The sequence below is a fragment of the Achroia grisella genome, unplaced genomic scaffold (assembly GCF_030625045.1).
Source record: "Achroia grisella isolate CSIRO2021 unplaced genomic scaffold, CSIRO_AGI_Agris_v1 utg676, whole genome shotgun sequence".
Classification (NCBI taxonomy): domain Eukaryota; kingdom Metazoa; phylum Arthropoda; class Insecta; order Lepidoptera; family Pyralidae; genus Achroia; species Achroia grisella.
In genome coordinates, this window is record NW_026712992.1 from 338169 (window position 1) to 410257 (window position 72089).

At 30.8% G+C, this 72089-nt stretch overlaps 1 protein-coding gene across 1 annotated transcript; it reads right to left on the reverse strand.

Moving 5' to 3' along the window:
- Positions 1-2978: 2978 nt before the first annotated feature.
- Positions 2979-59779, reverse strand: LOC131850016 (limbic system-associated membrane protein-like). Its single transcript, XM_059200163.1, has 10 exons — positions 59597-59779; positions 56612-56902; positions 49605-49732; positions 39222-39429; positions 21864-22037; positions 16546-16674; positions 12218-12356; positions 7005-7153; positions 4663-4719; positions 2979-3577 (listed from the first exon to the last, which is right to left on the reverse strand). Exons 2-10 carry the CDS (start codon positions 56682-56684, stop codon positions 3477-3479), a joined length of 1158 nt encoding a protein of 385 aa, XP_059056146.1. The 5' UTR covers positions 56685-56902; positions 59597-59779; the 3' UTR covers positions 2979-3476.
- Positions 59780-72089: the final 12310 nt, after the last annotated feature.

A 72089-nucleotide genomic window follows, 5' to 3' on the forward strand; every position in this document is an offset into this window, starting at 1 on the left:
ACTAAATCAAAAGTCAGCAACTGGAGTGCATACCCTATAGTTGCATAATTTTATATATCTAGCAGCAGAAACGGGAGCAAAAATGGACTGTCTGAATATTTTATCAAATTGCAACCTTCGTTTTTGGTGTAAGCGTACCTGGCCCGGCGGACTTGAAATAAATAGCCAAATTATTCGCGAGTGAATATCATTTTCAGGATTCTAAAATGGTAGAAACACACTTAGGTACTTTATACATCAGTTTATAAACATAGAATAATAGTTCTATGAGATAGTCTTTACTAGACTACCAGTTTTTACCACACTCAGTTTTTGAAGGTCGTGAGATCGAACTTGGCTGAAATTATAAAATAGTGTGTATTTTTTTAGCGTAATAAATTCGTGGTGAATTAATCAGGCTAACTAACCTCACCTCATGGATATCTTATCAACCTCCACTGGTGGCCCGACAGTGTTCACCCTTAGCGCAGGCGAGTGCAACATTCCATTAGCATCCATTAAAAAAATATACTAATATATAAAATGGGATACATGTTACACTGAAAGTACTATATATAGACAATATTTCGGTCTCTCAGGTAAACAGATATACCATTGTAATCTATGTGTTTTCAACATTTAGACAACAATACAGTCGAATGATCCGTTATGGTAAAAACAATAAAAATATTAGATATAAAAAATATAATATATATATATATATATTAAATCTAATCGTTTAACGGTTTGTGTATACTCAAGTTTGTTGTTAATAATGTTCAACCTCATTGAGTATATATATTTTCTTACAAACGCGTACACGATGAAAGCCACTTTAAAATCTAATATATCTATCAGTAGAACGAAACGCTTAAACGAGCCACAGAAAAGAAGCAGCAGTATGGATCACACATAAAAGAAACACTCTTAAAAGTATACTATCATATTCGTCTTTATTTATGTGACTCTATGAGAGATACTAATAAATAAAGTGAGATACATGTTATACTGAAGGTATTGTATGAAGACAATATTTCAATCTCACATGTCACAGATTATATATACCATTATAATTATAATATTATCTTATCTGTGGTTATAATAATAATAAAAAACATTACATATAAAATATATAAATATCAGAACTATGTAATCGTTTAACGGTTTGTGTATACTCAAGTTTGTTGTTAATAATGTTCAACGTCATTGAGTATCGATATTTTTTTACAAGCGCGTACACGATGAAAGCCACTTTAAATTCCAATATTCCCATCAATAGAACCTTCTTTTATGTGTGATCCGCACTGTGCATTATAAGCGATCACATTATTTTTCCATTCATTGCTTTCAAAAGATGTCAAAACTTTCTGTATAATGTAAAGTTTTGAATATAATGTGATGAAAGTCCTTAATGGAATTTGGTAGCAAAAAAATTACAATTTAATATTTCACGGCAGGTGAATATTTACAGAGTGGTACATATTAATGTTATAAACATTCTTATTATTATTGTTTGAAGTTTAACAAATAGAATGTTAGAAAATAGAGTAGAATAGCAAATCTTTTTATAATATAAACTTCAATTTAAGCAAATTTAAAAATCATACTAATTTATTTTTAAAATACCGCTCATACGGAAAGTTATTTGATATATATTAAGGTTTTTTTTATATATATTTATGTGTCATGTCAATTCCATCTATCGTATTAATTTAATTACAATTCTCTGTTTTTTTAACAATATATATAATAGTAGTAGCTACATATTGTAAATTACAATTAAAACTTAATAATTTAAAAGAATATATATTAATGTTTTAAACATTATTATTAGTATTATTTTGATATTTATTAAGGTTAAACACAGTTTTTTCGAGAAGTGTATATTAAGGTTTCTTAAGGGTCGGTAACGCTCATTTGACACCCCTGGTGTTCTAGTGGTGTCCATAAGCTACGGTAACTGTTTACCATCAGATGGACTTTATGCTTATTTGCCACCAACGTAGTATAAAAAATTACGGCATGTTTTGAAGGTAAAGTCAAACAAAAACACATTTTTAGTTCATTATCATTTATTTTTTTTTATCTTTTGTAAACAGTCTTATAATCGAGCAATGAGTTTACACAATGGAATGTAAACAGTTCAATTTTGGCGGTATTAAGCGAAACTTTGGATACATCATCTAGGTAATTACAAATTATATGCATATATATATATATATATATATTCCTCGTTGTGTCACTTGTTTTTACAATAAATATTAGTATTATTACACTTACAATTATTATTTACAAAAATTGAAACATGTAATTGAATTACGTTTCGTTTTTAAAGCATAAAATGTTATAAACTTTTTTATGGTTGTTTACAAGTGTGTTACATTATATAAATGGGATATTTACCATGACAATATACAATATATATTTATTATATAATATTTACTAGCTAAGTACGTACCTGTGGTGTTAGAAATAGAATTGTTCATAACTTTTTCATTTGTAAACCGATTGTAATAAAACAGACATTAAATTGTAAATGAAACTTTACACTCCTCTTTTTGTTGTGAAAACCACATCTAAATCGGTTAAGCAGTTTCTGAGATAAAAATGTTCAGACAAACAGTAATGCTATACAATAATAATATACAAGTTTAACAGTAATAATATATTAGTTTATCTCATATATGTTCCATTTAAAGACTGAACGATATTTTAACTCGTGATCCTAAAAGAGGGGTGTTATAAATTCAACGAGTCTGTATGTCTATTTGTGGCGTCGTAGCTTTTAAGCGAGTGGACCGATTCTGATGTGGTTTTTTTTGCTCCAAATCTGTTACGGTATAGGTGGCTAATTAGGTACAGTTATTTACATTTTTTTTAAGATATTTTTATTTAGATTCTGTTATATGTATTGCTGAACATACAGTTTAAAGCTGTTACGGGCCATTCATGAACAAAAATTATTGTGTCGTACACAACAATTTTTGTAATTTCTACCCTCGCGTCCCTCTATCACTGCTGCTCCTCCCAGTGGACCCTAGGTTCCATTATTTTTTTACATAAAATTTTTAAGCCTTCAATCTCTTATTAGTGGAGAAGAGGATAGTTAGTAATTTGAATTAATAACTCTATTGCTAGCAATGTACCTTGTCAGGTTGACTTCCAAGCGGTTCCTCTTGGAAACCATTATGTTAAATTTCTGGTGAATTTACCACGATGGGCTAATTGACCTGACCTCATACTACTACATACTCTTATCATCCTCCACTGGTGCCCCGCCAGCATATAACATTAGTGCAGGCGATTACACCATTCCATTATCGTCCCTTAAAAAAACATTATTATACAATTGTCCCTCTTAACATGTGATATAATGTATGTATAGATGTATCGATAGATCCTTACAGATGTGTTGGCCTCATTAGTAATGTTTTTCGTAAATATTCCATTTATATAATATATATGTAAATTATTACGCTTTATTTACAATACAATAACTATGTCAACATATATAGATTTATATAACAGAATATCGTTAACAACGTCCATTCCAAATGTACTTTCTTACAAGTATTTCCCTTTGCCGCTTCGGTAAGACCTGTGGGAGGAGAGATCGCTTTAATGGAATTCCCAACTAAAAGATTTCATTTTCTATTATTCTCTGTATTGTGTATTGCAAACTGGATTCGAGAAAGAAATGCATCTTGTTAGTTTATTGTTATAGCGAATCTTACACGCTATGCTGCAACTAGATTTTTGATCTTATATTGTATCACTATCACAAATCACTTAACTGAAAGTAGATAGATAGTGTTTTTTATTTAGATAATTAATAGCTACTTATCATCATCATGTGTGAAAAAACTATATAAAAAGCATTGTATCGGTTGATACAATATTTTTTATATATTTTTTTTACTTTTTATAATTTATCATAATTTACAAAACCAAATCAATAATATGAAAAGATGAACGTATATATTAAACATACGTTCAGTATGTATATAGTATTAATATGTATAAACATTATTTGATAATACACGTTTAATAAGTCCAATAATATACATACATACATCATAAATTTATCATTATATGTATATGAACAGAGTAATTATTAGGCCATTTTAATTTAATCTAAGCTGCAAAATAAGTATATCAAATTACTTTAAATGAACATATGATGGATATACTATATGCATAGTATATTTATATGTCCACTTCAACATAAAGAAATGTAATACAAAGCAATGGCTATAGAAGAGAATTACAGACATCACGTACCGATAGACGGTTGTGATACCTCTTATTCTTAAGGACTTAGGTGTCATATTCCCGTACCCTGATATTTCACTACCACATCTCATCCTTCAAAAGGGAACAATCTACAAATAGGCAAGTGAGAGTTACCCGCGCAGAAAACTTGTTACAAAGTCAACCTTCCTAAAAAATACTCAAATTATATTTAACGAAACTTCAGTTCCTTTTTATTTAATTATTTTCATCTTTATGTTTGACCATAAAGTTTCGAAACCGCCTGGCGCTTTTTAATCTCACTCAACATTTCAAATTTTAATACATTCATTGTTTCTTAGTAAGAAAGAAAGAAAAGATACCCTGTGGGATTTCATTTTCATTTGCTAAAATAAATATAAGTATTCAAAGAAAGAAACTTTTTGTTCATACCTCCGGCGACACTGATTTGATTGCTGAAATCCTCTGTGTAAGAGTTCAGTTTTATTTCTGAAAACATTAAAACAAATTAGAATCGAATTGGTAATAATATTATAAAAATGGTGTATAAATCTGTTTGAAAACAACTGGAATACTTTTAAGAAATTTCAAAACATTCGAAATGAAGGAAAAAAAAAGATATTGTTATTGAATATAATATATCGTTATTTTCATTACTTCTAATTTAACGTACTTAATGGATTTATATTATTTTTTAAATAAAGCTACCATTAGCATGTTTGAGATCATATATATATATTTAGTGCGGAAACCTGATCACCGCTACTGGAAGCGTTATGACCTTTCACTAGTGATGAAATGCCGACCGTTATGTGATCTACACCCACATTGCGATACATATAAAACCTATAAACGAATCACCATCAGGCAATGAATAGAGTTTGGATATAGATTATAAGCTTAGTTGTTGACTGTTGACCTTTTATTCTTCGAATCTTAAGTTTGTCTTTTTTGTGATAAATGATAGTCTCGTGGTTCATTCTATTTGCACGTCTTTATTTATATTTCTTTGGGATAAATGCCCGAAAAGGCATGAAAGATACAGACAGACAAATATAGTATATAAGCTTTCATAGTATTAGTATTTTTCATATATATATATGTATAATGTTTATAGAAGTCTAAAAATCTAAAAAAATATTTGGGGTGGGGCGCCATTATTACTTATGTGTATAAGAAATGGATAACAGCCTGTTCTTAGACTTATCGAGTATACATATAAAATTTTCATCAAAATCGGTTAAGCCGTTTCGAAACACGACGATTTTATAGAAGATAAATAAAAGTAGATTATGACTGGGATTTCAAGGCACAACCCAAACCACTGAATGTGGAAACTTTAAATTTTGCGCTAAAGTTATTTATGTTAAGTAGGTATCCACTAAGAAAGTGTTTTTAGAATTACCCACGGGATTGAGAACGGGTTTCTTGTAGCCGAAGCTGCGGGAAATCTCGTTTAAGTAAATGGAAACATCATTTATATTTCTTATACATAATGTGCCTAATAAAACCCCATATAAAGTTATTATGAGTAGAGTTTATCGAAACTATTTATTTGATAACCAAAAATATATATTTGATTCAGACTACAAATGGTCCATCCATTTGTAGTCTGAATCAAATATATAAAATTAATATCTGAATAAATAAAAAAAATTATAAATACCTTATTGACTAACATACATGTAATTGAATAATAATATTATAGATTTTCACTACTGAATAATAATAAATGTTAATTAATAATAAAATTATGAATCTGGATATATAATCTTTATTTAAACTGTATTCTTATTTTAATTTTTTACTAAAACATTATAATTTTATTGGAATAACAAATAAACTGACGACATCACGTCATCTGTATAAACGAACAGCAATACGACATCACGTTATCATGTGACGTCCGTGATACTACTACTCAAGCGTCGTTATTTAAAAGTTCTAATATTATACCTTAATACCTTGTGAAGGCAGTGAGCCTTACCTCACCTCTGAAATGGAACTCATTTTACTAAGCACGCTAGTTACTGGTTGAAAGAGATGACAACTCAAGCAAATGACTTACGTATTGAATATTTCAATCATTTTTTTATCTACTGTTCCACAACATTGTTTTGTATGTAGTAGTGTTTAGAAGAGGAACTAAAAGGTACTAGGGTAGACTATAAAGTGTTGTCTGCGTGGATACCTTAGTCTCACTTTTTCCGCCACCAAGCAGCTTGCTTTGTAAGCTATGGTTCAATTATAGGCACAAATTAGGCTGTGAAATTACAGGATAAGGATCATGACATTTTCGTCTTGTTGATGGCAATGCATGAGTGGTATCACGGTTTAGATTATAAAGAGACGTCTGCTTGATTATCTTAGTCTTACCTATTCCAAACATCAAACAGCTTGTTTTGTAAGCTATGTTTCAATTATAGGCACAAATTAGGCTGTGAAATTACAGGATAAGGAGCATGACATTTTCGTCTTCTTGAATGCAATGCATGAGTGGTATCACGGTTTAGATTATAAAGAGACGTCTGCTTGAGTATCTTAGTCTCACCTATTCCTACCATCAAACAGCTTTATTTGTAAGCTATGTTTCAGTTATATGGTGCAGATTAGGCAGATAAATTACAGAATAAGAGGCATGGCATCTTAGTTCTCTAGAAAGTTAACGCATGAATCATTACACATACTAAAATGACGTCTGTAAAGCTGTTTACGTATAGACAACAGCTACTGCTTACCATCAAATAAACTTACCATAAAAAAGAGGTACTTACCATAAAGTCTAAGAGTACCCTCACTCTTCCCCAGAGAGTTGGTACTGACACAATTGTATGTACCGATGTCGTTTTTGGAAAACTGTCTAATGGTGAGCCACATTGACACCTTGTATGATGACTTCTCTTCTCTTATTATATATTTAGGTCTAGAATAAATAAACGAAAAAAGATTTAGATCGACCAGTGGTCGAAATTCAAGCATAATAAAAAATACTAAAAGATATGTCAACCAGCAATAACAATTAAACAAAAGAGTATATATGCGTGAGTGTATCACATACATGGAAGTGTGTGTAATGTTTTTTTTATTGATTTTATGTATTTATTATGCATAAATAAAAAAAAATTACAGCGTACTGTACTCATTCTCTATATAAATATAAGCGTGCGAAATTTCATATTCTTCCATCTGCACATTTTTTGAAAAATGGGTACATAGTTTTTACTTCACGTATTAACATAATGAGTAACACAGACATTCCTAGACATACAATAAATATCAAAAAAATCCAGGTTATAGGTACCAGCTTTTATTCTTTGTCCAAACCAAGAGTTATTAAGTGATAAACATTCAAACATATATTTCTACATTCATGTTTTAATAATACTACATAGAATGGAAATATTACGAATGACATAGGCAAATAATGGCCATGTTTTTTATCAATATTATTTTTTTATTCATATTTTAATTACTAGCATAGAAAGATGTAAACTCCGTGGAATAACAGATATTTTACGAGAATGCTATGATGATAGTAATTACATTCCATGAAGGGCATAGAAAAACTGCTGCTACCATTCCCATGCTATTATACAGATTTTAATAAATAAATGCGAACAAAACTTTAGTGTTTCCCTGTCGAATATTTGTTTGAATGATTTCATGTAACTCTAATCAAAAACAACGGCCTGGATATCTATCTACCCTCATGTATAATACTCTCAAGGATTTGTTAATTATTAATAATGTAGCAAACTTAGTATTATATTTAATTAATGTTATAAATTATATTCTATATATATCGAGAATTATGCAGTATGTAAAAGGTACAATTTTGTAGAGTAATGTATCAAAAACATCATAGAAAAATCGTTAAAGAAATCTTAAGGGGGTCTTCCTATGTGATGGGTTGAAAATATCGATTTTTTTTTTTTTCATAAATTGCTCCCTTAACATGTCTAGAATACGGTAGTAAAGCGATTTTAGAAAATTCGAAGTCGTTTTAAAGATACAGCAGGTAAAAGAAAGAGCGGTTCGGAGCGGTGAGTTGGCAGTTAGAGACCGGGCCTATTGTGTACCGTCGGCTTTATACCTGGCCTCCCTTTTATTAATATATTTGTTTATACAAGTTTAGACACGTTTCTACAGACTTAAATAGAAATTTCTATTGTTATAATATTTTACCGAAGTTATTTTAGTCTATCCAAGAAAGTTATCCAAGAAATTACAAAATTCTACGGATTAGCAATTCGACGCCATCCAGATTCGCTTGAAGATATGAGAAAGGAAGTTTGGGCAACGTACTATCACAAATGTTCTTCTGATGAAAACCCTCAGCATCAATTTTGTCCAGAAGGCGAAGACAGTTGGTGTAAATGGCGTAAGGCTGAAGCTAATAATGAACTGGACCAATTTCATCACGATAAACCACCTCTAATTCCGCAAGTCCAACAAGCTATCAAACCGGTTTTCGAAGATTTATCGAAAGACGAATTATTAATTCGTTGTTTAGGAGCAGAGACACAAAACAATAACGAATCTTTGAATTCTTTGATTTGGACTTTCGCTCCTAAACATCTTCATTCTGGTCCCAAAGTTGTTGAAATTGCTAGCTACTTAGCAGTTATTATCTCTAATGAAGGTTTTCAAGGTATTTTAAAAGTTATGTCGATTATGGGATGCCTGTTGGTCGTGAAGCCCAAGCGTATGTTGAGAAACGGGATGAAAAGCGAATCTTACGCTCTGAGCGGCGCGTAAGTGATGTCGTTAAACAAGCCAGGATTGACTCAAGAGCTGAACAATCTGCTTTAAAAGAGTTTCACGAGGAAGAGGAAGGAATACTCTATGGACCAGGCATCGCCGATTGAGAGTAAGTTGATATTTTAATAGTTTTTAACGGACTTGAAACTTTAAACGCGTTTTTCTCAAAACTGTGTTTTTCAAACTTTCCTCCATTGTATCTCAGAAACGGCTGCACCGAATTACTTGAAATTTACAGGGCACACTCAATATATGTAAACGCATGGAATGAACTATTATCAATCGAAAATTTTCAAAACTTCGATTTTTTTATAGCAAAAAACAAAAAAAAAAAAGCCTAATTTGCAACTTTTATTTCAAATGTCTATCAAAAATCCAATTTTTTTTATATGCATTTGAATATAGGTCATTCCGTGCTTTTAAGCCTACAAATTAAAACGCCGTTTTTTTTTTTTTCAGATAAGCCGATCAGCCGGAATCGTGGAGGAAGTGGGAGCTCTTTTTTTCGAGGCGGGGGTGTTCAGAGCGCTGTAACTCTAGTTTGACTGAATATTTTTAGCTGAAATTTTATATTTATACTGTCCAAATATGTGTTAATAAATGATAAAAAACTTGAAGCTCTAAATATTTACTGGTCGTAGAAAAAAAATCCTAAAATATCCCTAAAAAACAGGCCGTCACATAGGAAGACCCCCTTAACATATTTGAACAAGGAAACTCTTTAGAAAAACATAAAATAATTTTTAAGACAATGAAATTTAATGAAATTAATATTTTTAATTTAACTATATATTCACTTAATTTTTAAGTTCTTTCATGTGTTGGTTAACTGACAATTGTTTTAAAATAATGAAATTTACGTACTGATCTTTAATTATTATTTGTATCATCAATACAACACAGTTGACGTCATAAAATATACATAGAATTGAATATTAATATGTTATTATAAAAGTATTTAATTAATTCTCTAAACAATTTTCCATTTGCTGAATGACCTAATTTTGTAGACAATCTTCCTGTACGGAGTTGCACAAACCCAATCTAAAACAGCATAACAGTGCAGTAAACATCTCGAGTGTACTCGCAGTAAGATGAAACAAAACAAATGAACATTAACTCTTGGTTATTTCACAAGAAGTATTAGAGAAGCCCAAGTTACTACGAATCATTAGGAAACGCTACCCACATCTTTTACGCTACATTATGCTTCTGTATTAATTTTAGCTGGTACTGTAACAAGTGATAAACGGGAAGCGATAATCTAATTAATATTATAAACGCGAAAGTTTGTGAGTACAGATGGATGTTTGTTACTCTTTCATGCAAAAACTACTAAACGGGTTGTGATGAAACTTTACAATAATATAGCTTATACAACAGAATCACACATAGGCTATAATTTAAAAAGATATTTTATGTATATTGAGCGAAATATAAAGATAAATGTTAAGTAATTGTAATACAGACGAAGTTGCGCGAGCCAGCTAGTGATTATTATAAAGGTATTAATTAATGCATAATTTGGTTATATTATTTCTAATACTTATGTTTATTTTGCACAAATATTTTATAACTATGTACGCATGGGAATTTAAACTGAAAAGCACTTCCGGATGAAGACCAAACATTTTTTGCACAAAACAAATATATAATAATTAAATTGTTGTATATAGTTATATAATATACAGGTTATGTCCATTTGAGAGCGTCGTGAAATTCGCAAAAGTAGTTTGAAATCTGACTGACACTAAACTTTGTATATCTATTTTGGAATTTGTGTGTTGGAAACACAGATAACAGATTCCAATATTATATACTAACTGTTACCCGACTCCACTCCGATATCCGCGCGGAAATGATTTTTTTTTTATATATAATCCATACATACTCACAACCGTTTAAAATATTAGTAAGAAATAATATTATTACTTTATCGTTTACTAATCATCACGTATGACTTTGATATCTACGAAGCAGCGTAAACTAGATCCGACTGTTACATTAAACAATTTCATTTCCAACTAAATATTCCTTGGAAATGCATATATGAATATCATTCATTATAATATAATTCCATCTAAATTCACTCCATACAATATCTTTGTAATATGCTGAGAGGATTTGCAATATTGTTGAAATAACGCTGTGTGGAAATCATATGATTCAATATGATTCTTACCTAGATATGTCTAGGTAAGAATCAGGTTGTGCACCTATTTATTTCAGTCTCTGTGAGGAATACGTAGAGTCTTATAACTGCATATTTAGTTCAAATTTTATTAACTGTGTACCTATATTAATATCTTTTGTGTGATCTTTTTTATAAAATTAAAATCACTAAAAAATTACTGGCTCATCTGATGCTATATAATAATAAACATATTGCTATTTAATAGTATATATTACCAATATCATATACATCATAATATATATTTTGAGACCCATTTTGACGTTGTTGATAGAAAAAACAATATTTTATTTAAGCATGAGAGCATACGATAGGTGTTCATTAAACACTATTAACGTTAAAAATTAATTTTATTTCTTTAAAAATAATCGGTTGCTTTTTCACACCCAAAAACAACAACGGTTGCCTAGCAACGGTAACTTAAAATCATAAAGGTGCCATGTAATGTCTATGGTATACAGTTTACTACTATAAGTGATAGTTGGCACTTCTCATTAAATCAGAATTTTCCATAATCAGGTTTTCGATTGTATTTAAAGCATTTTCCAATAAATGCATAATCAGAATATGCCATTGTAGTTCCATAAAAAAATAGGTCTAATAGTCAGGGGAAGGTGATAGTTAGTAATGTGGATTAATGAACCCATCTCTAGCAATGTACCACAGGTAGGTCTCAATCCAATTTTCTCAGAAACCATCGTGACAAATTCTTCGTGAATTTGTCAAACCTAACTGACCTGATCTCATGTTCTTATCATTCTCTACTTGTGCCCCGCCAGCGTAAACCATTACTTAGACGATTGCACCATTTCATTAGCAATAATTAAAAATACCGTTTATTAGATCAGTTTAGAGGAACTAAATCGGTATATCCATCGCTGTAAAGTCATTGCCAAATATAAATAGACATACAAGGCTTTTTGGTGTCGGCCAGATTTCAACTTACGACCTTTCGGGCGGACATTAAGGCAGGGTAGGTCACGACGTTCTCTTAGATAAATAAGTCTATAACATCAGTATTATAGATAATCTTACCCATCTAGTAACATCTCCCCTCTGTTCTTGATCCAGTAGTTAATTGTGTTAGGGTACGCCTCGACGTAGCATTTTAACTTGACGTCAGTGCCCAAAGGCGCTCCTAGTAACTGGTTTGGCACTTTCACTGTAGGAGCGACTAAAATAAAAAAAATACAATTATAGTCCGAAATTGTAATGGAGTTTAAAAAAACCAAATTTACCAAATTTTCTTTAATATCAATGTAGCCATTAAAGAGTGATTGAGTAAAAAACATTCTAACATATTTAAAAACTTTAATGCATTCGATGTAATTGGACCTTCAATTTGTGCTACAATATAAATAGTATTTGACTGTGTAACAATAAAATATTTTTCTTTCTTTCTTTCTAACACATAAACACATTAATAATCAAATTGTTAGATATAAAAAATAAACATAGACGATAAACAGAGTATAATATTTAATGGCTAGATGTATTTTAATGAAATTTAATGTAATATTAAATTTCATTAAAATAAATCTAGCCATTAAACGTTATAGATTAGTAAACATTCCAACATTTTCACAAATTTTAATGCTTAAAATATTAATGAATCGTAAATTCTGAACATTGAACACATTATTATAAGCGATATAAAAAGATCTCTTACAGATCTACAGTAAATATGTTTTGTTATATTTCGAAAATACGTCAAAAAAAATATAAAATAAAAAAACTAACCTCCGAATAAAAAATAATTGAATATATTGTAGCTAAAAACATCTTGACCACGTCAGTTTTGAAACAAATAATAGTGCAACATAATCGGTCTATTCTTTCAAAAGCTACTACAGTCACGTCAAATTTAAAACACCCCTGTATTTACGTCAAAATAGCTAAAATTTGTTTATTAAAGGTATGACACTTTAATGACTAGTCGTTAGTCGACCGCCGCGGAAATGTGATTATCTGATCAAAAGCTTTATTACATTTACAAAATTCAAAAAACATTCCTGTAAACTTTAAAGAAGTATAGTGTACAAGTACACTTCAGCACTTGAGTTGGGTGTATGCAGTTGTATGTAGTTTCACCGACTACAAACTCAACTGAAACTTTTCAACAAGTTTACAACTCAGTACAGAGTAGTTTGTAAAATGACCACAGCTCTGTGGGAAAAGAATCTTACTTTGTGTCTAAATCCTTATATATATGACAATAAATATGTGGGTTAATATCTATATATGTATATATAAATTCAGAATAAATTCAACAGCGTCGGTGGGTTCGATTCCTAGCATGGTAATACGTTGATATTAAAGATTATGATACCAAATACTTACATATTATATATAGAAAGCACCCAATAATCGATACAAAGACGATTTGGGTATTTTCTATATATACATAATGTGTAAGTATTTACACAATAAAATGTATTTATGTGGTTGTTTATTACCCATAATACAGGCTCTGCTTAGCTTATGATTAGATGGCGCTGTGTGAAGTATGAAGGGTTATTATTATAATAAATAAATTACTTGCTCATACAATACAGAATCACATACAAACTACAATTATTAAAATTAAAAATAATCGACTTGATAATTACTTTTATTTTGAGCCAAGAAATAATGCTTCTAAGGTTGAAGGTTCATTGACAGACTGTTTTCACAAACCTTGAGACACATAGATTTTACAGAAGTAGACTTTCAGTAAAGCCATTCGTGATATTCTGTATCAGCTATTACAGCCGCTAAGCAGCTTCCCTAATAAGATATGATTCCATTGGTGAGAAAAGATAGTGAAATTATATGCTTTTCTACACACTTAATCAATTTAAGATTCCACGATTAATATTTGTAAACAGATAAGTAATAAATTAAATGATGTTAGTCAAGAACTTTTCTTTCGTTTTTTTTGCATTTGTCATTGAGATTAAAAAAATATGTATAAGAGATTGTTTTAAGCGATAAGGCCGCTTTTTTGTTATATGCTAACAAAAAAAAGTGGACATATTTTAATATTAAGTTCTATTTTGTAAATAGTTTTCATGCACAAAAAAAAGTACTATTATTATTAAAATTTAATAAAACATGAAAGTTTCTTTTTTTATATATTGTATTAAACAAGGTGTATTGAAGCTAGGAAACGATCTATTTTAGAAACATCGGTTCTCCAATTATTATATACCAACAAAGGCTTCATAAATAATCGAAGCTGCCCAACTTTGGTCATTCAAACCCTTTCTTTTCAAAAATTCAATGAGATTAATCCTTAGTACTTTAATTCTTTGTAAAAGGTATTTCATTTAAAGTCGTATAACCAATAAATAGGAGTAGTAGTGAATAAAGTTAACTAATTTACTGGTAATCTAAAACTTTGTAGAACTAGGTCACCATCCACGCCATTGTCTCGGGTTGAAGCGAGCCATTCGAATGAGATAACTTAATGTACTTTTGAATTTTCCAGTCGTTCGTGGAAAGCTGCTAAGCTCTTAGAATAATAAAATAATCTCAAAGAACCACAAGCATAGTGGATAAATACTAAAGGAGTACTCACACCGATGTCTGCCAATGTATTGAGAAGTTTTGTTAACAAAAAAGTAACTCTCACGGACACCATTAAGGTTCATTTTTAACATTGACATGTCTTTGTTTAATTGCCTCATTCTTAAACAAGGGGACATTAATAATTTTGTGATTATCATCAATATATGGTATATTGATAATATTATACAAAATTAATTATAATATAATAACCCAGGACTATTCACAACATGCCATTTAGTCCTAAGATAAGCAGAGCTTGTGTCGCGGATACTGAACAACTGATCTAAATATATAGATACATTTTTTTTTGTAAATATATACATAATGTACAAAGGAAACATCCAGATCAATACAAACAATCATATTCATGAATACAAATGTTTGCATCCTACCAGGAATCGAATTCGCGACCATCGGAAGTAAAGCAGTATGCTGAACTGCTACCGAGGCCGTCAATTGTTATGTAACTACTACTTCATTAATTTATTTATTAATAGAATAATATATGACTTTATACAGATGTTATATTGATATTTATTGTTATAGTCAACCGTATTATGAAACGTTTTTACAAACTGACTTATAATACTACCATTTTTAGATAAAATATTTACATCTAATGGCAACACTAAAATGGCGGTCTTTGTTTCATTTTACGCCATTTGACGTATAAATTGGAAGCACTGTAGTTTCAATTCAAACAGACACAGTTCTTGTGTGTATTCTCCTTAAATATACCTCTTTGTATGCATTTCACGTGACAATGAAGCGCTTGTTAGCTATAACTAGGGTTGGCAACTGTACGAGAATCCTCATACAGGTTCCAGATTAAACAAACTGACATTATTAAACAAAACTGTATGAAAATTAATAACCCTAGACAATAAACACAGCGCCATCTAGTCCCAAGCTACGCAGAGCTTGTGTTATGGGTTATACTACATAGACAAATGATATAAATGCTGAGATATATATTTTTTATAAAAATATATATCTCAGCATAAATACATACATATTATAATATATAGAAAACACCCAGACCGATACAAACAATCATACTCATAAATACAAATATTTGTAACGTGCGAGAAATCTAACCCGCGACCATCGGAGGGACGAGGAATCCGAGAAAAATTGTTATGACCAATATTAATTTTCGTACAGTTTTGTACCGGATTTGGCTGTAGGAAAATCAGTTAACATGAGGCAATGTATTATGTCAAAACAGCCAATATTGAGATTTCTTTATTTTTAGTATGGGGCTAAATATTTTAATGTTGCCAACCCTGACTATAAATGGAAAGTAAAAACTAGTGGAAGTGGGTAGCAATAAAAGGAAAAATCTGAACATTTTCTAAAATGGTTATTGGATGAGAAGAACATTGGAATGAAAGATAAGTAAGTAAAATGTGCATGTTTTAAATAAACTCCGCACAAAAATTCTATACGAATGGTTGGAAAATGTACATACTGCGTTCTATATTCAAAACATAATTAGCAATAGATTTATATTTAGCATCGTTGTACATAATGTATTCTATATTCAAGACATAATTAGTAATATATTTATATTTAGCATCGTTGTACATAATGCATTCTATATTCAAGACATAATTAACAATATATTTATATTTAGCATCGTTGTACATAATGCATTTTATATTCAAGACATAATTAGCAATAGATTTATATACATTTAGAAGCGTTCAGTTTTAATTAAATTTGATATAGCATTTAGAAAACATGGATTAATTGAAACAATAATAATAAAATTAGAAACCTTATATTATATAAATGTATGTATGTATACTCACAGTTTACTAGAAGTATAATCCGCCTGCTAACCGCCGGTGGTACCTCATTCGACGCTATGCATAAGAAGGCGCCCATTTGCCGTCGGTCCACACGCCACAATGGAAGTGAGCTACCCACGTAAATCTCGACTGTATGAAACAAAACAAAACACTTATTAGAATTAAGTAATTAATGTAATGTTTGTACTTTTAATTTAAACAGCTTTTCAATAAATACATATGAAAATATTCTAATTTACTCCCTATAATATAAAATATATATGAATAAAATCCCATCAAAATCAGTTTAGCCATTTCAGAGATTAGCAAGAACAAACAGACGAACCGTCATATTTTTTAAATATTTATTTTATGTAAATAATCAGGGTCTGGATTACCTGTGTACCAATTTCGTTTAAATCGGTTCAATAGTTTTGGTGTGAAAGCGAGACAGACAGACAGACAGACAGATAAAGTTGCTTTTGCTTTGATAATATTGGTATGCAAATAAGGATTATTTGTGAGGACGCACCTTTATTACTAGTAATTTTTTTAATACACTATGATATCTTTGTAATTTTTGTTTTTATATTTTTTTATGTGTTATGTATGATAGTGTAATATGTGCCTTATGTATCGATTTATTACCAATCAGTGCGTGACTATGTTCATTTTTACATTGTACTAATAGATTAAACAACTTCTACCCATTATTTCATACTTTTCCATTATCATTCACCCGTGAGTGACATATTGTGACATTTTATTTACTTTAGTGGCTTTTGCTTTGTTATGTAGTTTATCTATCTATCCATATATAAACTTTGTAGACAGAGAGAATTGATTGCCATACGCTTCGATGTGAAACCTCTTTAATGATTTTATTTTTATTTTTAATGTCATAATGTAATACGCATCGAGTTGCAATAATTAAATAAATGTATAGTGAAAATATGTATATAATGAAATGAAATTTAAGTAATTAAAATAATCATACTTTTCGATGTAAAAAACCAGCGAGTAAAGGAGGCGAAAGATATTTAAAATTCCAGGATGCTGTTAAAATCCACGACGTCCCAGAACACTACAAAAAACTAGGACATGTCCTGGGAAAATGGGATGGTTGGCAACTCTAATATAAATTGAAACACAAAGTTACTTCGGTATTAACTGAATTCACTATAAATCGGGTACTAAATCACTAAGCCATGACGGAGTAAATTTCTAATATTAGATAATAACCAAGTATGGAGCAAAATTGCTTATAATTTTATAATGACAAAGACCCGCATTTCTCAAATTATCTACGGAACTCCCACTCCACTAGTGTATATCGATTTTATACTGATAGTAAGGGCGGCCTTTCAGCTCTCGAATAATTTATGAAATACTCACCAGTCTGCAGAAGATACGTGATTATCATAATTTAAATTGTTGTGTTTTCAGTCAATTAAGGAAATATGAGTTTCTAATTTGTTAAACCGATTTGTATTATGAACTACGAATGAGTATATGACTAGTCTGGCCATAAATACTTAAAAACTTTTCTTTTTTCCAACTTTTAAATTATTTTGAATTTGGAACACGTATATTATTTTGAAAACTTCTTTCGATTTTGCGCCATTCGACATATGTTTTCGTGTTAGATACTGCCCCTGAGCTACAGTCTGGTTTTCATGTAGTGCACTTATCCATGTAGTAAATGATATTTTAACAAATCTAGGTATAAGTTTCACATGCAATGTAGCACCAGATCTTAGAGTTCAAAAAAAGAATCGGAGCTTTGTTTAAATTTAGAATAAGTAATTAGTATTTCGAGTAAGTTATGTTTAACGTTACAGTAAACTAGCTATCTAAGTAATCGCTATCAAAAAGTACAATTGACCACAACAAATTCTCCCACTTTAACATCATCATGCAATATTCGAGCTTTGTTTTAAATTTAGAATTAATTAAATGTTATATTCGAAATTTTAAATGTATCCTGCCCTGTCACATCATTCCAAGTCCTTTTTTTTTCTTCGGGCTCCAGCGATTTTTCATGCCTTCACTCAGCGAAATATCTGTTTTTAATTAGATCCAGCAATATATGCTACAAATAACGATGCCTCGTTATTGTGGTTCTTCGTTTAGTAGGCGTCTACACACTTTACTACTTAGCTCGCGATTTGTTTACCATGTCTGCTGATAAACAAGATCTGAGATTTGTTCCTATTTCAAATTTCGAACAAGCATATTTGAATTTTGTGAGTATGACAGACATTCTGACATAATGCAATTTAGCATCAGTATGTCGGTTCGAACAGATTTACCTTACAAGAGTTCCGATAAAATATATAAGCAGTTTTTATGGTTGTAAAAAATAAAATAAACCACAAATAAAAGAATAAAAACTTTCTTAATATTTAACACATTTTACCTCCAGGGACTGATAATTATCCTGAATGTATTAATTCTGGAACAATTGGTATCTACAATATAGTCATGAAACATTTTAATTGTTACTGCGTTCATATTAGAGAGTTTACCCTCTAATTCACATAGCTATTATTTATTAAAATTTAACTCAGAACAATTCATATTTATTAGAACCGAACTAAGAACCATATGTTTGTACATTTTTTTACTATTTGTTACCATCTGAAAATACCAAACAAAATAAATCTGTACTAGTGTACAAAATACATATAAAGTATTTGTAATTGTTAGTTTCAATTCGGTACTTTCGGAACTGTACTCTTATATTTCTGATTCGTTTTCGCATCGAACAGCAGAATGATTATAAAAAGATCAGTAATATTCACAGGCAGAATACATAAAAATACTCGAATCGTAGTGTAAACAAAAATATCGAGTACAAATTACACCTTTGTCAAACTGGTCTCGATAATTCGAAATCAGTCAGTCAATCAGTCATCCGGTCAATAAATCGACGCTCATTGTGTGTTAGGCGTTACGAAGTTCGCCGTTGTAACAGTCAACTAGTAGACAATATACAAAGCCTAGATTTAAATTAAGAACACGTAGTACTATTAGTTATAAGTTATTACATTGTTTTGATGTATTTTTAAATATTTTTAGTACATTTTCCAGCCAGCCAGTTTTATAGCATCTTGAATGACGTCACTTGGGATGACTTTTATTGTATTTGGTCTTACTAACTACACCTCCTTTAAAATAGTGTTCTAATTTTAAAATGTAACATTCCTATTGCATATTTTTTATATTTGGAATACAGTATGTAACCAACCAAATTAAATAGAACTCTACGTCTATATATTATATAGGATAAAATCCATTAACCGTCGTATAACGTAAATGCTGCCGTACTTCATTTTACCCTAAATTAAGAAGGGGTAAAGTATAAGGGGCGTGCAAAGAGCTTGTAATATTTTAAGAGGTGAATCGTTATATCTTCTTGTCTCTACAATTATCCTAAAATAAGTCACAGTTATATCGCGGTATAAAAAGAGATTGCAACAATTTCTTTAGCACAATGAGTCTATAATTTTGAAATCTTCCAAATTTATACATTTTTTAGTTAAAAGTAATTTTAAACTTTATTACATTGCATTTAGAGCAGATTTTGCCCTGAAACGTAAAATTACTATAAAAATAAAATTATACATGGCGTTCAGAAAAAATAATGGTGATCTGAAAATCAGATGATTTTATGACATAGACATAGGGCGTGATAGAGTGACGATATATATGTATATAAAAATATATATCGTCACTCTGTTACGCCCATCTGGTAGGCACTAAAAATGATTTTATTAAATGCTCCTTATAATTCATACCTCTTAAGCTTCTTCTATATTCATCACATAATCCTACAAGTTATTAATGGGTACTTTTCATGTGAATCTTTTGCAATACCAAATTGACGACCTATTTGGTGGCCTTTTTAGGTTTAATCACATGATAAAAATTATTTAATTTGTAAAAAGATAATTCTTAATTCAAATAATTCGAATCAAATTCAATGCAATGCTTCTATTTTCAAAACCAATTCTATATTCAAATTTCAAAACAGTATTTTAATACTCTCGAGTCGGCTTACGAGTTTTAATACTATCGAGCTTACCTCCTCAACGGAGCGAGTAATGGCTAAGAGCAAGAACCGCGTCGCTCCAGCCTCCCTCAGGCGAGCAATTTGTAAACACACCTGTGTCTACATTTTGTGTTCCACATACGAAATTTGGTAAAATCAACTCATTACGAGTTTTTAAAACATCACGAACTAATTTAAAAAGTTTTGTGGTGTCTTTACTTCGTGACTGTTATACCAGACGAGGTAGTCAGAGGCATTGTTAAATATTGCATATATAGGTACTGTTAAACTTTTGTGTTCAATATACATTGTAATAATATTATAAACGCGAAAGTTTGTGAGTATAGATGGATGTTTGTTACTCTTTCATGCAAAAACTACTCAACTGATTTTGATAAATCTTTAAACTGATATAGCTTATACAGCAGAATAACACATAGGCTATAATTTAAAAAGATATAATGTAAATTGAGTTAGTGTGATGCAGATGAAGTTGCACGGAATAGCTAGTTGTTTATATTGTTAACCAGTTCTTAACATGAATAATTTTAAGGTAAATAAAGGTATTTACCTCTGTCGACGTTTCGACTAGGTTGCACTAGCCGTGAGTCCACTGACCACAGCTAGTGCATATACAATATAAATATAATACATATATATAAATAATTGCATATACATATAAATGTGGTAAACGCAATATTTAGGTTATTCACATTTCGCTGGGTGTATTAAAATCCGACGTGGCAGAAGGCTAGTCTACCGTCTCTCGCATTAATTTGATTTAATATCATCGTTTTTATAACCAGAGCGTATAAAATATAAATAGATACGTTAAGTATTTTATGCCTGCCAGATTAGAATTCACGAAGTTTGTTAGTTGGGGCAGCAAATCACTATGTGATGGCGGTCTTAATAAAATAATCTATAAATAATACGTGAAACAAAAACTTTGTACTTATTTTTACAAAAATTGCGCAGACTGAGCAGATGAAATTTCGCACATATAAATTTATAGAGAAGAAGTGCAGAATGCTAATGTTTTTTTTTAATTACACAATTATATGTCAAATGTATAAACAACCATTACATACACTACCATGTATTTGCCATTTACCATGTATTTATACAAACACACATATATTATTATACTCTTTTGTTTATTGTTAAAGTAACTGGTCAAATTGAGAATAGATTAATATTGTTTGTCTTTAATATAATTTCGATCACTGGATGACCGCTAGCTGATATTAAACATTGATTTAAAACACATGTTAATGAATCTTACCTTTGTCAAAGTCTCTCGAGAGTGGCTTCTTTAATAATATAGGTTCGTGATCTTCCCTCCTCCAAGTGACATTTGGTAGGGGATGCCCTGTAGCTTTACAGGTCAGTGTTGCATTCTCCAACTCTTGAACCGATACATCGGAGGAGGTATCATCGCTGACAATGTCTGGAGGCACTGTGAAAGAAATATTTCTATTAAAAAGTGTTATGACATTGAACATAGGCTAAAAAACGTAAAATTAAAAACAATATGTGAACTCTTATCCCAGATGGGATACGATAGGAAAAAATTAAAAACAAAAAAGAATGGCGTTTATAAGCGGATAAAATATATTATTTGACTTATGATTTGATTTGATTTGATAATCAGAGGCATTTTAGACTGTCGATGTCGTGGTGTACGTAACACTTGAATGCCAGACGACTGTACCGCCGCGGTTCAGATTCAAATTAAAATTTTTCAAATTCAAAATATCTTTATTCATGTAGGTCTATTACAGACTCTTATGATATGTTAAATCTACGATCAGTTCGGAATAATATCGAGATGAGAAGAACTCGTATTTTTTTCATTTTTTTGTTTAACATCTGTGCTTTCTTCACTGGAGAGTCAGTCAGAAATATAAATTACCATGTACAGTTTTTTTAAAGTCTTGATTATTTGAGATTTCTTGGGTATAATTAAGAGTAGTAATCCACGAGACAATGATTCAATCATTACGTAACTCTTTAGGGTTGTTTATTATATACCTATATATACTGCCATATTAGCATATGAAGGACTACCTGATCATGTTGACACTTAACTGGCATAATATATATATATATATATTATCAATGTATGTATCAATATATATATAAACGAAATCATATTGATCATAAATGTGAAGGATATGTATAAGAATTCCTCTATCACCTCACGATTTTTATATTTATTAAGTGAAATTGTGTATTATATTAGGATCTTAAATAAATTAAATTAAATATTATAATTTTTAAGTATTTATTGCTTATTTAATCATTCTTATTTTAATCGATAGTATGTTAACTTTACGTCTAAGTAAAAAGATAGAATTAGTAACTAAAATCTTCAAAACTTCTAAACTAATTACTAGTTCACTATTGTACAACAATTTTCTCATTTTACTTAGACGTAAAGTTCAAGTTCAAGTTTCAAGAAAAGCCAACAACTGTACAGAAACTTGTAATAGCCTTATTAGTAACTTACACAACTATCGTAATTTTGTATGCGTGTATATTTGCACGTTGCCTTCAGTAGATAATTCTAATTTGACTACCATATCTCACCCTCACCTCACCTTACCCAGACCGAAATCTAACTCATAACGAAGTTGCCTTGTGCTTGGCTAAAATAGATGAGATAGAGGACGTAGTACAAAGTATACCTCAGGTAAGTTTTGTACCGTAAAAAAAAAAGTGGAAAACATTAAGCTAAGAATTATTACCCTATTTACAATGACAGCAGAATTGTAAACGCATTTACAAAGTAAAGACTGTGGGGAAATGAAAACGCTTATACAATCTTACTTTACAAAGTTCGCAGTAGGTCTCCAACCAAAGAGTTGCACGATAAAAATAAAGTGAACGACGGCGAAGCACGAATCGCCGCAAAGGGCCTGCCAATTTTTTAACGAGACAACTTTCCTCACCAGACACCTAAAACGGCTCGAGAGGGAAAAAGTAAATTTCCACAATATTGTTATGATTTATCGTCCCTTGCTGCAGAACAACATGAAACTTTTTGCTTCTTTACCATTCCCGTTATACCTACGTGGTGAGCTCCATTTGCATTCAACGCTGGAACTTAAATTTCGTTATGCTCCTCTTTATTCTTGTTTCGTGTTTTATCTTCGTTGGGTATGATATTTGATTTTTATATTTGATTTATAGAGTTAATTAAAACGAAGGTAAAATTAAGATAGGATGCTAGCACGCAAATCTACTTGTATTGTTTGTTTTGATTATGGTTAAACGTCTATGTATGTATAATACAATTTAATACCAGATTACTTGAATCGATCAATCAAATAGATATTAGGCATCGCCTATCCAACTTCATTTCAGTTTGTAGCAATACTTGCAATACTTGCGGGATAGTAATACGATGTTGTCGGTTGAGACGATGTATATTACAGATGATAGTGAACTGACCATTTGCACATAAAATATTGATTTATTTATTATTATGATAGAAACACAGTTTAGAAACAGCAGTACTTAGTAGACACTATTTAGTTTGCTTTACTGGCTATATAATTAATTGTAAGTAGGTATTATATTCATGTAATTGAGTCCCACATTGTACATTATTCATACCATCACATTTTTTACTTATTAATTTGTTGAGTCAATCCGTAGAGATGAGCGACAGAACTGAATACGAATATGACGGAATCCTCGCATGCAATTTTTCATGATACGACAGATTGGCCCAACTAATCGGATGTCACTTTATGTAGTGTGAAAACGCTTGAAGAAATCAATGATACATGAGCTGTCTAACTCAACACGCAGGTAGTAACAAGCTACCAATTTTTCTATAACAATTTCGAATAATAGAAAAATGTGTTTTCTATTATTCGAAATTGTTATAGAAAAATTGAAAATTTTAGTTTTTATCATTATTCTAGATCACATATTGTTGTGTCAATAAAAAAAGAATCATTAAATATAACAGTCATTTCACAAGATGCAGAAGTAAGTATTTAGTATATAGAGAACGATTTAAATTTCGAAATAAATTTAGTAGTAATAAAGTATTAAGTACTACTACAGTGTTGTAAGGTAGAGCTGTAACTAAAGTTAGATAAACAAATACAAGAGGGCGATTATCTCAAACTTTCTAGCAAGTCAATAATATTGCTCAAAAGCATTGAAAGTTATCCCCGAGATCGAGTACGATACGAAACTCCTAGCTGAAATAATATTGAAAATATTGATGTTGGACCAAATCGATACTATACACTCAATGTAGTACAATCTTAAAGACTAATACCCGGATGAGGTAGTCAAAGAAGTGCTAACAATCGACATCATGATAAACGAAACAGTTGCTACATATACACTAAGATGTCGGTCAGAAATATACATGGACTGATTTTTTTGTGTTGATTATATTCGAACTTACGGTCTTTGAGATCTGATCTAAGTCGCGGCAGAAACCACTATGAGGTCAATATGTAAATATAAATTTTTATTTTATTAAACAATTATACATAACTCTCTTTTAATGTTATCTACGGTTATTTATGGCCATTTTGTTCACATATTTCTGTTGCTATGTTCGGATACGCAGTGATGGATGTATTCATAGATAGAGTTAGATTTTATGTAAAAAGAAATAAGGTTCTTTTTATAATGACGAGTAAGACGATGTATCGCTACTTTTATGCTGTAAGAGGCGCCAAAAGGAACAAAGAACAAAGAACACTGGTGTAGAGGAAGGAAAACTCAAAACAAAACCCTATAGCAAATTCACTGGGGCAATAGTAGCTTTGATTCTCCTCTAATGAGGAGATATCCATATTCAGTATTAGGTCAAAAATGCGTTGTTATGAAAAGATAAATAAAGTCGCAGGCAAGATAACCACTTGGTATCAATTCACAGATGTTACAAAAATACGGCAAAATACACAGTTGAAAAAAAATATTATTCAGGATAATAATAAGAAATAAAACATTGTGGCTATTGTGTATTTTGAAAGTACCTAAAATGATGACTGACGTAAAAATATTAAAAAATACATTATAGATAGATTGAGGTTTTTTTTCTTTTATGGATGATAATGGAATGCTTAACCCACCTGCGCTAACAGTTTCGCTGACGGGGCACCAGTAGAGGATGATAAGATGAGTATGAAGTTAAGTCAGTTAGCCCATCTTGGCAAATGGCAGTTTATCGCGATAATTTATCGCGGTAAACTATCGTGGTAAATTGCCATTTGCCTTGAGGAACCGCATGGAGATCAAACTGACATGGTACTTTAATAGCAATGAGGTTATTACACCACATTACTAACAATCCCCTTCCCCCGGTAGCTTGAGATTACATTCTCCTTTAGCACAAAATTAATTACTAATCCTCACACACGTGAAGTACATTAAAAAAGCAAACAACTTTCGTAACAAACTAAATTAATAACACTGCAAATACAGTCTTCATTTTACATAAAAAAGTCTACTTTTTTATGTCGTGGCAACCACCGATCAAAACGTTGAGGATCTATCAACGTTTGATCAATGATCCATGGATCTTTATACATTTTAATATAAAACCGTTTCCAAATACGCGTCAATCAATCATGGCGGATTTAACTGTATGGGGGAAGAAATTAAGCGTTTATTGACACTTCACTACAGGCCGTCACTTTGACGGTAATTTACGTCGTGAAATACTTATTTTCGTCGTTGATAAAACATTAAATATTGAAGCAACATTCGTGCGCTTGCAAAGTTTTAATATAGTGTGTAAATGTACTTTATAAATCTACTGAAATTGGATTTTCATTTAATATTTATATTTGCGTTACCAACTGTGATAAAATATATTCGAATTTATTTCAACAGACGGGTTAAGTCAACAAAAAGCATATAAATAATAACATTGAAATTCATATAAATGTTATACTAGTTATTATTCGGGAATTCGTTCATTTTTCATAGAATATACTATATTGATTGTACGAATAACTAGCCATCTCTATTCCACATTTAATTTAGTTTGGTTGAGTCGAGAATATAAACGAAAAACAGCTATATTATATATATATTCTACAAGAAATCTTCGACTTTGTATATTGTTGAATAATTCAACAAAGTTTGATCAAAATTGGATGAATAGTTTAGAAACCCTCTATTGGTTTTTATAGCTCAATATACAAACATACATAGATAGTAAATGATATCTTACATTATCGATTCACACTCCGTAACAAGTCTCACTAGTATAGATCTTCATACAAAAAGAATACATGTATTTGTATGAATAAAGTGCAATAAAAGGATTTTACCTTTCTAGTTATTATTGTTAATGAGAAATCAAAACATATATATAGCTATAAAATTCTTATCACCCTGACTTAAAACACTTTCATTACTGTTTTCTAATTTCTCTAAATTTGTTCAGAGGAATAGGTTCATATAGGTGGCTTATTTGTGAAAATAATAGTAAAAGTAACCCAGAACAGTTTATACACTGACATCTAGTCCCAAGCCAATTAGAGCTTGTGTTATGGATACTGGAGAACTGATAAAAATACTTAAATATTTTTTTAAATACCCATTGTATTTAAAAAAAATTTAAGTATTTTTATAGATATAATATGAAACACCCAGACCAATACATACAAATGTTTGTGTTGTACGAGGAATAGAACCTGCGTACATCGGATAGAAGACAGTGTACTAAACCGCTAGACCATAGAGCTATCAGTTATAATAAAGCTTTACTTTTAAAAGTAAGAAGGAAAATAATGTGGTTACATAGAAATCGTAATTTAGTTTCCTTTATTCATGGAAAACCCACAATCAACAGAAGTAGAGTATCGAGATATAAAAAAAATAGATAACATTCTTGCGAACTGTGACGGTCGGTTTTATATAACAAACTAGCTAACTACCTGCGACTTTATCCGTCTAAAATAGTGATCTAAACCATTCAAAAATATTTATAAATCTAACCCAGTAAGAGACATATAAAAACATTTCATAGCTAGCTAGCTTCAATGATGACGAATTTTCGTACAGAATATCATACAACTCAACCGACAGCCTAAAAAATAGGTTTCACTTTCAATTACCCTTTCAAACTCCTTACAACCCTTTTTTGCATTAAAAAGTAACCTATGTCCTTTCTCAGGGTCTAGACTATCTGTGTACCATATTTCATTTAAATCTGTTCAGTAGGTTTGACGTGAAAGCGAGACAGACAGTCAGACAGAACTCTGTCTAACTTTCACATTTATCGATATTATAACTTTTTAATTGGTTTACTATTTCTTCACTAATAGTAAATATATGGTTTTAGACATAGAAAATACCAAAATAGAACGTTAGATAGGAATTTCTAGGTGAAATGTACACAGTCGAGTGTTAAGTACGGTATCCACAACGGAATTAAGGATGTCTCTCTGAGCACCTATTTATTGGGCACCCGTGGGTTAATCATCTGTGGTATTCTATTTCGAGTGTCAGTTATATAAGTTGAGTGGGCCGTGAACTAGAAGTCTACCCAAACATAGACGGATACCGTGAATTCCAATTTGACCTACCTTGCAATGGCTTCGGTATTTTATTTTAGGCTGATTTTCCGATGATAGAAACACCGGTAACAAACCTGTATCTACAGATTTAATATTTCACTCAACACTCAAGACACTTCCACTAGTACTTCTCCAGATAACAGAGATTTAAATTCAGTGTAAAGTTAGTCCACGTTACGACTCCGCGTCGAATGTATGTCTTACTAATAAGCAAGTCTTACATATAGCAAACTACCCAATAAACTTACTAATGTACCATAAATAGTACAATTATTTCACCACCATACTCACTACGTACATACTACAATAAAAAATATATTAAGTAGCAACACCTCATCACATCACATATCACGATACAGTGGTGAGATGCTAACTACTGTGTTACAAACCAAACACAAAAATACCGAAAACGATGCATGATTGATGAGGTGTTTCTACCACCGGTAAGTTAAATTATTTCTTATGTAAGATATATCAACTCTATGTACTAGTAAAAGTATGTATTATAATAAAAAAACAACTATATAACATTAATTTAACTATGTCTCTAACACAATTCACTTTAGCATTTAAAATACAGCCAGCTCAAAGACCGAATGCCGTGGCTTACAAAAACCCTCCCTTTTATACAGAGAAGATATGAGTGGGGGTTATATGCAACTAGTTTAACGATACCGAGTAATAATGAAACTACCTTCTTTTAATATAAAATATCAGATTTTTCGACAATATCGATGTGAACCCTAACACTTAAGATAAACAAATACAATATTGTAGAAGATATTTTTAAATTACGTAATAGCCTAATGGATTCATGTAAACATAACGCACACATTACTGAAGTAAATATATTAAATAGAACAGGAATGATCTTGAAGGTAATCTTATTATTCTCAAACATATAAGAATATTGCATCACAAAGTGTTACAATTTAATAAAACCTCCCCTCGAGAGTCGCAAGTTATATATAAAAAAATCTAATCGTCCAGATTACAGAGTCACCTCGACCTGCCGCCGAAGGAACAAGTTCGAAATTGGAAAAGGAATCGCGACATTTCCTCCCGAGTCATGCAAATCGTAGGCACAAATAAAAAGTAAATTGCTAAACTTTTAGCGTTTCGCGGTTGCCGACATAAAATATTTTATATCGACGCTGTCACATTGCCCCAACTTCTTTGGAGTAAACGTATTGAACTACAGTGTAATTTGTTACGCGTAAATACATTTCTGAAATTACTTTTTTAACCTTATACAAATTGACTCAGTATTTTTGCGGCGCCAACTAGAAATAGCAAACGATTTAAGACGAAATCTCACTGCTAAACTGTTCTTATAAAATATCTCGAAATACTATATCTTCATCTAGTCAGATTAAATTTAAGGAAAATAATTATATTTGATTCTAAATCTTAGATTTCAGAAATCTACTGTTTATTCATGATATTTTTTATTTCAAGATTATTTCTATTCTATTTATTATATCTGGTGTTACATATAGTGTAGTGTATACATATATATATTATATATATACACATATATGGTTACAAATAAGCAGAAAAGTATGATAAACTAGTTTAAATAAAAGAACTTTTTAAATTTTATATAAACAATTTAAAAAGTTGCTTCTGTAATAATGAAAAATTTTACGCTAAAATCTAAAAAAAACTGTTATAAACAAAATACTTAGTATGCGTCTGGAAAAATTATTATTTTAATAATTATTCTTTTTTTGTTTACGTTCAATATTATCATTACATAGTACAAAACACAGTGGCTGTCGCTGTCTGTCCGTCCCAATGTATGCTTAAATCTATAAAACTACGCAACGGATTTGGAAGTGTTTTCTTTTAATAGATAGAGTGATTCAAGAGAAAGGTTTATATGTAAAATACATGTACATCCTTGCGAAGCCGGGGCGAGTAGCTAGTTTTATAAAATTTAAAAACATATTATCTTTATTATGTATTATTAATAATATAGAATAGTTTATAAAATAATATAATTGGATATGAAATGAAAAAGATTACAGACGTGCATGGCAATAATAGTTTGATGCACGGAATTTTCACTTAATCACACCGAAATACTTAAATATACTGGCTTTTTTAAAAAAAAATGTTTTACCAGTTCGTCTCAACAGAAACAGTATACTGACCTAGACGGTAATTTACCTTACATCTATTACCTAAATGATCGTTATTTATTATTACATAATAAATAAACATGACAACATTTCAATTCGCTCGACACTAAATCAACTATAAACTCAGCGCGCTGAGTTTTGAGTAAACTTTGTTCACGCTCAACATACTGTTGATGTGTATTTTTATTTGTATTTCAAAGATGTTGCGAAGCATTTTGCTTAAGAATTTCATTTTAAAATGCAATATGCGTCACATGTGTTCTGGTTTGCAAGAATTTTTAGATTCACGTCACTGTATTTTAGTTTGCTATCTTAGAAGTAATAAAGTAAGAAATTTTTGAATTACATTGTAATAATAATCATCATTATGATCATCAGTCCACTGCACTGCTGGACATAAGTTGCTTCTATGTCTCATATATAAAATGCTTCTATATCTAACATGTTTAATGCATAAAATACTCGAATCATAGCATTTATATCAAAGATATTAGAAACAGCTTGCAAGATTCTTATGACATTGTATGTCAGTGAGTCTGAGAATAGAAGATCCCCAAAAATCGATTAATTATTTTTTGTACATTTTTATTATAACTTTTTTTATGATTTAAAATACATGCGACCTAAATGTTCTCCTTTATACCATCAACCCCTATTTTACAATAGCGATATTACTTTATATGGCAAAACAATGTTTGCCGCATCTAAACTAAATATGAGTAACAATAACCCACGATAAATTACACAGCGCCATCTAGTCCCAAGCTAAGTAGAGCTTGTGTTAAGGGTACTAGGTAATTAATACTACTTCTTCTCATTCGCTTCGTTCTTGTCAGAACGGTCGTGGTTATTACGTAGTGGGATATGAGGCTGATGTCATCCGCCGTACGACAGCTCGCCATTTGTCTCTACTGTCTGCCATTCTGGTACACTCGTGGAGTGGACCGCCTATTGCTGCTTTGATTTGGTCGGTCCATCGCATGGGTGATCGTCCACGGGGTCTAGTGCCATCAACTCTACCCTGTATGACAAGTCGCTCTATGGATGCGTCGTTTTTTCGTGAAACGTGACCGAAGAAGGAAATAATGCGTGATTGTGTTGTTGCTGATAGACGCTGTGTAATGCCGAGTTCTTCGAGTATAGAAACGTTTGTTCTGAATTCGGTCTATGATACCCGAAGCATTCTTCTCCAGCACCACATTTTCAGTACTACTTAAATTGATTTTTTTATAAAATAATATACATTATACATACAAAACACCCAGATCTATACAAATAACCATAGTCAAGAATACAAATTATACCGTGCAAGGATAGCACGACCATAAGAAAGTAAGCCGGTGAGCTAAACCGTTAAGCCACCAATATTTGAATATTTTAACGTTCGGCTGTCTGTGGCAGATCATTCGTATTTACAAAATATCAGTACATAATAGTTGAAGCTAGTTCGCTAGGTAATCAATTGGTAGAAAGTTGCGCAATATATAATGAGGAACCTCATAATCTAAACTAGGTAATATACTTGTGCTATAGGTATAAGGGCTCTCTTGTAACTTCATTGCATAGTATAAAATAAAGTCTCTGTCTCGGTTTGTCCGTTCCTATGTATGCTTAAATCTTTATAACTACGTAACGGATTTTGAAGCGGCTTTTTTTAACAGATAGAGTGATACAAGAGGAAGGTTTATATAATATATATAATACATGTATGGACACCTGGGCGAAGCCTGGGCGACTAGCTAGTATACTATTACATTTATTAGATGTAGACATTTAATGGCATGTGTGGTATTGTATCTTAATGACTAAGTAGAATATGGATTAGTAAATCTAATTATGAAAATTGTATTTATCACAATTTTCTAGAAGTATGTAATAGGGATTGTATATATATCTATACTTATAACAAATCTATAGAGAGCTCAATTCTGTACATGAAATATATTTCCAAAATAACTATCAGGGTAATTAGTGATCAATACTGTTGCCAAAGATGCAAACAGTAAAATTTTTGTCTGTCTGTCTATATGTTCAGTATAGAAACAAAAACTACTCGACGGATTTTAACGACACTTGGTACAATTATTCTTCATACTTCTAGGCAGGATATAGTATGCTTTTCATCACGCTACTATCAATAGGAGCAGAGCAGTGAAGGGAAATGTTAGGAAAACACATCAAAACCACTGAACCGTGAGGAAGGACATAGGCTACTTATTTTAAGAAAAAATAGGGAAACGCAGACGAAAATGCGGGCAACAGCTAGTATGTAATATAATTGTAATAGAGGAAGGGTGTATACCTATGCTAATGTATGATATTTTGTGATAGTGTAGAGGTAGAAATACCAGTTACACAATCCACCGATCATGTCCGCCCGTGTGACACCCGGCCGGCCCAATAAAGAACAAGTTTGAAATTGAAAAAGAAATCTCGACGGCCGCGCTCGGAGCATGCAAATATCACGAGTACGAAATTGCTAAACTCCTCCGAGGTTACAGACTTCAAAATTTCATAAATTAACCGTAATATAATAGTGTATACTTAAGTTTGAAGTTACTAAGTAAGCTGGCTTCAAATTTAGTGGTAAGTTGAGGCGAAATGAACACTTTTATGATTTCATACCGCAATTGTATGAATAAATATATGATTTTTTATAGAAAAACTTATGAATAAATACATATATCGAGACTAAATCGGTATACTAAGCTTAAGAAGAATACAATAGACTAGAAAATTATTTATTCAAATAAATTTAATTTAAGCACTTTTGAATAGTCATAGTTATCATTCTTTTAATCTACCGCTCCTTCAGAAAGCTGTCTCATCACAAGAAGAATGAATAAGAAACTTGCGCGTTGCTCTTGAAGATTAAGAATATTCTATTAATTTTAGAAGAAGTAATCACATCATCATTATTTAAGTAAAACATACGATAAAGTAGAATTGGGTTTGTTTTGAGTTAATTAAAAATTTATTTAAATATTGTAGAAGTACTTTCAGACAGAAAGTAGAGAGGCATCCTCTATCTAAATAGACCACTTTTGAAGAGGAAGAGATTGCTTATGCGGTATGACTGTCTTTTGTACCTTAGGAGTAAATAAATAGTACATACTCTATCTATAGTACATATAAGTATTCAATTAATTATAACACGTAATTTTTTAGTTACACACAAATCGAAAGGACAAGTCATTCGCTTATTCTTTTATACAAATAATTTTTATCACCGAAATTTGTAGTAACTTTAATAATAACTCCAGACAATTCACACAGCGTCATCTAGTCCCCAAGGTAAGCAAGCTTGTGTTATGAGTGTTAGACAACTGATACAAATACATATATATACATATATATATCTATACATTTTTTGTAAATACATACATATATATAGACAACACGTAGACCGATACAAACAATCACACTCATGAATACAAATGTTTGCACCGTGCGAGTAATCTAACCTGCGACCATCGGAAATAAAGCGATGAGTTCACCCGCTAGACCACAGAGGCCGTCAATAACAATAGTAAATTTTTACTTCTCAAAATATAGAACAGAGTAATCAATCTAGTATAATGCCGTGCACCTTCTGCGTTTGGTCGGTTATCAAATAGTGCTAAGCTACACATTTACCTATCTAGATGTGAATATATTGTGCCCTCAAGTTGTCTTTCCAGCTTTAGAAGCAAGGGTCGGCTAAGTTAAGTTAATCCGATAGGATTAACTTAAGTAGAATGTGCTATGGAGGTCACTGCCGGTTATAGGTGATGTTTCTTTGAAAACAATCTAACTAGTGTATCATAAATTTATTTTATTAATTTGTAATTATTTTGCTAGCAAAATTTAATGAAGATAATACCTACTTATTTTGTAAATCTATACAGAAATTTGAAAATAGAACGTTGGATTCCTATTTCAAATATAGAATATGATATTTATTTCGCCTATTTTGCTGCCAGTATCATATTTGCAACTGTTTTTCTTTTATTCATTTAAATTACTGCTAAGGAATGACAGGCAATGCAAGGCGTGACAGATACCACAGTGGTACAGATTCAATTTATAATGTTTAGGCTAGTCTATAGGTTTTGGCCACCACTCTATCAAGTGTCCCACTATCTTATGCTAAATATGGAAGTTTTGATTTGAATACATTTGAATATACAAATACTGCGGTACAAAATATAGAATTTTTTATAATGATATAATATTTTTAGGAATGTTAGTAGTGCTGTCCTAAAAGTTTTAAAACATTTTTTTTATTTATAATTACATTAAAAATACATTATGTATGTGCATAACGGAATGTAAACATTGCTTGTGTTCTCATAAATCTATTCATATTCATTATAACATGACTGAATGAATATAATAACAATTCTGTTTTGAAGATAAACACATATTACAAAAGCTTCATACAAAGTCGACATAGAAATATAATTGTGTTCTAATAAAAGATAATCAAATTCAATATTCGAATTTCGAATTCTAATTTCTCATTTTTTTTATTCTGCAAATTGGCAAAGGACCTATTTATACTTCTATAAAATAATACCATAACCATGGTGTATGGTGTTGTTGTATATATAATAGATGGTATACATGTGGGTGTCGTTTAACATTTGAAGGTCACAATAGTGACAACACTTTATGTTTTATCAGGATTGGTCTGAAATTAATCATTCACGATTATTTCTCTCTTTGGTCTCTTGATATAATATTCATAGATACTCATAATATTTGATTTTTTTGTGGAAGTATTGTATTCTATATTTGTGTAGTCATATTATATAATTAAAACTGCTTTAAAAACGTGGAATAATTTTGTAATTTTCAAGCTAATTAATAAATAACCACAAAAGCATTCGCATTCGCACAATATTAATACTTGAAAACCTACCACAAGAATTTCGAGCGTTATCAGTTATCACATATAAAACATTCAACACCAACTCTAATAAACAAGCCTTCACCGTACCCTATAAACAAATAAAATAACACATTATAATACATTAATATTGTAATAGAATATGAAATCGGAGCCCACATGTACCGGCTAGCCGATCGATCAACGACCAACATGCCCCAGAAAGGCGAATGGAAAAGGGCGCGGTAACTCGTAATCTAAGCCTGCTTCTGCCGTAATAATCGTATATCTTCACGGTTATTCCCAGGAGGGGTTACGGAATGCATGAATGTTGACGGCGAGGCTTGTTTCGTCTCGTATACCAATAAATGATACGACTCCGGTGTTACGTTTTGAAACAATACCGCTATCTATGGAATGGAAATGTATCCACAATCCATACATCCACTTCTTTATATATTCGTATAAGAAAATTACCATATTTGGTTGGATATTTAGATAGAATATGCTTTGTTTGCATTATTCAATAATTGAAGACACAATGAATTACTAAATTAAATGTGAACGAAGAAATTGTATTTATATTAAGCTGTTAAAAGTAATTATTGATGATGTTTTTTATTCAGAAATAGTATTGTTATATGTATCGAAATTAAAGCCGATAAAAAGAAGAATAATAATAACAATATATAAAGTTATATATATCAAATAATAAACAATAAAAAACATATATACAATACACATAAAAAGTTGCGTTATGCACACTAAACATGTGTATAAATAAATACAAATAATTATTTTTGTAACAGAAATCCTTGTAATTACTGTACTGTAAAAGATGATAAAATTTCTACTTTTAAAATATGCTGCAAAAGAATATCAACGTCAAAGTCTCTTGGCATATTTTGTATTTTTTTTTTTATTAATGATTACCAAATTGGCATAATTGTTCATTAATTGTTTTTGTAGGAATCTCAAATGTTTTTTAATTAAAATAGACCATATTATTCTTTTGTTCCATTAATTTGACCCATGTCTAACAATATAATATTAATAATATCTTAGGACAACTTACACAGCGCCATCTAGTCCCAAGCTAAGCAAAGCTTGTGTTGTTGTTACTAGATTTGGTTGTTACTAGAGTTGATTACTAGATAATAATATTTCTATGTTCTATGTAAATTTCACATTAATTCCTCAAACCGTTTTTACATGAAACATCAACACAGACAGACATTTCTCGTCTCGCCATCATTTTACAAATTTATTATAATTTAAAGAAGAGAGCTGTTACAAAAAAGCATTTCCTTTTATGTTCGCTGTATGACGAACAAACTACTCCGCGAGTTAAGAATAATTCATAATTTCACGTCCCTAGGGCTTATGAATTTTAATAATAAGGAGTTTATAAAACCCGGAATAGTTGGGATGGAAATACGAGTGTAGAACGGTAGTCTGCGGAAGTTGGTTCGCGTATGTAACGACCTTGGAATAAGGAAGTTATAGTCTATTTTTAAACATACTTTGTGTATTTAAAAATAGACTATAACTTCCTAATTCCAAGGTTTCATTTTGTATTAGGAATTATCAAATCACATGCGATGGTAATATTTACCTTACGCTTTCTCTCTGTCTCTTCTAAGACGATAAATAGAGAAACAGAGTTATCTCTACTTATAATAAGTAAGTGCTCAATAATTTTCATTATGACTGTATAAGGGGGTTGGGAAATCTCTATTTTTATGAATGACGATGGAATTGTACATCCGGCTGAGTAAACATCTGGGTAAGTGACTGTTTTTAATTTCAAATTAATAGCATTACACTAGTGCATATGAAAGTACATATAATAATAATCTCAGAACAATTCACATAGCGCCATCTAGACCCAAGTTAAGCTAGTTAAAGCTTGTGGGTACTAAATAACTAATATAAATATACCGATTTTTTTTTCGTAAATACATACAATTTATACGTAGAAACACCTAGACCAATACAAACAATCATACTCATGAATACAAATGTTTATGCCGTGCGAGGAATCAAATCCGCGACCATCGAAAGTAAGGTAGTGTTCTAAACCACTAACCATTGAAGCCGTCAATATATGTAGTACAAACATCAAAAAATTAAATTTATAAATTGTCTCTCTGTTTGTTCATGTTAATCTCAGAATCGATGATGGACAGGTGTTAACTAGACTATTAGCAAAAAATATGTTAATATAGTAACTTAAGATACTTTTATCTTAGTTTTTTTTTATTTTAATTCCACTAGGAGCATCGCATCGTGGGTAACAGTAATTTTGATATAAAATTCACAGAAATGAAATCTAAGGACCAGTAATGGAGATATTACAATATCATGTTTGCATTTAGAATATTTTTTTCAGAGAAGATGTGATGAATGGAAAATATGTAAATACAGGGTGCTTTACATGTGGTTGAGTACTACACAAATTATACCGCATATATTAAACATATGCCGTTTTTTTTATACTAATTTTACATGTGTTTCTGAATGTTACACAATAATCTGGCTAAATTATCTGAATTTAAATTTAATCTAAATGGACACGACGTTATTTATTTAGGATTAACATAGGAACGAAAGCCCATCCATCCATCTATACATATATACTCACAAACTTTCGGGTTTATAATATTAGTACCTAGCTGACTCGAGCAGCATCTTCTGCATCATGCTTACTTGACATTTATCATTATATTTCGCCAAATTTAAATTTTTTTATTAAGCCTATATGTTATTGTGATGTATAAGCTATATTAATGTAAAGTTTCAAAATGGGATCAGTAGTTTTTGTGTAAAAGAGTAATAAACATCCATCCATCCATACTCATAAAGTTTTGCGTTTATATTACTACCATAAGTACAGTTAAAGTGGTTTTAACACGAATAATTGTATGGTAAATAAGAAAATTTACCTCCCTCGACGTTTCAACTAGGTTACACTAGCCGTGGTCACGAGCTGACTGGAGTATTAGCGTATGTCAATGTTAATAAATGCCTGCAGTTTGTTCAACTACCGTCACTAGATTGTTCGAGGAAGAGTCACGAAACAATTAAAAAAAATATATACTCTCGAGAGTGTAGACTCAGTACACTAATTTTCTCACAATAAATGTAATTTGAATAAACAATGTTACACTTATTAATGAAATTGTATTTATACATCATAAAAAGTCTACACGTATTTCAGTGCGTTTCTCGCGAGGATTCGTTCCAACAAGTGTGTTAATATATGTCGCTGTGTTAGCCTAGGATATGATCTATATTTATTTTTTTAATTCAAATCCGTTCAGTAGTTATTACGTATTACAAACATTATTATTTATTTATTCTTATGCACACAAAATTGTATACAAGGCGGATTTAATGCCTGATAATATTCTCTACCAATCAACCGTCGCGTTGATCAGAGATAATAAAGGCAGTGCAATTTAATAAATAATATTGAAATCACAATGAAGTTGACAAATTTTTACATTAATCAAAATTATATATCTTTTCGTCCAAATTTCCGCAGTGTCTCAAGACGAAGGTTTAAGATCAATGTGTGTTGCCAGTGATGACTTACGGCACAGAGACGTGGTCGCTAACTATGGGCAATCAACTTACAATAAGCTCAGAGTCACTTAGAGGGCAATGGAGAGGGCTATGCTCGGAGTTACTCTGCGTGATCGAATCAGAAATGAGGAGATCCGCAGAAGAACCAGAGTGACCGATATAGCCCGAAGAATTGCGACTTTGAAGTGGCAATGGGCAGGGCACTTAGCTCGTAGGACAGATGGCCGTTGGGGCAGTAAAGTCTTCGAGTGGCGACCACGGACCGGAAGACGCAGCATGGGACTCCAGCAAGGTGGACCGACGATCTGGTCAAAATCGCTGGAAGGCATTGGATGCAAGCAGCGCAGGACCGATCGTGGTGGAGATCTTTGGGGGGGGGCCTATGTCTAGCAGTGGACGTTTTCCGGTCTGGGATGATGATGATGATGAAAAATTATAGCGTTTACATTGGTTTTATTAAAAGTGCATCGACTCACCATTGACATCTATGCAACCAATCTGCCACATCATGTTGGGCTGAGTATTAATCTGGCACATGTAGCAGCCTCGATCTTCTGCCCTCAATGGTCTGATCTTCAGCTGCCAAGTCATAGGAGCATCCAAATTCACAGAGTACCGGGCGCCGAGTACTGTTCTGTCGTGCATTGTTAAAACCGTTTGATCTTCGGCTCTTAGCCACCCCACCTGTAAAATGTATTTATTTTATCATATATGTACGATGAAATATTTTATAATTAATAATTTAATATAATAATATCCTTGGACAATACATACAGGGACATCTAGTCCCAAATTAAGCTGAGCTTGTGTTATGTGTACTAGACTACTGATATAAATACATAGACACTTGTTTGTTGTAAATATATACATAGAAAACATCCAGACTGATACAAACAATTATACTCATGAACACAAATTTTTGTACCGAGCGTGGAATCGAACCCGTGACCATTGGACGTAAAGCGGTGTACTAAACCGCTAGATCACCGAGGCCGTCAAGATAATAATAAATATGTGACTAATACAACAGGTATGTTAAAAATAATCTGTCTAAAATTAAATGATAAATTTTAAAATCTATATAAAAATGCATCAAAGAATGCGCTACAACATTCTTATCTATATTTTCTTTGGATGTCCTTTTACGTACACGTTCATAATAAATACCTTGCTTTAAATCAATACATATTATGTACATAATAAGTGGTAATAACTTTAGGAGTATGTATATACAATACTCATAAAGTTATTACCACTCGCGCGAAGCCGGGGCAGATCAGTAGCTGCTAATAAAATAGTACCTACTTTTTAAAGATGGGCGATAACAGGCGGCATGCGATCGCTTAATAAAAAAATGACTTTTAAAACCAGTATTGCGAGAAAATTATATATTATAAGTGACTTATAGACATGCAAATCCCTCGTTGCCAATTAGGCTGGCGTATAAACAAACACAATGTTACCAGATTTTGACCATGAAAAGAAGAAACAAAGGGAAAATCTTTCCCTTTGTCTGGTTGTAATTAGTGCCACAAAAATTCTCACAGATTAACTTTCATTACCAGTTGTGTTGAATCCACGATTCTTGTAATACGGGTAGCCATGTGTCCGGTTTACCCGGGAAAGGGGTGTACATCCGGGTGAAAATAAAATGAACTGAACCGCTGCGCCGCGGAATTTAAAATGAGGTAGCTTATGAGATTCGTTTCTGAGCCACTGTTTAATTACGTGTTAAAATCACGCTGTTCCCAACATTATGGTTCTGTTTAAGAAATTAATTATTTATAAAAAATAGCTCGGTTTTAAACTAGTTAAAGGCCGTTGATGCATTTTTAATGAATGCTTTATTCCCAACGTCTATATGTAATGGGTATTATATTACATTTTTATTATATGTATGTACATGGAGAATATAATAGAAATACTATTATTCGGGGACAACATAACACTACACTAAAACAAAGGTTTATAGAATGTTTGTTTGTTTGTCATTGCATTACTTCGCGATAAACTTAGAATTGCCGTAGCCGATTTGGGTGCTATATTCACTAAAATTTTGGTAAACTTCAATTAAAATTTAGTATCTGTTTAAAAAACAAACAAAAAACTTAGTTAGCTAGTAAAATATTAATTCTGTAATAGTACAAAGTCGTTATGTTAATTATACATATACTATACTTTGAAGTAACTTTTATATTGCTATTGTATAAAAAAAAACTTATAAAGTACTTATTATGATCATAATTGATTTTGTTGACCTTAACACTTCATTAAACTTAACATTCACCTTTTAATAGTTCTTTTAAAAGATTAAATAAACAATTATAGAAACTATATGTAATATATATATATATCTATACAACTATAAAAACATATAATTACAATAACACACAAAGGTAATAGGCGTCCTTATCGGTAAATAGCAACTTCTTCACTAATTAATGATAAAAAATTAGGTAGAGGTAAAAAGGTCCTACATTAATCAATATTATTTAATTTTCTTTACCCTTTGCTTTCACTTTTCAGAAAAAAAAGTTGTTAACAACATGCATTATTTCTATTAGGCCCCTCTCCTCCCCAGATGCATCTTATTTCCATGCATGCTGTGTATCCGAGGCTACCCACCGCCGGCAGCATAACAATGCACAAAAATCAAGCTGCACCTTCGTTCAGGAGACACGCTGTGAATTTTAATACCGCGCTGTACTCGAAAATACGGGATTTAAGGTTGCGTCACACTGGGATACAAAGAACCGACGTAAACCAAAAGCACGGGTGTGAATTTATTGTTTTCCTTGTTATATAAACGGCTTTCCTTCACTAAAAGGTTTTCATGAGTTTCCTTATTATTTATAATAGAATCGATTTTGGTGATTAAGTTTTTTAGAATTTAAGAAATGAAAATTAGTTTGTATGTCAATATAATGTGAGTGGTGCTTATTCTAATTATGTATATTTTTGAACTATCGCGTTTAGTATATTATTAATATAGTTAAAGTTTTCAAATGAATAATTTTATGGTAAATAAGATATTTACCTGTCTTAAATTTTCGTGGTAACGAGCTGACTAGAGTATTAGCGATGTCAATGTAGATGATGCATGATGTAGATGCTAACACTTTGTTCAACTACCGTCACTAGATTACGAACGAAACGTCGAAAGAGGTAAATACCTTGTTTATCATAAAATTATTCGTGTAAACCATTTAATTGTATATATAATACAATTATGTATAAATATTGCGAGTGATGATTATTTGGAGTATAAAAGTTAGAGCCGTATCAACAACTAAAAAGATTGATGGAAATGGCAAGAGCTTTATATACTAGAGTGCAGCTCTTAAATTATGAATGAATGAATGAAGCAGTCCAAAGTCAGCAATGATAAAATGAAATTTAAAATTAACTATATTTAGATAGTAAACAACCATGTTGTAAAGCTAACATTACAAACTTTCTTAACTTCATTTCATCTATTTAAATAAAATTATGTTATTATTTATTTGACTTACAAATTAATTAGCGTCAGTGATTAATAAATAATGTTATTTATAGTAAAGTTACATTTATTTTTATTTAACAAGTAACATTGTAGTTTTTTAAATATGTCTAAGTAAAAAAGATGCAATTATCAAAGAAATATAGATGCTTTGTAAAGTTAGAATATACTACGCGAAAATAAGGTAGAAATATTAGGTTCCACTGAATTATATTAAGTGAAGAAAACAGCGACATCAAACAAAAAGAAATATTCCGAGAATAGCCGAGTACCTACTAAATTTAATTAAATGCAATTATATCTTCACACTAATTATTTGAACTTTTCTTTAGTTTATTTATTTCTACCATTTATACATTTACTTCTAGCATTTATCCGAGAGACGCCGGTAGGTGCGTGATACTAAATTTAATTAAATGCAATTAAATCTTAACTTTTATAGATACTAATTATTTGAACTTTTCTTTAGTTTATTTATTTTTGTAGCATTGAGAGCTGTTATTTTCCTTATTTGTCTAATGGAAGCTATAATAGGATCAAGGAAGCATAAGATATGCTAAGACTATATTTGTACTTCGAAGCGAAGCAGATATATTTAGACCGCTTCCATCTGTTGTTCTACTATATACATAATAATAATAATAATATGTTATATTATAGGATATTCCAAACTCTTTAAAATAATAGTAACTGTGGACAATTCACATAGCGCCATTTAGACCTAAGCTAAACAGAGCTTGTGTTATGAGTAAATACTACGCAACTGATACACTGAACACTAAGCATAATTATGTTATTTATAAATTTGCAAAAGTTTCATACTTATGAATACAAATGCGAAAGAATCGAACCCGCAACATTCGGAATTAAAGCAGTCTGCTAAATTGCTTGACACCGAGGCCATGAAATGGTTTCGATTCACTGGTTCCGATTTTATAGGACTACAATTTGTTCATGAAAAACAAGAATTGTGACAAATGTCGATAGAACGTAATTTTTTTATGTATATTATATTTTGTAAAACTTGTATGGTCAAACTAAGCGTTCCATTTTCATTTAGTCATATTTTACTTAAAATAGCAATGCTTCTGGTGTAAATTTTCCAAAATAAAATCTATAATATAAAAAATATCTTTTTTTATATTATAGATTTTATTTTGGATTTCGGAATTTGAGTTCGGAACTTACAACGAATTATATGCGTAACATTAGAATGTTTGCGTAATTTTAATTGTTTAATATTCTGCACTCGACACTTTATTTTAATTTACTCCACAATTGTTTTAATTTAATTCAATACTTTGCCTATATCTTCATATTATAGCCTATTCATGTACTATAGATCCAATAATATGTCTAAAAACAATACGGTGAAACTAGGCCTTCAAAAGTATTTAGATTCAACCATTTATTTGGTTTTAACTTAAACAAATGTAATGTACAGGATTTTACTAATAACGTCCATTTTACGTTATAGGTTAAAAATAGTAAGTTGGTAAGAAGTCGTTAATCATGTATTTAATGACCTCGGTAGTGAAGCGGTTTAGCACACGCCTTAATTCCGATGATCGTATGTTCGGATCACGATGCAAATTTTGTATTCGTGATGGTGATTTTTTGTTTTACTATGTGTATTATGCATGTTTTTATAAAAAATAATTTCTATCAGTAGTCTAGGAACTGAAACACAAGGGGTTACACACAGATGGCGTTGCGTAAATTGTCCAGGTTAATTATTCATAGCATTTTTTTTTATATAATCAATGCAATATTATTTTGTACGCAATATGCTAAATATTATACTCCTACGTAGGTAATATCCAGTTATTCTGAGTACAGTGTTTGTTCAGGTTAAATTATTAGCACAAACTTTTGTTTAGAGAAGGCTGTGTTAAAGTTTGAACTACGTTTCAGTAATTCAACATATGAAGCAAGTGAGACATTGTAGAGTGAATATATGTTGAGAAGAAAATATAATTCATTTAAGTAATTTATCTTTATCTGTAATATTACCTTTATTTTTATATAATTTAAGAGTGTATCTATTAAGATAACACTCATTGTCTTGTGGAGGCCCAATTGTATTCTCGTATATTTGAAATGAAATTTATTTGCTTAAACAATTATTGTAATGATTTCAATTGAGCAAGTATAATTTGCGTGGGCACCTGTATAATTGCTTTATATATATGTAGGTATGTGAATTTAAAAAAAACCCTAATTACTACAAGTATTTGAATAATGAATGGTTTTTATACATTGTTATGTCAAATTTTTGCTTTTCTTATGGATGATAATGATACACCCACATGCACTAACGCTATAAGAGTACACTGGCAGGGTACCAGACGAAGATAATAATATGGCATAAGGTTAGTTCGCCAATAATAGTAAATTCACCAAAAATTTAACACGATGGTTTCCAGAGGGAACCGTGTGGAGTTCAACCTGACTTGCTAGTATAATTGACTACTATGTTAGTCTATACAAAAGTTTTGGCCGTATAGCGTAGCCATAGACTTTATACCGTGTTTGTGTTAGTGGGTGAGATGTGGCAGTGAAATTACAGGTGTAACATGTTAGTTCTCTAATGACAATGCGTAAGGGATGACATGATCCGTGGCGCTCTTCATGGAGCGACTGTTACCACTTACCACTAAGTAGACCGTTAACTTTTGTCACACTATTGACATAAAAAGAGCCAAGGGGTAAACCACTAGTGATATAATCCATTACTAATATTATAAATGTGAAATTAACTCTATCTGTCTGTCTGTCTATATGTCTTGCTTTCACGCTAAAACTACTGCACCGACTTCAATATAATTTGGTATACAGATATTCTAGACCCTGAGAAAGGACATAGGCTACTTTTTAATGCGAAGAAAAGGTTGTAAGGGGTTAAAAGGGGAGATGCAACTTTCTATTAAAGTATCATCATTTTTAAAACTAGAATCTTGAAACGTATTGTTTAAGCTCTTGACTATCAATATAACATTCAAAGTTTGTACGAATTTTAAAAAATAGGGGATGAAATTGAAATTCCTCATTCGTCCTCTATTACTTGAGAACGAAGTCGCGGGCACAGCTAGTAAAAGTATATAACACACTTTCACAACGGACATTATTTTGTTCATAGTTTTCTGTAAATGTTCCTGAAAAATATTGCACTTTTATAAAGAATAGTGGACTTGAAATTATTAATAGAACCATCTACAACTTTAAAACTTAATATAATATATTACATACGTTAATAGTGGTTGCCGTAAGTATATGATATTACACTTAGCAACCATCTTTCTTTTTCTTTATTTATTATAGTTAATGTATGTTCTCTACACATATAAATAAAATTGGAGTGTCTGTTTGTAATATTAAAATAACCGTTTTTTACTACATGCATATGAATGTAAATACGGTACATATACCAAAATAACATTTTTTATAATTTTTGTCTATCTGTCTGTTTGTTCCGATAAATCTCTGAAATGGCTGGACCGATTTTGAGAGGACTTTTATAGGTAGATAGCTGATGTTATAAGGAGTAACTTAGGTGACTTTTATTATAGAAAAATAATGTTAAATTCCACGCGGACGTAGTCGCGGTTGCAGCTAGTCTTAAAATAAAATGAAAGTTTTCGCACACAATAGAAAATGGCTACATTGAAATTAAATTTAATATAATTGTTTATTCACGTAGTAGTTCTAATCGCTTATACAAGTTGAGATTTTTGTATTGATTTTATTTGAGATTCAATTTTGTCTGGCAAATATCAATTAAATTTGTTTTTTAGTAAATTTTCAAGTAGTTCCAGAAATGTAGATTTATAATATATGATTTTTATTGAATGAAATTATGAATACAGTTTCATTATATAAATAAATAACCCTGGACAATTAACACAAAGTCAAGTAGTTCCACGGTAAAGAGAGCTTGTGTTATAGAGACTAAACAACTGATATAAATACTTAGATTTTTTTTGTAAATACATACATAACATAGATAGAAAACACTGTCGCTAATACAAACAATCATACTCATGAATACAAATGTTTGCACCGTGCGAGGAATCGAACCCGCGTCCAGCAAAGTAAAGCGGTGCGTTAAACCGTTACGTAAAGGTGTCATTAGTTTGTAATTTCCACTACACTACACCACTTTTGTACTAAGTTCAAACATCCAAAATTTCAGGTTACAATCTACATAACTTCTACATAACTTGAATTCTAAGGCAGCCTTTAATTTAAACCACGCCTAAATAAACATACCCATTGAATCCCATCAAAATCCTATTAGTATACATATTTGAGTATATTTTATGTTACCTAAATAAAGATGAACATATGTTATATAAAATAGAAACTATGTGTACATAGGTCTAATTTTATTACTAACTTTTAATATGCTCAATTTTTAAAATAAAAATAATAGTTTGTTAATGAAGACGAGTCAACGATTTTTTTCTGTTTATGTTTGTCCGTTTGTCATGTTTATCAATCATTTTGTTTCAATTATTATTATCACTTTTGGCAACGTTTTGCTGCAAAAAAAATAGGGCAACTTTTCCAAAATATTTTAAACAAAAATACCTCTGTGTTATGGACGGTACGTTTCAAGCATAAAAACTAATCATTCATAGTTATATCTATTAAAAAAAAATAAAAAATCCTTATTTCGGTAACAAAACACTTCCTAAGCTCCATTCAGATGCTGATATCTCCTTTAAACATAAAAATACTTTTTCCAGGAGGCTCCATAACTTATATGTAAAATTTATTTTTTTCATTTTTCTACATAAATTTTTATTTTTTAATTATATATATGTTTATTTTTTTATTATGTGGCATTAAAAAATACATACAAGCCAAAATTTTCACCCTTCTATCACCAACCACTATTTATAATATATATATAGCAAAACAACGTTAGCCGTTAGTAACTATATATATAGGTTTATAAATAAATATATCTAATTTAAATTATATATTTTTTTCAACTTAAAACGAGTATGCAGTATATGCGTATGTGTGTATGTGAGTGTATATTTCAAAGTTATACACATCGATTATACTTAGTCAATTACTAAGATACAGGTAGCTGTTGATGTCAATCATGGATCATTATTTACTTTCAGGTGTCCATTAGAATGACAAATGAAGAATTGAATATAGTCGAAGAGTTCAAGAACTGTAATTATCTAGTTGCTATGTCTGCGTCAACATTACGACAAAACACTGTTTATTAGTGTTAGAGTTCACATCAATATTGTAGAAAAATCCGATATTTTAAAATGATATTAAAAGAAGATAGTTTCTGTTTAGTACTAATGAAGTACCCAATGTAAAGATTATTACAAATATTGTAAATATCGCCATCTAGTATTTATAGACCGAACTAAGTTATTTGTCATAAAATATCCATTAACCCTGCTTATGTTCCTACTACACTGACTTCGGTCTATAAATACGGAGGTCGGTAGTTGAATAATCCTCTTACATTGTGTGAGCCACGGCATTCAGTCGACGAGCGCAGGGCGTGCCGGTTGTGTTTTCGATACTAAATTGAATTGTATGAAGAAAAATACCTAAAATTATGCAATGGAAATTTAAATCAAATATGTATGGTTAATTAAAAACTAATTTTTAACTGTCACAGACATATTATTTTGATGAATGTCAGATGATAATCTATTATAGATTATCATCTGATAGCTTCGTGGTCTAGCGGATTAGCAAATTTCTTTACTTCCGATAGTCGCAGGTTCGATTTCTCGCACCATACAAACATTTTATATTTATGAATATGATATAAACAATAATTTTCTACGTATATTATGTATGTATTTAAATTTTAACAAAAAAATGTATTTATCAGTTATCTAATATCCATAACACAAGCTCTGCTTACCTTCAGACTAGATGGCGCTGTGTGAATTGTTCAAGGATATTATTATTATTAATATCAATCTAACATCAAAATTCGTCAGAGACATATAATTACATACACAGAAGAATCAAGCTGAATCGAATGAGAACCGTATCTATTCGTAATAGGGTTGAAAATATCTCTAGGTATAATAATAATAAAATCTCGAACACATAAACATTACTCTTCTTAATAATACATGTGAGGATAGCATTCGAGAATATTCGAGCCCACTAATGTCGTTAATGCCTCTAGTGAAAATCGTTTTCTATTACCTCCAAGTAATGACCACTATCAGGTTATTGGTCATTAAGCCCATACAATGTTACCAGACGTTAATTTTGACTATCCATTAGGGCAATATTCATTGTACTTGTACTTACGGCATGTTTACAATATCGTATTAATACATCTGAAGTTTTGAAGGTAATCGAAACAAAATGTTAATGCATTACGGAAAATTATATGTTTCATATTACTAGCTGTGCCCGCGACTTCGTCCTCGTAAAATGACGATACTTGTATATTACCTTTCATCTTCCCTTTCAACCCCTTAGAACTGCTTTTTCATATTAAAATGTCCTTTCATAGAGTCTAGACTATCTGTGTACTAAATTTAAATCGGTTTAATAGTTTTGGCGTGAAAGCGAGATAGACAGATATTTAGTTACTATCGCATTTATAATATTAGTAAGGATATATATATATATATACATATATATATGTATATATATATATATATTAACATACATATATATATATATATATATATATATATTAACACTTAATATATTATGGTGAAGATGAATAAAATATCTGACTCCAATTTTGTTTAAGACTTTTACTTCAATTAACGATATTGATAGGTGCAGTATATTTTATAAACTATATTTATTTTTTTGGACACAAAAAATAACATCCGAAGGCAGGCAAAACTGTTCTACATCCATGAAATATTTCATGTTTTTTTATATAGAATTTTAATAACCATACAAACTTCTCGGTTACATGATCGATGTAGTACGAAAGTATAAAAAATATTTTTAGATTTCGTAGCATTTGTAATGTATGAATTTTATTAATTTATTTATGTTGTCTTGACACTTTCTGTTTTTCGAAAGTAATGTGGCACAAGATGGCGGCCTATGAACAGTGACTCATACAAAAAAGGCATGTATCGATCCCCCGTCCAACTCAAACGGGGATTGAAATTAAGAGGTTACGAACCACTAGCGTGCCCTCACACTAAAATGGTATCAGTCAGGCGGGGGTTGGTTTTAGCCATGGTTTTGTAGTAGCATCTGCACTCGCTCCCTATCATCCGGTGAAGCTGTAAAGACCAGCTGCGGGCAACAGCATTACAGTAGTCCGAAAAAAAAACAGTTATGCTCTTTATGTGTACATTTTAATTGTATAAAAAAAATAGTCTCTTACTTTATGCTTGCCAAGGTTGGAGACAGCGCAGCCCAGCACTGCCTCTTTGCCTAAGGAAAAAGTGTGGTTTCCTATGGGACGCTGAAACTCTGGATCTTCCGGATATATTCTCATTGTGATTTGTGAATCTGAAACAACGAAATCTCTAATATAAAATCTTATTAACATTATAAACGCGAAACTTTGTGAGTATGAATGAATGTTCGTTACTCTTTCACGCAAAAACGACTGAACAACATAATATATAGGCTATAAATTTCAAATTTCAAATTTACAAAATTTCAGTACATAATATAACAATAGTAATATCTCAGTACAATTCACACAGCGCTGTCTAGTCTCAAGTTAATCAGAGCTTGCCTTATGAGTACTAGATAACTGATAAAAATACATAGATATATTTTTGTTTTGTAGTTACATAATACACATAGAAAACACCCAGACTGATACAAAATTCAACAATTCAAAAATTCATTTTTTTTTAAATAGATCACTCAATTTTTACAAAACAGACATATATACTTAGGAAAACAAATATTTTTACCGTGGTGGAAGCGACCTGGCAACCATAGGGAGTAAGACAGTGTCCTAACGCTCTACTTCACCGAGGCCGTCGTGTATATATTACATATATTACCATTAAAAGAACTCAGCAATCAGTAATTTAAGGGAAATTGTAAAATTTTCATACAATTTCCTGTTCGGTGAGTTGCTAGAATAACTATTAGCATAACTATAATGAATTTCGCAGTTAATGAATGTTAGAGCCGGCCACTGTTTAGACAGTCTTCTGAAAGCACACTTACTATTTGCATATGGAAATTTTACTTATAAATCAAACAATGAATGTGATACAAATATGTTGTTTTTAACTTAAATAATGTTAGAAGTAATTTGAGATACTTTCAGCATTATAACTCGTTTATTTCATCTGTCCCTAAAAACCCGTAAAAACTGCTCATACTTTGTCGTCCCAGAGGACTAAGATGTTATAAGAAAGAAGAAGAAGTGTATGGTTAATAGTAATATAATATATTTTTTTTTTTAATTCATACATTATATAAATAAGATAAGATAAGATAAGGATTTATTGTCTATAACTGAGTTACATCATATATGGAAATGACCTGTTTATCCATTTCGGACGTACAATAGATTTTTAGCTATATTATTAAATGTTAACAAAGCTAATCTTTTTAGTTAATACTATTAAATTAAGTTTCGACACTCGATGTCTTGTTTTTTTTAGTAATAATGTATTATATATATATTTCTTTAATGTATATGTCAAAATAAAGGGAAATAAACACACCCAGACCAATACAAACAATCAGATTGATGAATTTGTAATGTTTGTACCGTGCGAGAAATTGTACCCACGACCGCTAGACCACCTAGGCCGTCGATATCCGTATCTATAACATTAGAATTCTTACTAATAACCATAACTTAATATAATTAATGTCCATAAAAATCAGAGCTTGATGGTCTGTCAGTTTAACACACTGCATTACTTCCGATGGTCAAGAGTTCGATTCCTCGCACTGTGCAAACATTTGTATTCACGAGTAATATTGTTTGTGTCTGGGTTGTTTTATGTATATAAAATAAGTATTTATTTTAGTTGTCTAGTACCCATAACACAAGCCCTGCCGTGGTACTAGATGGTGCTAATTTAGTAGTCCAGAATTATTTATTAATTATTATATCTTGTAATTGAATTGCCATATCTTATATTTACACCGAAAAATACAGAAGACAGAGACACCCATGCAGATGACTTTGTACAAAATAGAAATTAAAGGAGATAAAATGTTGGACCAATAAGATCCGAAATTCGAATCGAACAAATCATCGATATCTACTATATTATATATACATTATTTGTTATTTTAAAACAAATATATGTAATCATAATAATACAATTTTCTTCTTGTTTCGTACTACAATGCGATTTGAGAGAATATTGTTATAGGTCACATTAATTATAAGTTACTTCGTAAGTTACTTTAGTTTGAAAATCTAGTCAGAGCATAGTATGTTTAAATTAGTTTAATTCAATCAATTTCCTTCTGTAATAACTTTGAAACAAAGTTCAAAGTTGCGATGCTGATAGCTATCCGATAACTTAGTTCCCTTTGTTATCAGTACTAAAGTTTTAAAGTTGCAAGTTATGTTACTAAGTACTTGACAGGTATTTAGTGACTTAGCTGGTGATAGTAGATTCGGGGCGACGGACTTGTTGGTTATCTATTAGTTTGACTCGTGACTTCGCCTGTCTCATTTCAAACATTGATTAAAATGATATTTGCGTAGTCCAGTGGTAGCGAAAAAATTTACATCGAAAAGTCGGAAGTTCAAATTTGGTTGAAACCAAAGAATATTTTTATAGATAGTTTATTTGCTTGAATATTTACAGTGTAGATCCTACAAATAGTCGGCTCATATTCTGGAGGCATGCAAAATTACAATTCTTCTTAATAACTCTCAAATTAGTTGTAACACTTTTTGGCTGTACCACTGATTTTGAGCCGACTAGTTCGTTTATATACACGCGTAATATACCAAACATTGGCATAGTAGCGAACGCAACACTTGATATTCCCATATTTAGTCTAGGTCTACATGAATCCCACTTATGAGCTCAGAATAAAATACTGTCATCTCTAGGATTTATTTTGGTTTTTATCAGTTACGAAAATGCAAGACGCAGAAAGTATTGTGATTTCTGTCCCATCTAATACTTTAAGATAGGATAGTCAGTTTCCAACACACAAGACTTGAAAAATTCCTTTAATTAAAACAAAAATGTATTAAGTTAATATCTGATGTCGACTTAATATTCAACTTTTTGTTTGTAATGATAGACCACGCTCATTCTATTATTACACGCACCAATCTACAATTTAAAATACATTACAAACTTTGTCACTAATGTAGCTATTTCAAAATTATCGATAATGAATCGAATACCTTATATCGATTACGAATTATAACATTAAACTGTTTAAACGTAGCGTTCGACGCTCGCTGTGTAATATTTATGTATTTTTATTAATGAATGATAACGTAATAATGCACCTTTAAGGACATAAATAAAGGGCCGAAGGGAGTGGTATACCGCCGCTACCGTAGCAGATTGCCATAGTGAGTGTGGTGACTACAAATACAATATCATTATTTTATTGTATATTTTATCATTATAAATATCTGTTAATTATAATTACATGTATTGTTTTATAAATTATATTATGTTGCCTAATTTAAATAAATAAACAAATTCATAATTATCAAAAAAATAAAAAATAAAATTACAATTCGACTCCAATAATTTAGTCCTCTTGGTAGACAATGAATGGAGTGTTGTTTTAAAATAATGCGCAAAAATGCCAATAATCCGTGGCATAAAACGGAACAGTCTTAAAAACTACAATAAAACAACTAACATAAAAAGAAAACTAAACTGGAGGATAAAAATGTCGGAAAATTCACATGAAGCAACCGGAGACAGCTACCACCTGTCACCAAATGGTAATGTCGAGTGCCACACAAAATACATTGTGTAGGCTCGCTCCAGGCCCTACAATACTAATGTACTGGAATGCTATATTTAATAAATATGTGACCTTTGGGTGGTACATTTAAATTCGTTCTATTATACATATTAACTGAACAATTAAAATCACATTGTTATAAAAATATACAAATTAAAAACATCAAAATATTAATTATTATTTATTAAACTAGTTAGCAACCTCGTCGGCCTCGGCTGTCTAGCGGTTTAGCACACCGCCTTACTTCCGATGGTCGCGGGTTAAATTCCTGGCACGGCACAAACATTTGTATTCATGAGTGTCTGTATCGGTCAGAATGTGTTCTATGTATATGAAGTATGTATTTACAAAAAAAAATGTATCTAATTTATATTAGTTATCTAACATCCATAACACAAGCTCTACTTAGCTCGGGATTAGATGGCGTTGTGTGAATCGTCCAAGGGAAAAAAATTACATGAACTAAAATTAAATTCTAAATATTGATTTAATCTAATTATCTACACATGTTATGATAAAATGATACTGACTATAATTCTTATGAAGTGAACATTTCAATAATAGTATGGAAGCACGTACGAAGGTCGCGGGGAATCGGCATGCCGTATCGGCGTGATTACGCTGAAACAGCTCGTTATTTCAGATTCCGAGATATAACAGATAGAAATTTGTGTTTATCAAACTCGTACACCGGATGCCTGATACTTATACAAATTACATAAACGTAATATTCAACATGATCATATTATTTGATGGACTCGGCAGTCTAGCGGTTCAGCACATCCCTTTACTTCCGCGGTCGCGGGTTCGAATACTCGCATGATGCAAACTTTTGTATCCAGGAGAACAATTGCTTGTATCGGTTTCGGTGTTTTCAATGTTTTAGAGTAATATATCTAAGTATTTATATCAGTTGTCTAGTGCCCATCATACAAGTTGGGACTAGATGGCGCTGTCTTAATTGTCCAGGGTTATTTATTTTTCTAATATATTTATGAGCTCCCGATATTTCAACGGTGTTACAAACGTCTTAGTCATGGCTTGACTGAAGAAAGCGGTGGAAGTATACAATAATTCATCATTATCATCATCAACTTACTGCAATCCACTACTGTACATAGGCCTCCCCTAGGAACGCCACTAGACATGATCTTAAGCTCTTCTCCTCCAGTTATTACCAACCCTACATACGAGTATGTTGTCGCTCCATCTACATAGCTGCAGAGCGTCTTACTCTTCGTTTGGCAATTCGCAGTCTCCACACTAGAACACGTCTACTCTATTGAGCATCGGAGCACTTTTTTTTTAAACAATTATTATGAGCAGACAAATCCATTTATTCACTTTTTTAATCTTTTTTCACGTAGGTACATCGTAGGCGCTACCATTAGACAACACTTGATACTCATGACAAAACACAGTCATTAACTCTCATGCATGTGGATTACTAGTAATATGAAATAATAACCCCATTACTAGCAAGCCATCTTTCCATTATCCTCCATGAATGAAAAACTGTAAGAAATAGGAAATATTTTGTTAGTGACTAACACTTGGTGCAGAAATAGATATATCCATAATAGGCACTTACTTAATTAAACATCTAATTAAACGAACAATCATTTAATTTTCTTCATTTCACTTCTAAAATTTCTTAATTAAAAGCGACAAAAAAGAAAGAACTGAGGAAATAAATACTGAAGTCAGTCATGATTACATCATAATAGGTTATGCAAATTTAATTGTTTGACTGGCCCGCACACAACGCTGTGTGCGGAAACGCCCGGTTAAATTAACTAACTAAAATGAATATACGTAACAAAAATTTAATTAGTTTCTTTATTTAATTATAATAATTAATTTACTATTAAAATTATGAAACCTTTTTTTATATTTCTGGAATGGTAAATAAGCTGATGATAAGTGATAACCGTCGCCTAAGCGATAATAAGCTTGTGTTATGGGTACTGGATACAAATACGTAGATATATATTTATTTTTGTAAATACATACATTATTATACATAGAAAACACTCAGACCGATACAAACAATCATACTCATAAAAACAAATATTTGTGCCATGCGTGGAATCGAACCCGCGACCATCTGGGGTCAATCTAAACTGCTAGACCACCGACCGACGACTGACGACCGACGACCGAGTAAGTTGTATTCATACAAATGTTTGTAATACATAAGACTAAGCTACCCACCTTAGCTAATTAATTTAGTTATTTACTCTTTAATGCGCCAGAAGTAAATTATAAATAACATATTCCTACAGTAATAATAAGGTGCCATCCTTTAAGTAGAGGAAAGAAGACAGAAAGTGGTAGGTTTCATATATTTATTATTTTTTTTATATAATGTTTAATTTTATCCTTAAAAAATAAGTTGAAACCGTGCTCTCTAAATAGGAAAAATCCTATATTTTGAGGGTAAGCCGTGCTCATTCTCTATAACATTATTAAGTCTGAGTCAAAGATTGTTCTTTTTTTTCAATCCAAGCTAAAAGTATTTTACATTGAACTCATAATAACAGGTGAAGATTTAATAAGCTTAAAAACTTCATAAATATTATAGATAATCGCTCAGTATTGCGTGTTGATATTCAACAAATGACTTCCGATGTGGTTTCCTATTTTTGTCCATCAAATATTTTCCAATTAACTTGAAGGTTTTCCGACAGATTTATAATGTAGACACAAGTATAAATAATGTGACACAGCGATACATATAGTATTAGCTGTACCTGCGGTTTCACTCGCGTGATATGTTATTCTGATGTATACCTAAACTATATTACTATAAAGTTTCATCCAAATACCTTCAGTAGTTTTTGAATGATAGAGTACCAAATTTCCATCCATATATTATAAACGTTAAAGTTTATGTACTTTAACGTTTATAATATTAATAAGATTAACAGACAGTGTTCAAGTGTAGGTAGATATATCAAACTTTTTATGTGTTCCGATTTAATGATTCTTTTTGTAAATAATAGTTATTATTATTAATTACTCCTTGGCCATTGTCGTTTAGAGGTAACATCGCGCCTTTCATTGATTTTCATGTGAGACAAATATATGATTGTTTATATTGGTGTAAATACCTATGTACATTAACAAGCTCTGTTAATGAGCTCATTACGTAATAGAAGAATATAATATCTTCTTCTACTACGTAATTTAGGTTAGGAGACTAGTGGCCCCATTGCTAGCAATGCACACCCCCATGCGATCCTCCCTGTAAAATATAAAGACTCTGATTTCATCAGTCTCATCCTATCATCCACCACTAGTGCTCCACCAGCTTATACTGTTAGCACAAACGGGTACACTCATTCCATTATCACGCATATAAATATTATCGTTATTTGAAACTTTTTATTCAGTTAGAAAGATACGGCACCTACACTGTTTTCCAGTTACATAAAAAAAAAATATACTCACCTTTGACAGCAAACGTGGGTAGGAGCACCAACGCTTGCAGCATAGACCAGAAACAAGTTCTCTCGACCCCCATACCGTCCTCATGAACAATTCACCCTACATCACCCAAAACAGTACATGTTCATTCAAATAAAGTCGTTTCCTCTGATCATTAACTTCACTGTACATGTTTTATTTCTCGGTCTACGTCACTGTTACTTGAAATTGTATTTTGTTTACTATTTATTTACTATTCATGAGTAAATATATTTCATTTTTCTTTATTTAATCCAGCAAAATAATTAACTTTGTCTGTTTAATCGGTAAATATTAATAGACTTGGAAAAAATGCCAGATTAATTTCTATTCTAATCCTAATACTGTTCTATTTATTTATATAATAATTATTGCAACAAATTATTTATCACAACGCCACCATATTAATTTATATATACATTTTAGATTGAATTAATATACTGTTATTTGTAAGTCTATAATAGTTATATGATTTTAGAATTCTTTCCGTAATATATATTCAACTTATAATTTTCGTGAATAACAAATAAGGAAAGACGTATATATATATATGTATAATCTAACACTTTACATCCCCAGAGTATAGCCTGTTAGATTTATATTTATTACTTTTATCTTTTTACTAGATAAATCTACATATTATATATAACTAACATATATATGTTGTCATTATTAAAACTTATCAAGATCTTAGACCACCAAAGTAAACCAATTATAACACAAATAAATACGAAATCAAAGTGTACTTCTTTAATGCTAATTTTATTAAATTAATAATAGTTTCCGATCTTGGTTTGAAATTATTATTCAACGTACTGACTTTACAGGTGATAACTGACCATTAGTTTCCATCAATGTTCAAGAGAAAGTCAATAAAACAAATGATACATTTATATATTTTAAAACAGTCAAAATATCTTATAATATAAGTAGAAAGGAAAGAACCAGCTCAATTCTACGAAACACGATAAATTAATTTCGTCTTATTTATTTTATTATTCAGCATAACATTTTAAATTATAAAAATAAATAATTAATTACATTTTTAAGGTCAAACAATTTGTTGCAATTATTTGTCAATTAAAATGAACCCATCCACGTCTTGTTTATTGAGGACCAGGTTTAATTGGAGTGTTTGATCCAAACAGCACTGTTAACAATAATCACATTGTATTTTTTATATTTTCTTAATAAATATTTAGAATGTTATTCTTTTATTTGCCTTTACTTATTTATTTAAAAGAGCAACTAACAAGTTTATTGCTCATTCTCGTGATGAAACTGCATCCAAATGAGTGGTAGAATAAAAAATGTGACTATTTAAATTTACTTACATTAAGTTTCATTGTATAGAGATTATTTTATTTCTATTTATTTTTCTTAATTAAAACTTAATTTAGTTACTACCATCTTGGTGTTGTAACAACCACATTGTATTGTTTATGTTCAATTAAAAAATAGTTAATATCTTTTAAACTTTTAGTTATTTACGAGTAAAACTTTATTTTACAACTTTCTTGCGTAGGAACAATGCATTTTTTATGTTCTATTAAAATTGTATAGAATTATCAAATATGTTTCTTGTTTATGAGTTAATCTTAATTTGTTTCACAACTTTATCAGTTTAGTAATAATATTGTTATCAATTATTAACAAGTGGCTATTCCTTATTGTTATTAATATTATAATAGTTAATTATTCTGTTTGTTTGTTACTTTTAAGACCTAACCGTTTTGGGAAGTGGAAGGACTCGACTTTTTTATACCAATCAATGAAGATATATTTACATGGACACAGTAGCTAATGAAAACTAGTATTTTATAAACATTAAAATAATTGGGTGCAGTTATATATATGTACATATATATAACTATAAATATGACGACCAAGAAATAGTAAATTATAAATAATGTCACTAAGATGGTTTCTATGTGCGCATTGAAGGTTACGATTCAGTCGTAATTGAATATAATAGAAAATCCTTTGTTCAAATAAATTTAATTTAAACACTTTTGAATAGTCATCACAATTTTTTTAATTTACCGCTCATTAGGAAAGTCATCTCCTCATAAGAAGAATGAGCAATTAATTTGTGTGTTGCTCTAATAAATAATCGTTGTTTACACTTTTAAATTGAAACATAATTTTCTTAAAAAGGTAGATATAGGTTTTGCAATAAAACTAAATAAATGTAAAAAGAAAAAGAATAAAGAGGTAACAATAGTTTTTTTTAATGCAGATACAGGAAATAAACGAATTGATTTCAAACATTATGCTTCAGCTTTAAAAAAAATTGGAATAAAATTAAAACGCACCAGTAGTCTCAAAATTGAAAAATCTGGAACTTTGATCCAATATCTCAGATAATATAATATCCACTTAAGTGCTCTCAAATATGCTTTGTCTACTTCCTTTGATTATATTTTACTTAAACAAAGGATTTACAGTCGATAGCAATAATTTTTTACCTATACTTATTTCTTAGTGTTATGTTATGAGTATTATTCATTTAAATATATTAACTAAAAATTGTAATTATAAAGAATTTAAATTTAATAATGCTCTAAAATATAAGTACGGAATTAATTTGAGTTTCAAGCGAAAGTAATTTACAATATTACAACTAAAAATACAAAATAATATTTTATTAACTGCATTAAAAATATTATATTTGTTTACAGTAAAAGCCTATATATATGTATGAAATTAAATATGAATATTTCGGGTCAATAATATTCTATTTTATTTTAGTGGTAGCTCGTTTTTTTTTTATTTTAACGATCGGTTGTAGTGTACATAACGTACAAAATTTAGTCATGATTTGATTTTAAGCCAATGGGGATATGCTACAAAATTTTTTTGCAGTTAATGCATTTTGTTTCTACAAAAAATTGAAATCCACGTATCACAACACAAGAAACAATTATTCACAAATCGAGAAACAATTTAAAACAAATGTATAGAACAAACCATCACGTTTCTAAACAATGTAGACTTTTCGCAATTTGTTTTTAAACTTAAATATTTCATTGCAGGCACGCATAGGGATATATCCCATATAATGATTTTGGTTTGAATCGCAATGAATGTTAATATTTATAGTCCGGATATTTCGCGATTTTAATAACGGCGTCGTTGGCACACGACTGTACCGTGTAGCGTTTCGTAGCTCACTGAATTCTGTAGTACGAGCAGCTACGATTTAGTCTGCGCGGTGTGAGGTCGGACTTGCTACGTATACTTTTTGCATGCAATATTTTAATGAAAGTACATTTCGACTACTGTTCTATTTTTAAAATCTAAAACATTTTGATCGTTTAATTAAAAAGCAAAATTAAACGATCAAATTAAAAAAAAACTTTAATCCAGAAACTAAATTACATCTTTTCACTTTTAGACTAAACAGAGAAATTTATACAATACTTTACCATAAAAAATGTATGATAATGTCCTTATATTATTTTTTATAATATTATAATTTATTTGAATAAAGACTTTTTCTATTCATATTTGTAGTAGACAATTAATCTATAAATATTCTAAAAATTATCATAATCTGTAAACTATATTAACTAGTAATAATAAAAAGTAACTGACATAACTAAATAATTGCTACAATTTTTTACTTTTTACATATAATATTTTAATGATAGTATTCTTTAAAAGCTCTTCCATTTTTAAATTCAAAATACTGTATTCTTTTTTTAATTGGCTATTTATTGACAGCATAAATAGAAAAAATATCCTCGCTAAAACTTTTTAATTAATTTGAAATAGGAATGGTTAACCCTTTTAGTGCCAGGATTTATTCTTGATTATGCTTCAAGTAACTCATATTATATAACCTACTTACACCTTAAAAACTAGCTGGTATAATTGAATAAATGATATATTTTATACTTTTTACTCACAATATTTAAAAAAAAGAACGTTCCTTATTTTATATACTTTAGTTTAGTTATTTTAAGAATTAGCTATTTATTAACATCATAAATGTATAATCATAAATGCTGTATTAAATAATTTAAAATAAGAATGATTATTTATTCTTTATTTATTATTTGTTAGTATTTATTCTTGATGATCTCTTAAATATCACATATTATATAACCTACTTACAATATAAAACCTATCTGGCATAATATTATTTCATACGTCTATAAAGTATTTATAACATGGGCCTAGTTTCCTGAAATATATAAATAATAATAGTATAATTGTTGCGTTCCTAATTTTTTTACATAATATTGTAATTTTCTTCAAATACTGTTCTATATTTTTAAATTAATGTATTTTATTTATTTCCGGACTAGCTATTTATACACAACAGAAATGGACGATATTTCTGCCAAATCGAGATACCTTTTAATAACTAACTTAAAATAAGAAAATTTACCTTTTCTTTTTTTCCTTATCTTGATTATCTCTTAAATGTGACCATACAAATTAAAAAAAAATTCAAAATAACTTTGTGCACATAAGTTTATTAGACTCTTATGATATGTCGTAGATTTAACATATCATCGGTTAATTCGGAATGATTTCGAGATTTTTCAAATAAATGTTATACATGTTTACAATAATACAGAGTCATTTAAATTTAAATTTGGGAAAATAGAGTAACCACCAGCATATGCTATTGCAAAAAACAAAAAATCTAATCAGTGTTCGCGATCTGAACCAGTCCCCACATAGCAGCACCCGCTCCCGAGTATATATACATTTTATAATCTATGAATTGAAAACCGAGCTAGCATAATAAAATACAATAGTTTCTATGTACTCTAATTTTCACATGCAATATTTCAATTCGAGTATGTTTCAACTCAAAAAAAATAATATTCTAATATAAATATTTTCCTTTCTACTGTGTGTATTGTATATATTACACTGTGATGCATGTTATTTATGTACCTGTTTCCACGACTCTACAATTCCGTTCAGTCATTCAAAAGTTGATTGGATGAAATCGCTCTTTCGGGATAAGTCCGCCATTGTACGCGTTTATTTTATAAGTTAAATGTGTCCTTTTATAAAAATTTTATCGGAATCATATATTATATATATAATAGATTAAAGTATTATACAAAAACATAATTTTTGGTATGTTGTGATTACTAGGAAATACTTTTTTGTTAACTTCAATGCTTACAAAAGGTAATACAATATGTTTGATGGACTTAATACTATACTATACAAGCTATATGTAAATTAAAATTGTTATCCTTGTTTTGGGAAGGAACTGACTCCTGATATACAGCTCTCGCTAGATTGGGAGTCAGGACAGTATAACGCATAAACTGTATACTGATGAAGGTTTAAATAAATAAATAAAATAAAGCATGTCTAGTGCAGAGAATCATGTAAATGTAGACAACAGATTACATTTTATACATAATATTCTCATCTTATACATACATACATAACATTGTCACAATGTCAGTCACAATAGTCCCCCAATACGGCTTGACAGATTTTTATGAAATTTTATATGCATATTCAGCAGGTCTGAGAATCAGCTACTATCTATTTTTCATACCCCTGAGTGATAAGGGTTGTCCACCCCTAATATTACTTTTCTATTTATTGGACATTTTAAATTTTATATTTTATAACATGACATTAAAAATACATATAACCCTTAATTTTCACCCTTCTACCATCAACATCTATTTTTTAATAGCGATATCAGTACTTTAATTTATATGCCAAAACAACGTTTGCTGGGCAGTTTCTTCAATTTCTCATCCCGTTTTTTTAACGATCTAAATCTGCAAGTATGTATCTCATGAAAACCGTAATTGTGCAAATAAATATTACTAATGTTATCACTAGTGAGGAATCGAACCCGCGACCATCGGAAGCAAGGCGGTGTGCTAAACCGCTAGACCATAGAGGCTGTCAATTACTATTGTTTTATATAGTTTCAAGAGGCCTCTCGTAATATAATAATATAGTAATATAAATATGCCAGGTAGAGGAAAGTGTTTCAATGCAACTAATCAATTCACAATAAAATATCATTAGTCGTGTAAGTCTATTACAGATTCTTGTAATATGCCTAATCTACCGTCAGTTCTGAATGCTTTCGAGATGGAAAGAACTGACAAGAAACTCAGCTTCTATTCTTTTCAAACATAGTTGTATATATTTACAATACACATTCATTTCTAAATTCAAATTTGATAGAATACGAGTAGAGTGAATAACCACTTTCTTCATACAGCTTCCCTTCACAGCGGTAAATACCACAATAAAATTCACTTCGTATCGGATGAGAAATATTATTCCAGCACTTCGCCGGCTGGTGGCGGAAGTTACTGGGAAATTTCACTGCATCGTCAATACAGGTTGCTTTAGCTGGATCCTATTATTTCACTATTTCTTACTTACAAATATCATTGTTTAAATCATGTTTTTCATCGTATATTATTACTAGTTGTGTCCGCGACTTTGTCTGCATCGAATAGTGGATCCTTGGATAGCATTTTTAATTATTTATTTATTCTAATTATTTTACAAATAAATACACAGATGCCATATACGAATAAATATATATAATATATTTAATAAACTAACCCAAAAAAAGTCAAAGAAAATTTTCATCCATAACGAACGAAATATAAATAACGAAATTCCGTACAAAGTATCATTGTCTTATTTAATCATCTTAAGGGCATAATTTTTGCGAAGTTTGTATGTCATATTTATTTACAAATAATTAATAGTCCAAAAAATAATAGAATAGAAAATCATTTATTCAAATAAACTTACATTGAAGCACTTTTGAATAGTCATATTTTTTTTTTAATCTACCGCTCAATCGGAATGCTGTCTCATCACAAGAAGAACAAGCAAGAAACTTGTGTGTTGCTCTTTTAAATAATTTATTCTTACTTACAATTTATGTTTAATTGTGTGAATACACACCGATTAGTACTAATTCAATAAAATAATAAAATAGAAAAAACATTCAATACACAACAACTGGTTAAACAATTAATAAGAGAAAATAAGTCATAGTGATTAGAGCAGACCAGATTAGCCTTAAAAATGGAAGTATTTCTATTTTTAAGGCTATAAGCTTCAATCTTCTAGCCTTAAACATAGAAATACTTCCATTGTACGTTTAATTCTCCCCTTTAAACTCCTTACAACCCCTTTTTCGCATTAAAAAGTAGCTTATGTACTTTCTCAGAGAACAGACTATCTGTGTACCAAATTTCATTAAAATAGATTTCGTAGTTTTGATAGACGACAGACAGAGATCTTCGTACTTATAGTATTAATAAGGATATTTCAAATCCAAATTTATCACTTTTCTGTAAGATTTTCATTCATACAAACCGTGTCCTCACAGTTACAAATACAACAAAACATAGCAAATACAATATTACATGAATTTAATCATATTATTTTATTTCTATATTTTACAAAAGTTTATTATTCCAAGCATCCAACCTGATACATTATTTACGAATACGTATATTTACGCTAGAGATGTGACAGACAACCACAATTGTTATTTCTCTGCACAAATATCGATACACAGAAATGAATATGTAGCATGAAACTTGGAAGTTTCAAATCGATATACTTAAAATCCACATATGCCATTAAACAGCCCGGTATACCTGTTAAGGCAATTTCGTGTATATTAAGTTGGTAACACTGAAAACTTTGGTCATTAGGACAAGGCCAGTAAGTGCGGGAGACCGTTATGTATGCCAGATACAGCCAGGTGGGACCACCAGTTTAGTCTAAGTCATAAGAGGTACGTGATAAGATCTACTATCACAATTATTATTAACTAGTTTTTAGCCCGGTTTTGCACGGATGCTTTACAAGTCTTTGAATTTCACGACTTGTTTTATATTATAATACGCATATATGAACGTTCCTTATGAGTCACTCTATCTGTTGTTAAACTGCATTTAAATCCATTGTATAATTTAAATGGTGTAGCGTATATAGAGCAGAGGATTCAGATCGAGACTAGATGCTGGCCAATCTTCAGCTTTGATCACGTCCAGAACGTCCATTTGCAATCATGCTTGGGTGGATTGAACCAGGTTGGGTGGATAGGACCATTCTTGATTATGGAACATGTGTGTCATAATGAGGCTTAACCAACTTCTCAGTAATGGTGTCTTTATACACTTGGGCCGATGTTTTATTAGAAACATGCTCACAACTCATCCTTTCCGTTTACGGGCTGTACGTATAATCCACTTTTTGTCCGAATTACCATTCATAAGCCGCTATTTTGTACTCTATTACTCTTGAAAAACCAGAAGTAATAACACTTTTTATACCAATATATTAATTTCATTCTTATTGGAATTATAATACTAGTTTTTATTTTCTGTCAATGATAATTTTATTCGACTGATATTCATTTCAATTCGGAAGCATGGTGCGGGGTTGGTATTTAATGAAATGCCAGCAACTCAATATAAAATATACTTTTGCAATCTGAGTTTTTACAGTACATTTTTACAAGTAGTTAGTACATATTTATATACAATTTTATAGATATATATTAGTGAATAGTTAAATGATTAAATTTTAAAATAATAAACATGTTATATATACACAAATAAAATATATATTTAAGCGCATAGTTTTTCAAGTTACCAATTCTTGTAACTTGCACCAATCACTAAATATCTAGCCTCGTTAACTGCCGAACTTCGAGCTATTATGTCAAAACAAGTTTCATTGAAGCCTTTCGTTACACATTTACTTTTGCCCTCTTTATCGCTGTAGTTTTATGAATTGAGTACACGTACGTGCATATCCTCATGACGGTAACCCCATTTGGGGCACTTAGAGATGCTGGCAATATCGAGAAAGGGGGTTGTTAGTAATGTGGTGTAATAACCCCCTAATAATTAAAATAAACCCCCTAATAACAAAAATAAAATTCATATATCCAATCCCTATAACTAAAACAGACTACTCAATAACTAATAATTAAAATAAACCCCCTAATAACAAAAATAAAATTCATATATCCAATCCCTATAACTAAAACAGACTACATTCAATATCATTCATTATAAAAAAAATGTCGGCCATGTTAGATATTTTGACATGTCTCCTTATGGATTAATTTTGAATTGATTTGTTATTAGTGTTTTTTTTATTATGAATGAATTTATCAGAAATTTAAGTTGATGTACATGATTCCCTTCTATGTGATGGAAAAAATCGATTTTTTTTTTTTTTTTTCATAGTGATAAATTCGATTTTGTTAATATTGACACGATGTGCTACCGTCGGCTTTATACCTGGCCTCCCTTTTATTAATATATTTGTTTATCTCGTTTTGACTTGATCCTATCATTACTTCTACGGATTAGCAATTCGACGCCATCCAGATTCGCTTGAAGATATGAGAAAGGAAGTTTGGGCAACGTACTATCACAAATGTTCTTCTGATGAAAACCCTCAGCATCAATTTTGTCCAGAAGGCGAAGACAGTTGGTGTAAATGGCGTAAGGCTGAAGCTAATAATGAACTGGACCAATTTCATCACGATAAACCACCTCTAATTCCGCAAGTCCAAGAAGCTATCAAACCGGTTTTCGAAGATTTATCGAAAGACGAATTATTAATTCGTTGTTTAGGAGCAGAGACACAAAACAATAACGAATCTTTGAATTCTTTGATTTGGACTTTCGCTCCTAAACATCTTCATTCTGGTCCCAAAGTTGTTGAAATTGCTAGCTACTTAGCAGTTATTATCTTTAATGAAGGTTTTCAAGGTATTTTAAAAGTTATGTCGATTATGGGATGCCCTGTTGGTCGTGAAGCCCAACTTACGCTCTGAGCGGCGCGTAAGTGATGTCGTTAAACAAGCCAGGATTGCATCAATTCCAATATCATTCATTATTTTAATAGTTTTTAAAAAACTTTGTTTTTCTCAAAACTGTGTTTTTCAAACTTTCCTCCGTTGTCAGAAACGGCTCGAATTCTTGTTAGCACACTCAATATATAACTGAAAATATATTTTGAATCAACGTGTCAACTTTTATTTCAAATGTCTATCAAAAATGGATTTTTTTTAATTTTTGAATTGATTTGTTATTAGTGTTTTTTTTATTATGAATGAATTTATCAGAAATTTAAGTTGATGTACATGATTTTTTTATTTATTTCAGTCTATTAATGGCCCCTATTATAAGTACCTTACAGACTAATATATGTATAAAATACAGTCATATAACATTTTTGATGTCCAGACTCAATGACATGACTATTGAGTCAAACTCGGTGCTCTATGATCTAAAATATTTCTGGCATAAAATCTTTCCTATCATTATACTATTTGTGTGTCAATATATTTTGAGATGTAGCAGTAGTTCCTTTACAATTATACTTATAATTACTGTTCGAATAATGATGTATTTTCATACTAATATTTAATAATAGATACTGGGAATCAAAAATGCACACATTACCACCAAATGCACAATCATTGATCCCAGGCACTTTCGGCAGAAATACCAGACTGCACTGCTTTTCGTGAAATTGCGACGATGTACACTCAGGCTGATCTTGTTTTTTTTTTGTATTTGATTTGCAATTTACTGTAGAAGTATATTGATATTGAATTTATGTTATTTGCGACCTTGCGCTAGTGGCGGTAATGCGAACAAGTGATCGCCTTTTTTTTAAGTGCATGTCTATAGATTCTCAGTATGAGGCAAAGCGCAGCGCGAATAATTACAATTATAAGACCTATTACCGTCAACGGTAACCGTCCCCAGCGTGCAGATTTCAGTGCAGCTTAAATCTTTAAAACTACGCAACGGACTTTGAAACGGTTTTTTTAATAGATAGAATTATTTTTTTGAAATAGAAATAGAAATAATCTTTATTCAAATAAACTCATTACAAGCACTTTTGTATAGTCATATTTTAATTCTACCACTCGTTCGGAATGCAGATTTATCACAAGAAGAATGAGCAAGAAACTTGTGTGTTGCTCTTTTTAATAGATGTTTTTTTTATATAAATAATTACAGTGTAACAAGTAAGAGGTATGCAATAATCAACATAGAAATCGCTACGCACTCATTATTGGTGTAATCAGATAATATTGTCAGTGCTATGTATTTAAAATTTTTCTACAAAAACATTATTATCGTTAACGAATTCTTCAATTTTATAGTAAGCTTTTTTTTTATTCAAGAGGAAGGTTTATATGAATAATACATGCATAATATTGTAGAGAGACACTGATAAATTTAGGTAATTAGGTATATTCAGTATCAGCATCGCACAACGTGCGAATCCGGGGCGGGTCGCTAGTATAATATAAAATGTAAGTTCTAGAATTTTGATATAATGAGTTTATTTTTGAGTACAATATGTGTATAAGTTCTGATTGACCATAACAGTCCTACCTACCTACTGACTTTTAAAAATAGAACCACCATATTGTGTGGACAGCCAATTTCTGTTAAACATTCTAAAGGTCTCATGAAAAGTACATATAAGTGAAAGAAGAAGTTAGTCTTTGTGTATCGTTGCTGCTGCCGCTCCGTAACAGGAAGTATACTGATCAATCAATAAGTCCCCATCTCTGAAACGAATTGGTTGACAGAACTAGTATAAAACATATTTATTACGTAACTAATAAAAATAAGAATGACAAAATATTATTAATAATTCATTCCTTATAAAAAAGATATCAAAATGAGGAAGCAACAAATCATTTGTGGTGTATTCAGACCATTTTTTATGTCATCAATTTTCTTGCAACGAATTGATACCCTCATCGAGTTAGCGGGAATTTCTGAGGGAAATGATGGTATTTGTACACCCTTTTCGATGGAATTACTGCTATGCGTTTATGGGTGAGGAATTTGATGACCTTTTACCATAAGGGATATTTAGAACATGACAACTGGGGAGTTATTTAGAAAATTCTAAACAATCTAAACAACAGTTTCGATTCAATCAATTGAATAAGTAATTTAGATGTGAAAATTATGAAATTACTTAATTATTTATATAACTGTAATTCACATAATATAATATTTAATTTGAATTTACATTTGAATACATTGTAGAGTTCTCTAAAAGGTAACGATAAGTGGTAAAAATTATTTTCATTAAATAAATGTCTATTTAAAGTGTATTTATTGAATTAATATAATATTACGTAATTAATAATTAAGGGTGTATAATTAATATAATGTTTCAAATCGATAAACTACTATTTAAGTTAAAAAAAAAACAAATACATTGTAGAAGACTTTGCACAAAGTATGTAGGTATTGCTGAAGATAACAATATTACTTTTATGTATGTAATTAAAAATTATTTTATTCTCGCTAATGTTTACTATATTTAATAATATAGTCTGAATTGACACTTGACTTTGTGACCTATCTGTCTTGGCTTTTTATTTATTTGTTAGTGTGGTATATACTGGTAGTTACTACGTTGAGTATACATGATTATAAAAATAGAGATTCTTTTTTAAATGAAATCTGTCTTTTTATAATCATGGACAAGCTCATTTGAAAAGAATAAGAGGTGAGTTTATTGTCAATTCTTATTAGATCGAAAGCAATCTGAACTGGTGATAGATTTGACATATCATAATAAGAGTCTGTAATAGACTTATAAGAATAAAGATATTTTATATTAATTAATTTAATAACACAAATATATAATTAAATGTAATTTTAACAACATTTTTAAAGAAAATGTCTGTACAAAAACAATGCCACACACATCTTCTCAGATTTAATATCGTTCCCATAGGAAATATAAATACAGTATTGAAATATCGTATAATGTGTATCGAAATCCCCTTTTGTGGGTTATGTATAGCAGTCCAGTAATAGTTGATCTCCCGCACCGTTTCCTCCTCACAGTTATTAAGGTGTCAGGGGTGTTATTGAAGGGAGCTTTGGGGGTATGAAAAGGTTGGCCAAGTCGTAAACGTTCGATAGGTTGAAGCTACTTATGACTATGAATATTTATAACGTATTAGCTGAACGTCTCGTGTTGCTACCGTTGATGTTAAGGGGAATACATTCTTCATGAAATATGACGTTAGTACTTTAAACTATATATATTGATTGAAGCAGGGGGCAGGGGTGGGGTCTGTAGTGATTACTATTTTTTTATTACATGAATGAATCATCTTTTGTACAAGATTAGTGGAATTTAAATATATAAGTGCAATATAAATACTGATGGTATATGGTTAGCATAATCTATTGATAAATCTTCATAATTTATAGCCAAGAAGCAATTGAATCAAGTTTTTGAAACAATGCAAAATGCATCATAATCTGTCCCTCATTTAGGTACTACTAAAACTATACCACAGGCAGACATACAGACACACAAACAGTGTGATATAAGTTTGACACTTATAGCAAACTTCTATTTTCATTAGTGGTTAAAAATAATCTATGGTATTCAATTATTCTATTTATGTAATAACTTGTCTGTGTTACTCACTAATTAAATAAACTACTTTTGCAATAATCTGCTCTAAAATACATTTTTTATTAATAAAAATGCAACCCTCTATATATATTTACTAATGAAAATATAATGAAAAACGTATTTTTTTACTTCACTCATCATTCCAACGAAATGACGATGAAAATCTTAAATATTTAATAATATTGACAAGGAATATTAAAAAAAAATTACTGAATAATATTAGAATGAAAGAAAATTATATTTATTTGGTAAATACAAAAGAATCATAGCAAACATATAATAACTAATGACCATTCTTAATGTTATAAACATGGTTTTATAATTAACTAGCTGAACTCGCAACTTTGTCCGCAGGGAATTTATTTTTCGAAAATAAAAGTAGCCTAACTTACTACTTTTACATTAGCTACTTTCTAAAAAAAGTCCCGTCAAAATCGGTCCAGCCATTTCAGAGATTAGCCGGAACAAACAGACAGAGAGATACATAAAAATTTAAAAAAATGTTATATTGGTGTATGTTCCGTATTTATATTCATATATAGTAAAAAACGGTTATTTCAATATTAGAAACAGACACTCCAATTTTATTTATATGTATAGATTACAGCCGCGACCAAGTTGGTTACCACACCGCTTTGTGTATGGGCTGTAATGCCCACCCAAACACTTATTTTCTGTGGAACCAGTTGTAGTAAAAATTACTTACCTTTACCATTTCCATTCTAACATATTAATAATGATGCGGACCGCATAGAAGTGAAACTCATCAATGGTAGAGAATCATCAGAATCGGTAAACAAATGGCATATTGCTCCTTCTCTATGTACATCTAAGTACATCTTCTGAAAGTACTCTATGATTTCCTTGAGATAAATTATATTCTAAAAGATGTTAGCCTTAAATGCAAATTATAAATGTTTATATAAAGAGTTCAATTTATATTCTAATACGATGGCTTCCCGCTAGAGGGCTAAGTATCGCATCGCAGTGACGGCTCTTTCTAACTAAATAAAGCGGTTAAGACTAAACTGCTCAGGTTTAGTATAAAGACCGCCATGTTGTTTAACATCCTTTATTATAACAAACGATATATATTTATATATATAAATAAATTATTGCTAAATATATTATTATTACGTGTTGAAACCCGTTTAATTATATAATTTAAATCAAACACAATATTAATAAATTATATGTTACTTTTTACTACTTCTTTATATATATAAACTAGCTACCCACCCCGGCTTTGCACGGGTGTACATATATTATACATATAAACCTTCCTCTAGAATCAGTCTGTCTATTAAAAAAATCCGCTTTAAAATCCGTTGCGTAGTTTTAAAGATTTAAGCATACGTAGGGACGGACAGACAGCGACAGCGATTTTGTTTTATACTATGTAATGATAGAAGTATTTTTTTTGTAACTAGATGTACAAACAAAAGTAATTAATATAGTTAAACAGGTTTAAAACATATTATTATGGTAAATAATGGTATTTACCTCTCTCGATATTGCACTAGGTTGCACTAGTCATGTCATAAGCTGGGGCGTGAGTCGGGCAACCTCCTCGTATGTTCCTGCCCTTGGGAGACTTCCCCATCCTCGTGGATACGACCGCGGGGAACGGTGCCCGAGCAATGGTTTGGTTCTGGTACGCCCTGGGCGGGATAGTAGTAGTTCCTTCGGGATATTGCTACTATGTCGGCCGATAGTCCGGCGAAGGGGGGCGGCGCAAGCTGGGACAATGGGCCCAGGTGGGGCCCGTCCCGGCCGTTAAGCGTCGCGTTGGTGGCCCGCTCCTGCTATGTCTCTACTCTTGTAGAGAGACGTGCGGAGCGGGCGCGGCTCTGTGTGGGCAGCAGTCTCAGGGGTTCAAGTCTGCCGTTCACATAACAGGAGCCGAAAAGGGGGGGAGGCGCATCCCGTATTCCGGTGCGTCTTCCCCACGGTGGACAGAGGACCCCCCCCCCCTGGGAAGAGG

Coding starts and splice junctions, on each gene's coding strand:
- LOC131850016 (XM_059200163.1), bottom strand. CDS start 56,684: ATGGGGGTCGAGAGAACTTGTTTCTGGTCTATGCTGCAAGCGTTGGTG. Junction 49,733..56,611: donor ACCCACGTTTGCTGTCAAAG/GTGAGTATATTT, acceptor TCGTTGTTTCAG/ATTCACAAATCACAATGAGA. Junction 39,430..49,604: donor CCAACCTTGGCAAGCATAAA/GTAAGAGACTAT, acceptor TACATTTTACAG/GTGGGGTGGCTAAGAGCCGA.